We start from the raw sequence: 65,726 nt of genomic DNA, 5'->3' as shown, positions 1-65,726 counted from the left end.
GTAGGAAACTTCATCAGCCTTAATTACAAATTTCCATTTCAACCAAAAAATTTAAAAACATACAAATTAACACACTTTACAAATGTCAATGATTACTAGTCAAATTGGTCAGAGTCATTCTAGGTTTTACCCAGGGTTTTGAGTTCCATCCTTAAGGGTGGCAAGTCTCAGGGTTTTTTCCTTCACATACTTGTAACGGACTTTGGTCAACATTTCGTTGTCTAGAGTACGTATAAGGCTTCACCATTGTATGGTGAGGTTTCTTTGGTGTTGTATACCGACTGAATGTTCGGAAAAAAAACACACTTTACACACACTCAATCAAATCCTTCATTATATATTACACCTAAGTTTACTTTAAATTTTCATAAATAAATCTTAATTAAGATAAACAACAAATAAATAAAAATATAAAATAAAGATAACGACAACTAATGAAATAAATATGGTTTCAACATGCATGATGGTGCCTATTTTTAAATAATCAAACACATAATCGAGTGTGTTTGTGTGCTTGCATATTGGTTTTGTTTCTTTCATGAGTCTAATAATTGTATTAATTCGAAAACTATAATTATGTCACTTTTCTTTCCTTGGTTGTCTTACCGGAAAACATTTCTCCATGCAAATTAATCCTACAATAAAATTGTGTTAAATTAATATTCATAAGATTTAGCTAGCACAACTATAAGGGGGAGGGAGCCGAAGGGGAGTTGGCCGCGAGATGGAAGAGAGATGCGGAGGGATGAGCGAGTTCCGGTCGCCACCTGCGTGAGTTCGCCGCGAGCTGGAGGGCGCGAGCTAGGAGCTCGCGAGAGGTTGAAGAAGGCGTGTGTCAACAGGGACTAAAGGTGCCAAATTTTGAAATCTATAGTGACCGTTGGGGGGGACTAAAGGTGGAAGAAAGATGGAGCCAGGGACCTAAAGTGACAAGTTGATGAAAGTTATTTTTTTAAAATTTTCTTATTTATATTATCCATTTAAACTTCCAAAAACACAACACACACTCCATATAAATTCCTAAAATGACATTTTATTTAATAAAATAGTACATTACAACATAGTTAAAACTACTTAAATTAATTTAAAAGTACTTAATATTACAACATATTAAACACTCATTTTGTTTTGTTCATAAACTGCTTCGGCATTTATGATCAAATGGTTCAAGTTGATGACCGCATCAGCAAGTTCTTCCATAGTTTTTTCAATCTTGTCGATCTTACCCTGCAAATAAGTAAAGTATTGACACTCAAGATTAGTACAATGCCCAGTTTGTATATAATCGATTTCTTTTTTACACCATTGTCTCTTCGTCTTTAGTTTTCGACCAACGGCAACAAGTTCCTCTTTGAACATTTGGTGGTCGAGGATATCAGCCATGATACTGTTATTCACTTGATCGACAGTCATTGGTGGTTTTCGGTTAGAGGCATTTAATGAATAAGCCATTTCAGATATATAGAAGTTTGAGTTTTGATTTGAAATCTTTTATAAGGTCCCAGTATTTATAGGTAGATTACAAAGACGCTCCTCCAACGTTCAAAATTCAAAATATTTACACCATTAGTCCCGGTAACGTTTGAATTCAAAATATTTACACCATTAGTCCCTGTAACGTTTGAATTCAAAATATTTACACTTTCAGTCCCTTAAACGACCAAAAATTCAAAAACATTTACACTTATAGTCCCTGAACGGCTACCTGGATTGTCACTCTATAAATAGAAACTTACGACACAATTTAGATCCATCAACAACTCTAAATTTCATTCTTTTACAAAGTCACTCACTCATTCTAACCAAATGGCGTCCTCATCATCAAAACACAAATGGTCACCGACCTCATCTGACCGAAGATGAGATGAAAACACGAATCATGGCTGATATCAAAGAGGACACCATCCTTCAAACTGATCTCTCCAAGGTCCTGGGTTACCTACGCAAGAAAAGACGACAATGCGAGCAACATGTTGCTATTATAGAAGCACCAGGCCGCAAGGTCTCGAAGCACGAAGAGACATATTCTTTATTTCTGCAGGATGAGATCAAGAGGGTCAAGGGGGTGGTCGATGATGTTTTTCAGGTGGGTCACACATTGGGTGACCAATGCACTTAGGCCGAATCGTACAACGACAATTGCGGGGAAGACAGAACAACGGATGAAGTCAAATGCCCGGAACACGACAAGTGGTGGCTCAACGAACGCGTTTACCGTGGATTAGGAAATATGTCAATCAACGATGATGAGAATGAAGAGTAGTTATGATTTTTTTTAAGTTATGCATTGTGTGTTTTTATTACATACGTGTATGTTTTTACTTTTAAAATGTAATATTTTTAAGTGTTATGTAATATTTGGTTATTAATAAAAGATATAAATTAAAAAGGGTTAGTTATGTAAAGTTTATAATGTTAAGGATAAATTATTAAAATGTGAAAAAAAGTTGGGAGTTTCGGTTGCCACTAAAAAAAGGTTGAAAAAAGGTTGGAGGGTTGAAATGAGATATAGTAATTTGATTGGTTATTTAAAAGGAGATGAAAAGGCTGAGCGTTTCGGCTCCCTCCACCCTAAGCGAGTGAAGGCATGTGATTGGAAGTAGAAATGAAGTCCGTGTTCAAATATTGTTCATCGACCGCATATCTTATTTGGTAGTCGATGGTGGTTTAATTTTGTGAGATGAAAATAGATGGATAATAATGGTAAAACATTTGATAAATTTAACTTAAAGTCTTTTATTTGTGTCTATTATATATGTCAAAATTTGTACCGCATGTAAATTATTCTAAAAATACTCGTATGTATATAACCTCCATATAATTATTTTAGGAAATTTTGAACGGTTTGACAACACTTAAAATTACTAAGTTTAAACATAGTTACTTTAATAATATAAGGAAAATATAAAAAAAATGCTAGGGCTATGCATAAAAAAAAAAATTATACATTCCATTTTAAAAACTTATTATACAACTATTTAATTCACCTTAACTGAGTAAAGACTACGTTTAACAAAACTCATAATATAAAATTCACTTAATGCATCTACTAATTGAAGTTCATGAACTGATTTGTATGTTACTTTTTATTGATAAAATTCTAAATATATTTTTAAAAAGAAAAATTTATATTATATCAAAATAAAGATGGGGACAGCTGCTCACTTTGCTCCCAAGATAACTTCGATCTCGGACGCATTACACATGTATTATTTTTAGTTTTTAAAAAATAGTTGAGTATCTAATCAATGAATATAAACTTGATTCATTTTTTGTGAAGAAAATAAACTTTATTATTTTTAAACCCAACATCATCAACACTACTTTAATTATTGGTTGACGTTTAATGTTGAAGTATATATTCTATATTTTATTTTAATGTGCCGTTTTTATTTGGAAATCCTTGGTTGATTCTTAAGTGGATTCAGCTAATAAATCGAATCAGACGATTATAGGTAATACATCACCACGGAGTCAACCTAGAAGTTGACCTAAAACACGGTTCTATAATCAGAAGTGGCTGTTTATGTTTGTCTATTTACCTTATGCAAACTAAAATTTGTTTAAGGAATGTACTGTACTAGACTACTAGTATTATAAAAGGTTGCCTAATGCCTATGGGCTTTTTGGTTCAATTCATCTCTTTCCAACTCAAAACTGACATTACAGGCACTCTTCAGTCGTTTTCAAATTTGATGGTTTCGTTGGTTTAAGAGACGAAGGTAAAAAAATGAGAAAGAGAGAGTTAGAATACATATATAGGTTCTTGATGACGTACCCACCCAGACGCTGGCACGCAGGGTACGTCCAAAGATAAACTTCACGATTCGATAAATAAGGAAAAGATATATGCTTATCATTAATCCTCACATTTTAGGGAAAAGATAGCACCGTATCATTTATTCTCGGAAATGATATATTGCATATCAAAAACCCTACTTGGGGACTAAGTCACGGACCCCCTATAAATAGGGGGAAGGATGGCTAAACCGACTCATAATCACACACACACACATATTCGGCGTACAAGAGACTCTGCCTTACCGTAAGAGAACCGCCAAATAACAACCACATTTACCCACGTTTTTCCGTTCTAAGTTACCGGATTGGTTGTATAAACAAATCCCAACTAACCACCACTGCTATTTATATATGTAAAACTGATTAAAGATAAAGAAAAAAGTGGAAAAAAAATTGTATTTTTGATAGTAATATATCAGTTGAAAATATAATTAAAAATATTTACCACATAAATTACCAAAAAAAAAAAACAAAAAAAAAAACCCTAATTGGGGAAGTAAAGAGCCCATAAAGACTGTCTACTATGTATATACATTAAATGGCTCTCTTCTTTTATCTTCTTTTCAAAAGAAGAATCCTTTGATCTAACTTCTCTAATCGATAGCAATATTTTTGCTTAACTTATATATTGTTAAATTAATTAACAAATAATAAGAACGAAAGTAATAACAATAAATAACAAGAATAAAGAACAAGAACATTATCTATGCAAATCTAACGGGATGAAGTACCTTAAAATTTAGTTAACTATAACCATATGTTTATAATAGAATCGAACTAAGGTTTTGGATATTGTATGTTAACAACTTGATAAATTGTCTAAATTATGTAATATGACATACGTGGCAACCCATATGAGCCTCCACGTGTAAGTTTTTGATTGGCCGACTCATGCTTTGAACATTTTTACTAAGTTCTTATCACACAATATCCAATCTGATAGTTAGTTTCCAATATAAACATTTGATCATAGTATTTAGTTACATTTCGGTGCACTGAACCCAATCTAATTATATGTATCATTGATTAAACAGTAAATACATGATCGATGTTACAACTTGACTTATAAACATGTAAATGGAAAGTTACAATTGTTAAGTCTAGACACACTATAAACTTGAACAAGAATTACAACAAATGTTAGATGAAAAGCTAACTTTGTGTGACTAACACTTGGTAGACAAGCATACCAATTTGTGAGACAATGTATTGCCTTATATATGGGAATAAAATAGGCAACATCATCGGTCTTAATGTTGATGTGATGTGATGCTGGTTGTCGATATCTCATTGGACTAGAAGTACTTAGAACATACGCTCTCTGTCTTCTTTACCAAATCGTTATAACTGTAACTTTTCCTTACAAGGTATGTTAGAGTTGGAAACATTACCATGTGATTCTTGTCTTCTTCTTTTTTGAATTCTTTCCGTCTTGACCAACAACTTTGGATAAGAAATAGGCAAAGAATCACTGGACTCACTGATGATTTGCTGATAAACTCACATTGGTGATCAAGTCTTAACATGAATAAATATGGCCACCTTTCTCACCACCCCATTGTATTCGTCATTGCCATACTCGCCATACCGTACGAGCATTAATCTAGTTTTGAGTGGTTTATTATTCCCAATTAACATAATTGAATTTGAAAGGTTTGTTGCCATGCGCCTACCCACTACAACTTTAATATGTATTCTTTTTGTTAATATATTAATGAATGTGATGGAATGATAGTTTTATTCTCATATGGAATATACTATATATTAAAAGATCTTGTGAATTTTTCTGATAAAAGTCCGATTGACTTTTGTTAAAAATCTGATAAAACCACAAGAGTAAAAGACTAACTAGATTAATACCCGGTCAGTGACCGGATAAAATGATAAATTGATATATGAACCGATCGGGTAAAAAGATAAATTGATATATGCATCATACATTGCAAAAAATATACGTCAAATTATTAGAAAATGTATTATGAAAGAGAAAAAAAAAGCATATAGTTTAATTTAATTGTAAAGATTGTTCTATTGATATTTTTATGAGTCTTATGATATTAGTATTTTTTTTTTGGGCATGTTTATTGATATATGAAGTTTAATATGATAGATTGAATATAAAGTTCAGATCAAATTTTACACACATGTAATTTTGGGTATATCATGTTAAGGTTGTCAATAGTCAATCTAACCCGATACTCAATTTGAAGAAAACATTTTTAGGTCAAGTATCTCAACCCGACAATTTGATTTTTTTCAGGTTAGTTCGGGTTGGCTCTTTTGGTTGTCAGGTCCACCTAGTGTACAAAAATGGTTTTTACTCAATTCGACCCGGTTTTTTGGTCAATGAGACCAAAACCGGATTTGACCAAACCCAACCCGGTTTGATACCGGTTTTTGGTCAAACTTTGACTGGGTATTGACCACGTTTTACCAAAATTTTTTGACCAAAACCCGTGCCAGACCCGATCTCAACCAGGTATAAAAACGAAAACCCAAACGGTTAGTAACCGGCAGGTTGGGTCAGACCCGGTTGTTGACCAGTTTTGGGTTCAGGTTCGGGTTTCAACCCGGTTTTTTGTACACCTCTAGGTCCACCTCCTAACCTGAAATAGTTTTATATTAATTTGTTTATAATTAATATTGATCCGTTTAACAAAAAACCACACATTTGACATTTCAACCCGTCAACCAATTTGTCTCGAAAATAACTAATTTGACTAAATTGATCCAATAACAACCCATTTAACCTAATAACACACAAAACTACAGGTTGACGCAAGTTGGGTCTTGGTTGTAATTAAAGATATGAAACTTTAGTGGGTCTGATTAAGGTTAAAGATTTATAACTTGTCATCCCAATTGGGGCGGTTCTAATTGACAAACGTATATTATATATAAAGCTTTCTATGAATCTTTAAAAAAAAAGCTCTTATTGTTAAAAAAATTTAATTATAAATTTGAGAAAAATTATACACTATAAATAGTTATAATTCTTGCATGAACAATAATGGTGGAGTACATAATCCCGATTCTTTTAAACGAACTTTAAAAAATCACATGTTTAAAAATATATAGTAATAATGTTGATAAGCTACTATTTCTCATTATGTTTAACAATTGTGTTCTAGTTATATAGACTGCAGTCAATTTACCAACCCATATATTAATTTGGTTTTTATTATGTTCAAGTTAAATTAAAAGTAAATCAAAACTTTTATATTTTTTTAAATAATTTGTTTGTATCAAGTATTAAGCATCTTCTTTAAATTCCAAATATAATTACTAATATATTTGTTTTATATTTAACTTCATTAATGAAAAGATTCTTCTATAAATAAATTTTAAATCATTTCTAAAAATAGACTCAACCAATCAAAACACAAAAAAATAAAACCAACAGCCAATCAGAAGCTAGAGAATTTAATCTTTTTTTCTCTCAGCTCTACCGGCAATATATATATATATAATTTAATTAAGTCATCATTTATATATGAAAAATACATGTAGTTTAATTACATACACATTTAATTTCCACCATATGAAAAATGTGTTAGATTTTTTGAACGGACAACAAATTAATTTTTTGACGCATTGTATGTGTTTAGTATCCGAGTTCACGATAACTTGATCATTTATAAACTTTAGTAATCTATGAGAAAATTTGCGGGAAGGAAAAGTTAATTCCCCAATTTATCTTAAAAAAGTCCGGTTATCAACTATGTAAAAGTAATTATAGACAACTAGCTACTAGTTCCAAGTACATTTTCCAACATACCTACTACTCTGTAATTAGGGTTGTAAACGAACCAAACGAACACGAACGATACCCTGTTCATGTTCGTTCGTTTAACTTAACGAACGGTTCACGAACAGATTAACAAACTAAACGACTTGTTCATGTTCGTTCGTTTGTGTTCATGAACGATTGTTCACGAACACTAATGAACGAAATATTTATAAATTAAGTATTTTATTTAAACTTTTTCTTAAATAGTTAGGTATTAATAATATATATATATATATATATATATATTATATAAAGCAAATATTTATATTTGTAAATGAATATAACGAACAAATGTTCACGAACATAAACAAACTATTGTTCACGAATATTGATCACGAACAACGGTTCATGAACATAAACAAACGAACGTTTACGAACAAATTATCGAATGTTCACGAACGTATATGAACGAACGGGTGCTTTGTTCATGCTCGTTCATTTAACTAAACGAACGAACACGAACGAACTTCCCACCAAACGGTTCATGAAATGTTCAGTTTATTTACAGCCCTATCTGTAATAGTATGCTCCTTAAGTTAAACTCTTGGTACGTAACTTCCTACACTATGTTTATATATTTGTCGAATTGCTTAAATTGTATTAAAACCCATATATCTTTCTACAAAAAGAAAGTACTACATACGATTCACGTAACAAATGCAAGCTTTTAAGAGATATAGTTAAAATGTATTAAATAGTTATACATTTAATATAAAATTTAAGGATTGAACTTTTGATATGAAAGGTATAAGTTTTTATAACGTTAAATACAATCTAAAAACTGTATTTAATATTTTCCTTAATTATTACCGTCGACTTAAAAGTTATAAACCAATATATAAGAAATACAATATATCATCCGACATAAATCAATCACGGAATTTGTCACTATCTTTAAAAAGATACATCCAGCTTTGCAACAACCGAGCCACTAATTACACACACTTTCATAATTGATCCATTCTATTATATATATAAACCAAACTCAAGCTTAAAAAGAGAAACACACTCACACTACTTGTTTCATCTTCTTCTACATATCTAGCTAGCTGCTCGACTATATTTAACAACCAATCATCATGGCTTGTCTTCATATGAAATGTCTCATCATCATGTGTCTTGTATTTACCTTTAGCAGTTTGCTATTATCGGTATCATCCCGGGGTGCGATTTATCGACCACCAACCGTTGAGCGGTTAACAGACCGTTTTCCTCGTATCCCGTTTACACAAGGAATGTCTACATTATTTGGAGCATCAAATATTCATCTAAAAAGCAATGGATCATATGCTGATATCAGTTTAGACAAAACTTCAGGTAACTTAATTAACTAACACTAATATATGCATTTTTTTTATTCATATAAGTCTTGTATTAAGAAGTGTACGTTCTTATACATATATAGGGTCCGGATTGATATCAAAGAACAAATACTACCATGGATTCTTTAGCGCCGCAATAAAGTTGCCAGCAGGATTCACTTCAGGAGTGGTACTAGCTTTCTATGTAAGTCATATAGTAATATTAATTTGTACAATTTGATTTGTGACATTGGCATTATATTTGAGATGATGGCATCATTTAACTTTTATGGCATACAATATGCGCGCATGCATTCAGATGTCGAATGCAGATGCATATCCAAAGAACCATGATGAGATAGACTTTGAGTTGCTTGGCTACTCAAAAAGAAGGCAATGGGTTCTACAAACAAATATGTATGGAAATGGAAGTGTCAAAACTGGAAGAGAAGAAAAGGTTTACCTTTGGTTTGACCCAACTCAAGATTTCCATCAATACACCATCCTTTGGAACAACCACCACATTGTGTAAGTTTTGGTGTATTATTATGTGAGGGGTTTTATAGTACTCAAGCTTACGTATCTAACAGCCGCCATATAGTCACTTTTTTTTCTCATATAAATTTTTGTTGTCATTGATTCAGATTTTTAGTAGACAACATACCGGTAAGAGAAGTAATCCACAATCAAGCGATTTCATCTGTGTACCCATCGAAGCCAATGTCACTATACACAACCATATGGGATGCTTCCGAGTGGGCAACGAGTGGAGGAAAGTATCCGGTGAACTATAAGTATGCTCCATTTGTAGCATCATTGGGAGAATTGGAAATTGTAGGATGTTCAATGCCAAAATCACCAAGCTCTACTACTACCGGATGTTTAAAGAATAATGCAAGTACTAGCTTGGACCCTGTTGATGGAGCAGAGTATGCAACTTTATCAACACAACAAAAAGCTGGTTTGAATTGGGTGAGGAGTAAACATATGTATTACTCCTATTGCAAAGATACAGCCCGATATAAAGTGATGCCCGCCGAGTGCAATGCTACTCAATAATTCTTAATTTGCTATATATAGATATATTTGATTTGATACAACAGCTTTCACCTTTTTCTTTCTTGTTTCATTATTAATTCTTTGTAATTATTATTTTTCTTTTTAACATAATATGTTACACTATATATATATTCTACTCTTAAACTATGTATCCCGCCGGTTTATAACTAAACCACAATTACAAAGAATTGAAGTCTAATTTTCTCCCTTGGAATGACAATTTGTAATTATTTGATACATCCATTTTTTCCAATTAATTACTTGGACCATTGCTCTGGCAGTTTGCCCTATTTAATTAGTACTAACATGCATGTTCTATCTACACGGTATAGATTTTAATGTGGCAAGGTAGAAATTCACTACAAGAAAAAAGGGAAAAAATGACGAAATTTATTGTGAGGACATGCATGTCACGACAAAAGACAAATTAATTGGTTGTGGACGTTTTTTTGGTTTGACCACTCCTGTAACGAGGTCAAATGCCCGAGACCATGTACGAAACTAACGATATGTTTCCAGGTTTTAAACCATTTTGTGAGTATGTATATGGGCCACAGGTGTGTCCCACTTTAACTTTTGGTTGCTCTTTTGAATATCGTCCACTGTATCCCAATCAAACATTTTGGTACCTCAACCACAACTACTTTTTGCAGCGAGTCGTTGTAAATAATGCGGGGTCCCTGTCTGTAATGGCAAATCTGGCAAATAATAGCGGACCCTCTGTCAGTAATCGCTGCAAATAGTTAGATATGGACAAAACACCGTCGCTGCAAATAATCTGATTGAATTACCATAAGTCTGGTCGGAATACCAGCCGCCTTGAATATATAGTGAAGTCATCTTTACAATCAGAGTAGCTTAAGCATCGGGGTATAATTGTTTAGTCGGTTGGGACAAGTGGGTGAAAATAAAATACTAAAATGCTTTTATACTACCAACTTTATAAATAACAAACAATAGTCGGGTGAGTAAATGTGTGCAGCAATGCCATCTGCATGTTTTCTTCTCATTTATCTATAGCAATATATAGTATAATTTAAATTTATTTATTATATAACTTCATTTTTAACTAAAATAAATTATATAATTTATATGAATAAATCTAAAATATATTTTTTTTATCTTTTTTTTTAAACACTAAATCTAAAATACTATACTTTATTTATTTATTCATGGACTACAATATTAATACATTATGTACTTCATTCTTCTTTTAACATTAAACTCTTATTATTTTTCAAGTTGTTAAAGTCGGTCGGGTCTTTGTATCATCTAACATTGTACAATATATGATGTTTTCATTTTGTAAAATAAAAATTAGATGGCAGACATCATTTCCATAAAAAATTTACAAAATTATAGTTATATTTTTATTAATGTGAAATTTTATTAAATTTAATGATTTGTATTTATTTTTGATTATTAATAACTTTATTAAATTTAGTCTTGTTAAATAAAAAATAGATTTTGGTTGGATTGTGAATGGGGTATACAAGTTGGTTTTAGTTCGGTTGTATGAATATAAAAAAAAGAAATTAGTTTTATAATGAATGGTATTAGTGCGTTGTATTCTGATGCCCTATAGATTCTTTTGGTATTTTGTTTTTCAATCTACCGGGAACTTAAAACTCTCCTGCCCACTGAAACAATATTGGTGGGGACATGGCCCTCTCATTAGTCATAACTAAGGTTACATGCTAGTGTGGGCGTGAGTATAGGCTTTTTGTATACAAAGGTAACAGAGCCTCTATCAGCAATTCAGCATATATTGGATTGAAGCCCAATAAAAAGAATGGAAACTAGGCAATTAAGTTCAGGCGTACAAACTAGTGGGCCGTTGATACTTAGCCCAGCAAATCCAAAGGATCATCGATTGCCACCTGTGAGCCCAACATGTGGTTGGAAGACCAATAGCATGGTGCATAGAAGCTTAATTGGCTAAAAATTACTCGTATTTGAATTTAATCTGTTTAACTTAAGTTTGAATGCCCATAATAATTATAGGTTGTCTATTAAAGGCCAAAATGAGCATCAAGAATACGGCATTCTAAGTTTTTATTCTATGCATACTTTCTCAACTTTACAGTACATGTCGTATATATGTCTTTATGAACTATACTAAAATGGCGATGTTAAGCAAGCTTAGAGTTTTCCAAACTTGTAGCATTATATGTAAATTTCCCATAAAAAATTTTACCTAGTATATGAAAACATTTGTAAGTGAATCTTTTTAAACTGCTTCAAATCTTAATTAGTCTTAAATCTTTTGAAAAATCCACTAAACATCAAATCTCATTTTGTATATTTGTAGATGTGGATTATTATTATTATTTTATTTTGAAGGGGGGAGGGGGGTTTTAGAGTCATGAGTTTCATCCGAGGCATGTGTAATTATAGCTCTGCATACGGTTTAATTAGATATCAATGTAACAGTAATATATCGAATGCTAACTATTAACTCATTTTTTTTTATAAAAAACAAAAAAAGTCTTAAGCCTAGCTAGCGGTATCTAAGAAATTAAGTTGTGAATAGTAATTTCACGATGAACAAGTTGCAAATATGTGTTTGAATTATATATGTGTGCTACTCATAGTTATCGACTCGATAATTTTGACTCGACTCGAAATGTGATTTTTCGAATCGTGAATCAAAACGTAACTCGAATCGTAAGAGTTGGGATATTTAATAATATATAATTTTATAACTATATATAATTTTTTTTTGTAAAAATATTGTATTGTATTGATATATTATACTAAAATAGTAAACATTATTAAAATAAAATCAAATTTGAAATCATATAAAAGAGTTATGTTTATAAAAAATAAAAATATTATTTTTGTGACTCGTGACTCAGAGTATGACTCGTATTGACTCGCAAAACAAAACACGTGTCATGCTACGAGTCTGGAGCAAAACGAGTATAACATCGATTCGCCTCGTTTTTACTTGATTTTGACTCGACCACTCGTACAAGTTTGACAACTATGGTGCTACTACTCGTCGTCTTTATAAATAAAAGATGTCCCTATAGTTAATGGGGTTAACAAGTATGATTCTAGCAGCATGCTTCTACAATGATTTTTAAGGGGGGGAGAGATTTTATACTAAAACATATAATTTTCAAAGGGAAATTTGTAAAAGAGAAACATGTTTCTACCATGCTTCTAGCAGCATTTTGGTTTTTCCTTAGTTAATATATTGTTTCAAAGTTTTAGTTGACACGATTATATATACACTAGCTATGAATTATATGTAAACCATATAATCATGAATTCTAATTATGGTAAATGAATAAGGAGTAGGTCCATTTAGATAAGAGTTAGAATGTGGGAAGGACATCAAAATTGGAAAGAAGAAGGCATGTGGAAGCATGTGCGTTCCGTTCCCACCACCAAAACAAGGGAACACCGTTTCGATATATGTCAATCCAATCCACTCATCTAAATTACCATTCAATCTTCAAAGGTGTCTCTCTTTTGTATCATCATCATCATGATTCCATCCATAAATACAACTACACGCACCAAAGACAACTCATTTTCACTTGTATTTTCACCCCATTTAATTATTGAATGGATCATGACATGCTTTTTCAACTTGAAGTTGTTCATTGATACGAATACATAGGGATAATTGAATGAAAACTTTGATCCCATTTATCATTTAATACTCACTTATCTCTCAGTCAGTCTAGTGTCCAGGTAAATCTCAACTATTATTTTAAATTTGCTTTTAACAAGACTTGAACCCAAGTTCCCCTGATAAGTGACGGCTGGTGGCTTGAGCTATTACCCGATGGTTTACATATACATATATATTTTGCGATCCTATAACTAGATTACTAGAAGAGTATGTAGGTAGTTGTAAAAGGTATATATATCACACTGGAAACGAGTCATAAAAGGTATATATATATCATGGGTTTAAACTGTACAATGACAAGATAGATGCACCTTAAAAATGTATTAGTATGAAATTAATTAAGGCCAGTACAAAAAAAAACACGTATAATCCTATTGTGAAGAGAGAAACAACCACCAATTGGCACCGTTGTCATGTGACCACATATTCAAATCTTGTCAAAGTCAAGTAGCAAAACTATATACATCTTGTTCTATTTGTAAGAATGATGACTTCCAGACATGAATTATATGCGGGTGTGCGTTTTTGGTACCAAAATAGTATATGATATTAAAGAGTTCCATTTTTTTAAGAGAGAAACAACCATTTTTAAGGTGGAGCGTTAACAACCACACTTTTGGCGACAATATGCATATGTTTAATCCTTTTTGAATATATTTTCGGGTTTTATACCATTTGCTTGTTTAGTTTATCGGTTCATGATTGGTGATCACCTCATGTTGATTCCCATACACATGCAATGTACATTGAGATGGTAATGAAAGTTGGTAGTAATTCATGATGACATGACAAATTAAGATGAAAATTACTCTTACCATTTTTGGGGAGATTTGGAATCATGTCGTACTATATGCGTGGAAATAGATGTGTGTATCCTTTATGGTTAATTAAGCATTATTTTCTTTTTGAAAGTAATAACATGGTCTCGTCGCAATGCAGCGGCGATGGCGGCAATGCGTTGGTGACAGGTGGCGGCGTATTGATGGTGGTGACGACCAGTAATGTAGGCTATTGATATAAATGATATTAATATATGACGTAAATATAATTATATAAGAGTTAATTACTGAAATGGTACCTAACGTTTGCGTCATATTACTGGTTTCATACCTTTCCTTTTGAAATTACGCTTATCATACCCAACATATGCAAATCTCCACTCGGACCATACTAGAGGCTAACGCCGTCAAGTAGCCGTTAAAACCTCCCCCACGTGACTTGCACGTGAGGGGTAAATATGTAATATCGTGTTTCTTAATTACTGAAATGATAACTAAGTTTGCACGATATTGCTGGTTTCATATACCTAATGTTTCTTAATTACTTAAATGGTACATAATGTTTAGTTATTAATTTTTATTTTTTTTTTGTATTTTTTTTAATTTGTTTTATTTTTCTTTTATAAAAATTCTCCAAAACTTGTTACAATTTAATAAAAATAGTTAAAATGCATTTATAATCCACTCAAAAATAATACCAAATAGGTATTTCATAACAAAATTTAAGTTTTAAAGTTCACGTATAACCAAAAATAGCAATAAAGTATAATAAAAACAATTTAAAAAAATTTGCGAGGAAACAATTTTTAAAAAATCCACTAAAAAAAATACCTAATTTTTTTTTTTTTTAAAAATTCCGGAAATACCGCAATGGTAATACCATAGAATATACCAGGAATACCAGAAATACCAGAAATACAAGTTAGTATATACTGCGACACGAAGCTTAAAGCAATGTTTTAAATACCGTTAAATACTGGCCAATATTTCTGGTATTCCTGGATATTTCTGGTATTACCGTTGCGGTATTTCCGAAATTTTTAAAAAAGAATTTTATTTTTAAAATTTTTTTTTAAAATAACTATTTTAAAACTTATATTTTATTATGAAATAACTATTTTGTACGAGTATTATTTTTGAGTGGATTATAGGTGCATTTTGACTATTTTCATTAAATTGTAACAAGTTTTGAAAAATTTTTATAAAAGAAAAATAAAACAAATTAAAAAAAAAAATTATATCTAAACATTAGGTACCATTTAAGTAATTAATAAACATATAGGTATGTAACCAGAAATATCGTGCAAACGTTAGCTACCATTTCAGTAATTAGGAAACGCGATATTACATATTTACCCCTCACGTGCAAGTCACGTGGGGGAGGTTTTAACGGCCACCTAACGGCGTTGGTCTCCGGTATGGTCCGAGTGGGGATTTGCATACGTTAGGTATGATTAGCATAATTTCGAAAGTAAAGGTATGAAACCAGTAATATGGCGCAAACGTTAGGTACCATTTCAGTAATTAATTTATTATATAATGGTTAGTATATGTTATTTTAGGGTGGGGTTGTATTGTATTTGGAGTATGTTGTTTTAATGTCTATTAATTTTAACAGGGAGTGTTATTAATTAAACAATTTATTAGCAACTCGTTATTAGAGGCGAAGAGGACTAAAATTAAAATTCTACTTAGACCAGCCAGTCAATTCTTTAATAGTATTAATATATTTTTATAATTATTAAATGACAGGACTTTCATTGTTTTAGGTTTTAAAAATTAATATATGAAACCTCAATTTGTTGTGTGATAACTTTTTATTTACGTTTCTGAGGTTTAGCTCAATGGTTGAAATATCATCATCTCCTTGTAATCTTGTATGAGGTCTTGTGTTTAAGCTTTCGGAAAGACATAGAAATTAAGTCCTTTTATGATGACATGATTTACCCCCATTTATCGTCGTACCTTCTGGCAGATTAATAGGGGGTTTTCCCCCATCGGGTATTTAATATGCATTTCTCTTTTGAGAGAGCTCTCTAGCACGAATCCGGTTAAGACAACGTATGCCATACTTCCACTATCGAATCGCAACACGAAGTTTTCAGTGAAAATTAAGAAAACACCCTATCGATCACTTTGCCGGAAGAAACATTTAAAAAATAGTATGTTTAAAAATGTACGCTAGCTAGGAAAGGCCACGACAAGATGGTCCTACATGCTAATTTGGTACCTGTCAACTTAGGTTCATGATTCATGGATTTCGTTTTACCTCTAATCCAAACAGTTCGGATCAAGAATCCCTTTTTGTCTTCATGTGTTTAAATCATTAGTTAAATTTAATTAGCTATGCGTTTTCTAGCTTCAGCTTGTTATTACCAAGTTGTTTCAACTTATGTGCAAGTCAAGATCAATATGAGTTGCCAATTCACATGGAAACATGGGCTCTAGGACACTATAGGATGTCTTCTTGTGGACCATTTGATTTGTACAACTCTTCTACATGACATGCACGTATTCAAGATCAGGCATTTCATATGGCCATGCAAACCCTAGAATTATGAACAGTCACATTTCTTCTTTCAAAGATCCATGTAGACTTTATATTGTTGGATTCGGCACTAAACATCATGTTTCGGTCCTCTTTAACACTGAACGTGGACCATGAAACAGACGTTACATGACTTCGCATACGACAGACATGGAAGATTGACACCATTTATCTCCCCTCTGACACTGTACATCTATCTTGGCCGACCTCTTAAAATGAGCAAATTACAAAGCTTTTTTCATAAACTTTGAAATTTTAGAAACACTTAAAGCATACTAATTTTGAATTGGTAAAGCAAAATTTCCCTAGAGCAAAGAAAACATGAAAAAATTTGATGTTACAAATTTTAATATCCAAAATTTTAATTGTAGCTTATCGGGGTGAACATTTCATTTTTTTTTTTTGTGTGTGAATAAGCTACACTTATAAAACCATTGTTATGGTAGGTGAGGTAGGAGGTGAAATTAAATGAAAAGGTGAAACAGGTAAATTGTTAATTGATATATGTAAAATGGGTAAGTGAAGTCAATAAGATGAAAAAGTGTTCACCTATATATGGTATATAGTGTATCATAACCTTTGTCTTTTCCTTTTATTTTATTTTACTTTGATTTGATTGGATATATTATGAGGTATAGTGGGATATTAAGTTTGAAGATGAATGGTTAATGAAAACAAATAGAAGGGGAATGTGAAGAGAAGATGATGATGTGATATGGTAGAAAAAGTGTAGATAAATAAGATGAACAGTTAATAATAGGCTAAGTGTGAAATTTGTCATGATATGTAGTTTTGACATATTTCTAGGTATAAACAAATTAACAAATTTATTCGCATAATCATTTTTAATAATTTTGTAAAAGATATACTCGTAAATGTTAACAAATAGTGTTTTTGTTGCAAATATTACGTAAGAAGCAAATCGACCATTATCATTAAAAATATTATTAATTCAAATATGTAATTAGATGTAATATTTATTCTATACTATCATAAGGGGATGGAGTGGAAACGGTAAACACGTTCCATGCTAGTGGCGTCGTGCGGGTACATTGGCGCGACCGTTTCCCCGCATGAGAGAGAATGTCAAAATCGGGGTTCTTCACTGTTTGAAGACAAAGAGGAGAGAGAGACTTTGATTGGGTGGAGAAAGAGAAATGAGGCCATCTTTTTTTCATTTTTCTTGAATACATATACATATATATAAATGGAAAAAATACATAAAAATGTAACCTATTTACATAAAATTCCTAAAAAGGGGAACCTATTTAGTTTTCGTCTATTTAAAGGATCCAGTTTTCATAAAATTTCTAATAATAGGAATATCGTTAGTTTTTTACGTCAGGCCTCCGTTAAGTGCCACATCACCCTTCTTTTTGAACCCTCTGAACTTCTGAACCCCTTCCTGTTCCTCTGAAAATGCAACAACCACGCCGGAAAAACTTTGACCTCTGATTACTCCCTCGTTCTTACGAATTAGGACCTGAAATCGGTTGCAACATGTCCAGAAATTAATTCCGTACAAAACCTAACCAAAAGTAAGTTCGATCTCCTTCGCCGAAACACTAGATAAATCGCCGGAAAACTTCAATTGCGATTACTCTCTTGTATTTTTGAATTAGAACATGAAACCTGTTGCAATCTACTCTAAATTCAATCTCGAACAAATCCTAACTATTTTTACAGTCCAAAAACTTTGCCCGAAAATTTTGACAGCTCGCCGGAAAAACGAAGAACACATTAATACTCGATTTCGAGGTCTGAAAATCAAAATAATGCTTTCTGATCACAAAACCACAACGAATTCAGATTCAATTTATCGATTTATGCACTTAATCACTCGAAAACAGAGGTGATAGAGTGGAATAAGGTGGAGATAGTGATGTAGTGGTCTCTACTGGCAATTTTCCAGCGATTCCTCGGCGACTGCCGGTGGTGGTGTGACACTTAACAGAGGCCTGGTGTAAAAAACTAACGATGTTCCCTTTATTAGAAAATTTATGAAAACTGAATCCGTTAAATAAACGAAAACTAAATAAGTTACCCTTTTTAGGAATTTTAGGTAAATACATTACCTTTTTTTTTTATGTATTTTTCCCTATATAAACATATACATGTTGTATCCCAAGGAAGAAGAAGCACTTAACTTGAGATATATTTTATTATTATTATTATTATCATTATCATTATTATTATTATTATTATTATTATTATTATTTATACTTCAACCCCTGTAGTTTAATAATATGTAAAATCTGAAACTATATTTTTATTTATGTTAATTTTACATTTAAGCCCTTGTATTTTTATTGTATTTTATTATGGGAAAAACAAAAATGCTGCTAGAAGCATATATCCTCCTTCATTCTCCTTCACAATCTTTCTCCATGAAAATCACATGTGTAAATACAAAATCATCCCCCCTCACAAAATCATGGAAGTGTGTTCTTTCTAGCAGCATACTTGTTATCCTCTTTTATTATTGAATATATTTTTATCTATATATTGTTTTGATTTTGTATAGTTTTTTTTATATATTAAAAATAAATGGAAAAAAAATGATGTTGAAACACGTCGGACCGTTCAAATCGTGACCAATTCGACTATGAAAGTGCGGAATCCATTCATAATCGACTTTGAGGTTTCTGTATAATTAATGGACATATAAACACGAATTACATGAAGAATAAGAGTTAAGAACAGATGTAAAACTCGTGAATATCATTAATCATATGGATATTACACCAAATCAGTATACATCTGACTAGCACGGGGTATAGATCTCTACCCCGTGCGCTATGAACGAAATCTGTTGCAACTAAGATCGTTAAAACACAATTGTAACCTAATTCTAGTATATATATAGGCTGTAGAAACGGGCTGGGCTTCTATCTTGTTCATGGGCTTCGACTTCCTTCACACGAACTAGATGCCTCATGCTGACGTCATCACGAGGTGATGATGACATCATCACGACCTTGATGATGCATTCTCTTCATCATAATCAGCCCTTGGAATTGCATTGCGACGGGCAACAAAAGCCTCTCAGAAATTGCTTCTAGAAATGATGAGGTGAAAATTTGGGGAAAATGATGTCAATCATTTGGAGAAGTTTCAAAAACATTGGGAAAAATTGAGGTGAAAAGTTTTTATTGGTTAATGATGTAGAAATTGGTTAAGTATGGGGAAGGGGTGACTAGGGCTGTTCACGGTCCAAGAACAGGATCGAACCGGTGGTTTAGAGGACCGGACCGAGAACAGAATTTTCCAAAATGTGGAATCGCGGACCGGACTATGTATCTCGATTTGGTCCATGTTCGGTTTGTTGTGGGTTTTCGGGTTTACATGGTTGGACCAAGACCGAGAATTAGTAGTAGAAATCGATTCAATTGTGTGCGTAGGTACTTGTTGACTTTTTTGTGACTGTGATAAACTGATAACAAACTATATCATGTGCATGCACCTTACTATATGTTCCGCTATTATTGATAGTGTAACTGTAATATATCTAATTCTATTTATCGAAATACAAACTCAAATAGGTTAAAAATTTAATCCAACTCTATTACTTTTTAGATAAAGATATTGAGATATAATTAAAGCTTAAACTTACGATTTTTCTATATGATCACATACTGTGGTTGCTAGTTCCAAAAAGTTGAAACTTAGAATAATAATATGTAAATTACGCATATGAATTGTGAAACTTGGAGAATAATATTATGACTTATGAGCCATTAACGATTACCTACGTATATTTTGTAGGCTAATTATATGAATGTATATCCCTTGTATATGCTAAATAAAAGGAAACTATAATCCACTCAAAGTGCAACATGTATGTTTTTTCGGTTCTTCGGTCCAAACATGTATATTAATGGTTTATACCTGGACCCGACCGAGAATCAAAATACAATAATACATAGGACCAAGGACCGGATTGATATATATCTTCGGTTCGGTTTGGTTTTGGTCCAACATTGGATCGGTTCTCAGTTTCTCGGTTTGAACCGCATTATGAACACCCACTCCCTCCCTTTTTATAATGAAATTAGCACTCTCTCTCTCTCTCATGGTGTTGAAAATATAACCATGCAAATGTATGAAATAACCTCTTTTTTATTTCAATTCAAATGCATTCCTATTATCTAAACCATTCTTAGCTTAATTGATTTGTCCACTTATACTGTTAATACTTGTAATTTTTTTGTTAATGTTGGCTGCTATTGAAACTATGTTATTATCGTGGTGTAAACGCACTGTCAATGATATTCACTACAACGTGTGTGTACAATGTTAATATTACGTATGTAATTGTAACAGGATTATATATGGAGAGTACTAGATAAGGATGTGTCCGTTATAGCCGACAGTTTAATATCCAGAACTTAAAGGCAAGGGCGTCAACCAAACTTTTCTTGGGTAGCTAGCTAGTCCTCAATGAATAGTTTTCGGATCCAAGAAATAAAAGTAGACTTTTGTGAACCATATATAGGACCAAAATTGACAAGAGTGTCCCATATGTCATATGTGTCAAGTCTTAACTACAGTAGTATATATCAATAATTATCATATCTTTTAGGTCTTCTATATATAATTCTCTTCATCTTTTTATAACTAACGTATAAACTTATTTCCTTTTTCACGTGCTTGTATTAAATATGATTTTTTGTTTATTTACGTGTGTCATGTATATATCAAACAAATAGCACTAGCTGAACCATATTTAAAAACTGGTCCCTATATCACTTATTTCTATGGTATTATAAGCACAATATTAGATATAATTTTAACTTCATATTAAAAAGAGACATGGAGAGATAAAGAAGAGCTAGATAGAGTGTATGTTTGTAATGTGTATGATTTAGTGAATTGACGGGGCTTTATTACAAATGAAATAAACATTGGATTAACATCATCTTAACTTTACCTCTAAAATATGAAGAGATCTTTATCTAGCATAAGTAAAATTTATATGGAATACATTTATATATGAACATATATAATATATAATATTAAGTATTTGTGTAATTTAATATGTTTTTAAATACATAAATTTATTCAAATATATCATTCACATGGGCAAGCCATAAATTAAGAAGTACAAAAAATGTAATTAACTAGAGATAATAATTTGAGGTAAAAAGTAACACCAAGCAATCCTATATAAGGTGGTAAAGACTTTGATCTTTTGGATAAAGATATGTTATGGAGTTTATAGTGTACAATAGTTTTATCTCTAACTTATATTATATTCTTATATTATATTCGGCTGCTTTCATAAATGGTCTCAGAATGAACAAAAAAAGCTTCATCGAAAAGAGACAACAAACTTGAGTTTCATTGGCAAGAGACAACACATATTTTCTGCATTTTATAGGAAAAAAAGTTTGCTGATTTTTTTTTTTTGCAAATTAATGTACTAATAAGTGTAAAAACCTAATGCAGTTAGTCGGAGATAACAAATATTGAATGGTTTCTTATTTGAATAAACCTTAAGAAATTTTTACAATCTAATATACAAATAAATAAAAAGCTAAAGTATAAAATTAAAGTAAAAAATCAATCCAAAAGTTATTGCATTATGATGTTTCATAATTGAAACAGATAATACAAATCCAAAAACCAATAAAATTTTAAGATTAGCTAAAATCCTCAAACAGTAATAAAATACAAAATTTACTATATATAATAACTAAAATGTTTGAAATTCAAAAGAATTAAATAAACACAATGTAAAGAAAAGCTAAAATCATGAGAAAATTTAAAAAAGAAAAATGAAAAGAAAAACTATATCTAATTATAAATTACATATATAATAAACAAAATTTAAGTTAGACATACTAAAAAAAAAAAGTAAACTTTACATTTTAATACTTCTAAGTCCACACACCTAAATTTATAACACTTTAAATAAAAAAGGACAAAGAAAAAGAAAGAGAATTCAAATTAAAAAAGCTAAAAAATACACAAACTGGGAGTCGAACCCAGGTTTCATTGTTCACGTGAAAAGTTTTTAAATAGATAGTAATATGTTTATGGTCTAATTGTCCAACCTTGCCTCATGGGCAATATGTGAAACCCGTTTATAAGGGTGGAGGAAACACCCGCTTCCCATTTTTCACCTTTTATTTTTTTTTTTTTTTTCATTTCGATCTCATTCATCTTTATTTCATCTCATTTTAATAGGAATGATTATTTCTTTCCATCTTTCATCTCTTAACAATTTTTTAATTAAAAAATTTAAAAAATAATGAAAATGAGAGTGAGATAGGAAGATTAAAAGTGTGAAGGTCATTCTACTTTTCATCTCATTTTCTCCGTATTTTAGCATCTCATCTAAGAAGAAGTAGTGTAGCTTGTAGTACCACTCTTCCATCTTGCTGCATTTTCTCCACTCTAATAAGACTATGGTATAGGATGGGCATATAACTTGAAAACCAAAGACCTGACCCAGACCTGTCCGAACCCGACCCAACCCCCCTATAGGGTAACGGGCCAGGTTACGGATTCGATTTTGTTGCACTGTCGGATTTCGGATTAGGTCAGGTCGTGCCTTAACATGTAATAAACAAATGTCCCTTAAACCCGAATAGAACTGAAATTGCTCGAACCTGACCCAAACTGTCCGCCCGATAAGATACGGGATCACAGGTTCAATTTTATTGCAATATCGGGATTCGGGTTTGAGGAGCGGGGTGTGACCCGTGCTCATGCCTAAGAGTATACTATAAAAGAAACCATAAACGGATTAACAACTAACAATTAAGAGTTCATGCAAATTGAAAAAATGTGTTGGAAGTAAGAAATTTTCAAGTTTTTTACGTGATTAATTAAGAGTATTATGAGTGACAGATTAAGTATAAAAGTGTGCATAAATATATAAAGATAAAGATATATATATATATATATATATATATATATATATATATATATATATATATGTATATATATCCTTAAACAAGAGCACACTTGTCATGTCGTTCACATGGTTAGGAGAACTCGGAAAAGGAGTTGGTGTTATCATAAAATCATATTATACTTTATACTCATGAAATTATGAATCATCTAGCTAGGTTAGGATAATATTTTATTTATTTTTCAGTAATATATTTAATCGTGTTATATAAATTCGAATTCCCATTTAATTAAGCTAATAGATCGTTTATGTCCAATTACATAAATTAAAGTTGTAGATATATTTAGTTGTCCATAGAGAAATATATATAATGAAACTACCTAAAGTAGACAGCTTTAACTAATGTATTTGACATTCATTTTTGTCTTGAACGCGTCTTTCCATTAAGGAACGATTTGTTTTCTTCCAATATTCTTTTGGATGCCAAGCTATTTTAACTCAAGTGACAAGTCGAGATCAATATGAGTTGCCAATTCACATGCAAAGCATGGGCTCGCTCTTGGGCGCAATCATCAAATTTGGATAGTGGCCCTTCTGATTTATACAACTCATGATGTTGTTTTTAAAGTTGGGTAATTCATATATAGTTATGCATATATGTATATACTTGAGGTGTCAAAAATATTCATATATACTCGAATAACCCGACTAGATCAACTTGAATGAGTTTTGGTCATATGGGTTATTCTATTTGGGTTTTAATAGATTGATCTGGTTAATCTGAACTCAAATGTTGAAATATAAGTTAAACATACCAAAATTTGGCTGACTCAAGTAACTCTTTAGTACTAAACGAGCATAGTATCCGCACAATGCTGCCGCGCTGACAGTGACAAAGATGTGATGGCATCGTCGGATGGTGACGGCGGCGGCGACCGTTGGTAGCGGCATATACGTCAAGTGGTGTAAGTATTTGATATAAAGATATTTGATTTAAAAGAGTAGTGGATATTTTTTAGAAGATAATAAAATGATTCTGTAAATTAATTTATTAAGGGTAAAATAACAATTTGTCGTGTTAAAAAAAATCTTAACTTCTCAACATGAGAGTATAATTTTTATATAATACTGGAGGGAGTAGTATAGATAGTTATGCACATATTCAAATAATCCGCCGAAAATAACTAGTTCGCATCAAGATAAAAAAGATTTTATGCTCAAAGATTTTAAAACTTTGGAAGAAAAGTTTCTCGTAAAATTTTGAATTTCATAAGTGAAAGGAATGGATGGATGACGTAAAGAGAAGATACGAGGATACGAGAGAGGACAAGGAGTGTATATCTTTCACACGTGCAAAGGAGCAGCATTTTTTTGAAAATAAATTTTTTTAAGGATTAATCACAGGAAGACCAATATACTTTCTCATTTGTACACGGTTGTCTATTATACTTTTTTATTGATGAGGTTTACCCACATACTTTTCTTTTTTGTACACGGTTGATCAATATTACCGACTATCACAGGTAAACCGGTCAACTTTGGGTCAACCGTGTACAAAAAAAAAGTATGTGGGTAAACCTCATCAATAAAAAATATGATGGGCAACCGTGTACAAATGGAAAAGTACTTGAGTCTTTTCGTGATTAATCAAAAAAAATAAGTAGTGATGTATGGCTAAAAAAATATCTTATAGATGATCCCGCATACTTAATACATGCGAATCTTTCTTACTAAAAAAGGGATAACAACCAAATATTCATACGAAACCCAAAATACAAAAATTTTGAACATTTTGACGTTGTGGATGTTGCATATCATTGCAACCCAATAATAATGAATGTTGGTGCCTGATCTCAAAACTTGTCTTTTCTTTGTAACGAGGTCTTAAGACCCGTGCGTTGTACGTCGGAGATGAATTATATTATTTTCATTTTTAACGTGTGGTTTAAAAATGATCTATATTAGAACGATGTTGAGTTGTGTGTAAGAGTATAGTTATAATATGGACATAATTATGAAAATAGAATTTAAGGAAACAATTGACAATATAATATATAGTTGTGTTAATTAAAAAGTACATGTTTACGAATGTTGATTAAAATTGGATTAATCACGAGAATACCGACTTACTTTCCCATTTTTACACGGTTGCCCATTATATTTTTTTATTGATAAGGTTTATCCAGATACTTTTTTTTTTGTACACGGTTGACCCAAAGTTGACCGGTTTACCTGTGATAGTCGGTAATATTGGTCAACCGTGTACAAAAAAAAAGTATGTTGGTAACCGTGTACAAATGAGAAAGTATGTTGGTCTTCCCGTGATTAATCCCATTTTTTTATTTGAACATATAGGAGGACTATAATCAAGTAATTAACCTAGCTCACACATAAACATTTTTCCGGTTATTACTAAAAACCATCACTAATTACTCGAAACCTGTCATACACGTGCTCCGGTAGTGCTGGACCAGGTAAGGGCAAAGCCTTCCCTTTATTACGTATGTTTAAAACACAAATAAATAAATTGAAAAAAAGAGTAAAGTGAAAAACATACAGTTTTGTTAAATTATGTTGATAAATCCATGGATCATTCATCACGTATAGCTGTATAGTCCATAACTCCACATGCATTTTCCTTCTCAATGCACGATCTCTAGGATTATGTGTTTGGAAAAGAGAATTAAGAATTTAAAAGATGAAAGAATGGAATTGATTTCATTTCTATATATTAATTAAATTAAATGGGAGAAATGATTATGAGCAGAAAATGATTATTGTATAAAAGAATGTTTATGTTAATTTGTCATCTATCCAAAATGAAAGAAATGTAAGAAAATGGTAATTATATAGCTAGGTTTTGTTTTTTTTTTTTTTTTCTATGAAGTGGTTCATCTCTCGTATAGAATGAACTTATAAAAATTTTTGTTAAAAAATACACATTTTTAATTAGCATTTCTCAATATATAGCTGGTTTCTTTTAATCATCTATCCCAAATGAAAGAAATATAAGAAAATGGTAAATATATAGCCGGTTTTTTTTTTCTATTGAGTTGTTCATCTCTCGTAAAAATTCATAGAAAGAAATGAACTTTAAAATTTTTTGTTAAAAAATACACATTTTTAATGATAGTATTTTTATTTTCAAAAAAAATAAAGTATAACCTAGAGAAAATAATAAACTTCACTTGATACATTGTCAAAAGGTGATGATGGACTGTTGTTGGCTTTGTCAACCGCTAGTTATATATTGTTTAACACACGAGTATATAGCTTGATTAATGTTTAATTAATAAAATGCTAGCTTGAAGCAAAATTATAACCCATGGGATTTTGAATTTTTTTTTTTTTTTAACAATTGATGACAAAACCGATCATTCACAATCGTTTTACGTTCATTTTAAGATTGATGTTGTTGAGTTAAGAATTTGATGAGGTGATTCGGCGTTAATATTTTTTGGTGCCCCTGAGCGATCAACCATTAATTAGAGATGAAGTTAATATTGATAATTCACCCATTTTAAGTATGTCAAATATAGGCGGGTAAACCAAAGAGAGAAATCTGGTCCCAAAGCGAGACATTTCCAATTGATCAGACACCTCATGTGATATGTATACCTTACAAATATCATTGCAGAGTCTACAAGGAAACTCTATAATAATCTGTCAAACGACACGAAAATTTAATAAATGTGTGTCCCTCAAACTCGTACCCATATTTCCCTAAATTAATTAAGCCTTCGATTAAGGACTCAAGAGATACCACACTATGCGCCATTTGAGATACCATGCACAGAAATAGTAAAATCCTTAAAAATAAAAAATAAAAAAGAAATAATTTAAACCTCAAGTAAGGTATATTAAAAATGAAATCTTTTTCAAAGTTCAACTCATGTTTGGCTTGGCTTACATGTTCACATATTTGGCCCCTACCCATCATGCTTTCACATGTATATAAACAACCTAATTCTCTTTCAAATCTATACAACTTTTAGCCTTATATCCATCTCTCAAAACCTTGTATTATTCGATATGTTATTACATAATTCATAATATATTCAAGAGAATTGAAGCTTGTTGCTCGATATACGCTATAATTACATCAATTAATTGCTAGCTAGTTAAATTAAGTTCACTAGCTAATTAACAATGGAATCCTACAACGGCGAGTTGAAGAAAGTGAAATCTAGTTTGAAAACGGGAAGAAAAACACGAAGAAACAACACGACGGTGGTTAGAAAGGTAGAGAAGTTGCAAAAGCTTGTTCCGGGAGGAAGAGGGTTGAACGCGGCTCGACTATTTGATCATACGGCGAACTACATTATGCATCTCAAGTTACAGGTTGATATGCTTCAAGCCCTCTCGGATCATGTTTACCGATCCTAGCTAATATATTATACCTTTTAATAATTAGTAAACGTATGCATGTATACTCATCTTTTACATATGCATGCCATATACAAGTATATTTTTTTAAAGCAACATACCGTTATTAATTTATGCAAGATTATATTGTGTTTGATAAATATATATATATATATATATATATATATTTAATATATATGATTTTTAATATATATATGTGAAATTTTTCGATCATGTTGTCATTTATATACGAACCCATTGTATTTAATTTGTAGTTTTCCTTCCCTAGCCTTTTCTGGCAGGTTTTTATATCTTCCTAGCTCCTAGTTAAATATGGATAGTACTTTATTAATAATTTGTCTTTGTAAACATATATATACAATATATATATATGAATTATGGATGACGACTTCATGCATTAAACCTGTTGGGAAGAAATTAAAATTGTTCATAATTCTAGTCTATATTATTTATAACTTAAATTTGTAATTAAACCTGCCTCTTATTTATAACTCAAGAAATGTTCAAACATGCATTATATATTTGGAAATCTTTTGGCTCCTCCACCCTGCCATATATGGTGCTTAATTGATCATGTCCATGTAATTTGTATTTGTATGTGTTATTAGATCCTAGCTATTTTTCTTATATTAAATTAATAAAGCAATGTACCATTTACCAATAAACTAAAACATGATTGTAACCTTCTTAACGACATATGACGTAATATTTAAGTGACATGTGTCCCTTTTAATATATATATATATATTCTTATAAGATAAGGAAACATGAATCCTAAACCAACTACAACGTAAAGATGAGTCAAAATTTTACATAGATATATAGATATCAATTTATTAATAAGTCATTCAATTAATCAGAATGTCGTTCAATTGACGGTGAATTCTTTCATATCGGGAATGGTTTGTTTGTATTTTCACTGTTAATATATTGCTATTAGTTGTCGTAGTTACGCTGTTATCTATATTTAGGTTAGTTATTATTGGTAGATATGGACTTGTGAAAATCATTATAGCATCTTATTTCCTACATCAAGTAATATTATGTTATTCATGTGAATAATACATTATACAAAGTGCAAGAAAGAGTCAAGCTGTATATGTTTTAAAAGTTTGAGTCATGTACTCATGTATTAGATATAAACATCTACATTACAATTATATACACATGTTATTATATTTATCGTTATAATTATGTTTGTCTTTTCTTTGTTAATATCTTTATTTGTTGAACGGTAGTTGATGAATTTTGATACAGATTCATAAGTAAAATAGCTTAAACGTGATGACATATTATGGACTTATATATGGTTATACATTTTTGAAAGATTAAACCATATAAAGATTTTTTCTCTTCTTTTGAACGAACCATATAAATATATAATTGGTCATAAAAGTTATACATAACATAAACAAAACATTTATTCAAGTTAACGCTCCTTCAGGATTGGATTGACGTATGGAACCACTGACAGTGAACCGTTCGTCTACCTCAGGTCTTACACTGAATGACCACAATGCTGAACAATTTATTGTTGATAATGCATATATAAAATTTATTACTTATGTATGCACAATATACATCATGAAATAAGTTACATAGAAGTATTCACAAATGCATATGTTATTCAAGGAACTTACAACCAAATAAAAATGAAGCATAGTTTTATATAATAAAAGATATAATAAATTAACGATCCGTACATCATGCACGGGTATTAACACTATATATATATATATAATTACATTATAGCAAAGCCAAGATATGAAAATCATAAGCGTGTGATAATGCAAATCGAATTCTAAGTTCTCAAAGCAATAGAGATCGATCAATATATTATGAGAGATCAAGACGCGCACACATGGATGATACATTGTTGTTTTAACAATTAAGGTTAAAACCTTTTATTTTATTTTTTATCTTATACGTACGTGTACGTCTTAGTTATGGTTTGAAAGATAAATAGATAGTATATATTGTGACATGTAAAATCATAATTATGAACATATAAATGATAGTATCACATCAAGTTATACATGCATGTGAACGCCATTATTGCTATTATTGGTGAGTCATGAAGTTTTGCACATGGCTAGCTAGCTAAGGGTGGCGACCCTTATTTTCTTGCTAGCTTATATATTGTACTCGATCATATATTTCCAAAATCATCTTTTCATGCAACTACTAAGATTATATACATGTACAATTAATTTAAACACTTCCTTTTTCAAGCCATTATATACCAAGATGGTGCCTAATGATATTATTGGGCATCTTGTTTTTTTGAAAAAATTATCAGGTTTGATAGGCAAACATCTTAAAGTGGCCGGGCAGGAAAATGGTCGGTATTATTTGTAATGACTGAAAATACAAATACTAGATCATGGAACCGTTACCACTCAGTACAAGAAAGTTGGTTTTTGGCGACAAGAGTTCAGGGACAACAAACCGCTAAACGACAAAAGATTCAACACTTTGACTAAAAAAAAGTCAAAAAAAATAATTTGTTGTAACGACTTATCACAACTAATTAAGATCATATATACAATTATCATGGAACCATGGAAGGTCTAAATGCATGGTGCACCTTCTCTACTACATTAATATTTTACAAATTAATGTGCAAGTACCAAGTGTGTTATTGATGATCACGTACACTTTAATTCTTTTAAAAATATTAACTAGACATTTACCATGGTACGTACATACGTACCCTTCTCACAACGTAGTACAGATGCATATATTGCGCAATTCGTTCCATCTTCTAATTAATTCATGTTAAATAAAAGATACAATTTAATTACTGCACTCTATCTCGATCAGTTTTCAGGAGTACTATATATCTTTTTGGTTTTGGCATTTTAATCAGCTAATTAAATGAGATAGCAACGTCCCACTTTCTTTTAAAGTTTCGATAGCATTCATGATGTAGTTTGTTGATGTCATACGTACGTACATTAATTGGTTACCTCATCAACTCACTTCAGATGTGCCCGTTTGAGTTATCTGGAAATGACACGTCTTTTTAACTTGAGACATGTTATATAAATTAAAAGATACTAATTACAATAATACATGTCACGTTTGTGATAATCGTTGATAAACAAATACATTTGTAACATTTCGTGATTCGGAGATGACTTAAGTTAAAAGCAAAACAGGTACCATTAGTTATTCTAGCTAATCTAGTCTAATAATAGCGAGATACAACTCTAACTTAACATGATACAACTTAACGTTACATGATACGATGCATCAACAATGTATTGTATTAACTACATGTGGAAACAATTTGAAATATTCACTGCATACTGTGTTGGGTGAAATTAAGCACTTCAGTTTGGTGAAATCCCCCTCGCATTCTAATTTTTTAATCTATAAAAAACTTGGAGGCCACTTATTTATGCATGATATATTAAATATTAAAAAAATTAACATGTGAGAATGATTTCACCCAACTTAATTGTCTAACAGCATCATCTTCATTTTTTTACCTTAGATATATTGTATGAAAATGAGAATATGTTCGCTATCGTAGTTCCAAGCAGCTGAAACATATCGCCCATTACATTTGTTGGGTAATAACATAAACTTGAATCTTTTGTTTAGGCCCATTTTCATGGGCCTTCGAAAGCCCCAAATCTATCTTGCCCATATATATTAATTTTGAACTTTTATGGAGCTTTTATTAGGGCCCAATTAGTGATCAAGGCACAGTCGGTCAGTAGCCCAAAATATTTAAATAGTTGTTATTTGTTAGTTGTTAGTTCAGTCATATACTAATAATATCTATAAGCACTGTTAGTTGTTAGTTCAGTCATATACTAATATCCATAAGCACTGTTAAAGTGTTAAGCACCAATTTTTTACACTATTTTGACAAAGAAAAATTTTTATAAAATAAAGATACGAAAACACTAAAAATAATTTATGTTTCAACAAAATAACTTTACCAATTAACATCAACTTAATTATTTCAAAAAGTTTATATATTACTTACTTTTAATGATTAACAAAGACTGTACAACTTATAAAAATCTTAATGTGCTTGAATTAATCATGTATTTTTTTTTTATGAAGTAATTTTAACTTTTATGCTATAGAAAAGTTATACAACTTGGTGTGATGAATAATGTAACATCAAAGTTGGTACAAGACAACTGAATGAAAAGCATTGTATCAAATTTTTGTACATTTTGATGTCTTGGTTGGAGATATTTGCACCAAACTCAGTGCATATATTCATTAGACATGACGTAACTATCACAATACACTAAAAATTACACCATAATAACGCGCTTACAAACTAATATAAGGATTACTAAGAAAATAACTAGCATAGCAAATATTAAGGTCAAGCTAGAGTTCAGCTTGGTCTAGAATTCAACTTGATCAAGTTAAATTTTTGTTGTGACTGACAAATTATATCTGAATTATTTAACAAAATAAACGAATGAACTGAAGTTCATAAAGACTCAAACCGAGTTTTTATTGAGCTTGTGTATATAATACATATTTAAAATCATATAACTTAATAATTTGTATTGTAATAGTAGTTCGCTATAATGCACACTACAAGATTTGAACTTCATCGATTCATCCAAGTGAAATTGATCAGAAACGGAGCTAGCTTGGGCCCCATCCCATTTTTAATCTTGAAGGCGTATTTAGAATTTTCCCGTAAGAAAAACTAAAAATAAGTACATACAAAACGTAAATCTAATGCTTAAAATTGCCCCCCTCGATATGATAATTTGGCTCCGTCTCCGGAGTTGACGATTTATGTGTGTTCATAGCGTGTGGGCTAATCACAATCATTATCATATTACTACAGACTAATCCCTGCCCCCATCGGCCTAATCTGGCTTCTTGTTTCCCAATGGGCCTCAACAAGATTTCTTTTTGGAAGTTTCCAGGATACTAATCACACACACACGCACACACTGGCTCAATATAAAACTGAAATATCTAAAAATCCATTTCATTTTCTCGCTCCCCCCCCTAAATTCTAAAATATCAAAACCTCCTTTTTTTTTCTTTTTACATTTTCTTGAACCACATACAGACTTTTTAGAAGAAAAAGGTCTCAAATTTGTGCCATGTGGGTAAGTTTAAATTCTTCAACTTTATCTCCCAAAACTTACTTTTCTTAAAATACAAGATCTGGGCTTAATATTATTTCTTAAACTTTTCAATTATTCAAGTGGGTTTCTTGTAATTTCAACTAATCACAATTTAAATTGCTTGTTTAGTGAGTAATTTCATATGGGTATTGATCCAAGAACACTCTAAACCATTTAAAAATCATTTCTTGAACATCACACACCTTGAAACACACACACAATTTTCTCCAAGAAATACTCTCTAAAAGTTTCATGATTTTTGTATCATTTCATATATATCTAAAACATGTCTAGGATCAAAATTAAGCCCATTATCAAGCAAAATCTTTCTTCTTTTCCCCCTTCACCTATATACCCTCCATCTCCTTGTAGCAATAATCATAAGTCTAACTCAAATATAGTTTTTGCAAGAAACATTGTAATTGTATTAGGAATTTTGTTGTTTATATGTGTTTTACTTCACTTTGTTATAAGATATTTCATGAACAAAAAAAGGTCTGTTCAACAATCTTCAAGATTTCAAGAAAGTGGTAATAATAATGATGTTACTTATGAGAGACAATTACAACAGCTTTTTAACTTGCATGATTCTGGGTTAGATCAAGCTTTTATAGATGCACTCCCTTTGTTTCTTTACAAAGAATTAATGGGACTAAAAGAGCCTTTTGATTGTGCTGTTTGTCTTTGTGAGTTTTCAGAAAATGATAAGTTGAGATTACTTCCTTTATGTAGTCATGCTTTTCATATTCATTGTATAGACACTTGGTTGCTTTCAAATTCAAGTTGTCCTTTATGTAGAGGTTCCCTTTTTAGCCCTGGTTTTGATGGTCAAAATCCAATTTTTGACTTCCATTTTAATGATTTAATGGAAGAAGAAGAAGAAGAAGAAGAAGATGAGCATGGTGTGTCAGTTTCAGGGATAGCTAGTAGTAATTTTAAGCAAAATGGAGGGATGGAGATGAGAAGGGTGTTTCCTGTTAGACTTGGAAAGTTCAGGGCCACAAATGTCAATGTCAACGATACTCAATCCCAGCAAGAGTCCGGAAAGTTAGGAGCCACAAATGGTGACCAAAAAGAGATGGGAGAGACTAGTAGTAATAGCAATGTTGTTGATGCAAGGAGGTGCTTTTCAATGGGATCTTATGAATATGTGGTTGGAAATTCAGAGTTACAAGTCACATTTTGTCCTAATAGGGGTAATATTGGAAAAAAAGATTTGGTTGTTGCAAAAGATAAAGGGATTAATAGCTCAGTGGATGCTAAAGGAATAGAAGATGGGAAGAAAATTAGTAGTAGAAGTAAAGGAGAAAGCTTTTCTGTTTCCAAGATTTGGCTTTGGTCAAAGAAAGATCAACATAAATTTCAAGATTCATCAAGTGCTAATCATATGATTGATGGGATTAATTCATCTGTTAATGATGTAAGTTTACAGTCAAGAAAGTCAAGTGCTAGTAATTTTGACCATTAGTGTAGGTTAGTAGTTGTTATGAAGTGAGGTGTATATCACTTGAGATAGTTTGAATATGAACATATAAAGTCTACTTAGCCATTCAAATGTTGATGAATCATTCAAAGTTTTTTTTCCCCTTTTTCCTATTGTTTTTTGGTTTTTGTTGGAGTGAATGATTTTATGTTTTTATATGTGACTTGCTTTATTGAACATGACAAAATGTACTCCACACTTTTATGTCCTTATTGGAATTTGGCTCTTTTTTTCCCTCTCAAAGACCTTGTGAATATGACCCATAGTAATGTATTCTTTTAGCCCACATTTTTTAAATTTATTTATCTTCGTGTGACAACATGCATTCAAGTATTTTAATTTTGGTTTCAGACCACACATTCCTAACTTTGTTGGAGGTTGAATGTTAGATACGTTCTACATATTACAATATTTATAATTAATTTGACTGTATAATGTAGGTAAATGAAGCTAAATCATATAATGTACTTTTTCTTTTAGATATGCGTTAGTCTTCTTGCGGATCCAAAGTCTCTTCAATCAATTTAGAACTTTTTCTTTCCCATCTCCCTCATTTCTCATTTTGTTAGTTGAACAAAAATAAATGATATCTATTGACTATTTAGTAACGATAAAGTCACATTTAATCGAAAAGTTGTACTAATAAATACATTAATTAATTAATAAATTGTGTAATAAAACAAACCGAAAGACATCATATTCCCTCTCCCCACAAAAAGAACAACATTTTGCTCAAAGACACATTGGAAAGTAGCTATACTCACTTATGGATAATTAGGGTATTATCAATTTGGTGTCTAATAACTTTTTGCTTCATCGTTTGAATAAAAAATTAGTAAATTTTGATTATCAATTCACTACAATAATTAGGTGCTATCATTTTTGGATGTGGAATATTTATTTGCTTATCAATTAAGAATTTTAAAGTTCGTTACACGTATTATTTAACTACAACAAAAGTTTTATTATTATAAAAGTTGTATAGGAAAATACAAATATGCTGAATATTTTGAAAGAGTTTGATTCAACTTCTTCCTTTTGGCATTTTTATGAATTACCTGGATTTAAGTTATGTGAGTATTATTATAGCGTTATGGGGTCCATCAAACGTGTAAAGGGGTGCTAAGAAGTCATGTGACAAGAGTTTTTCTTTTTAATTAGAGTTTACTCGTTCATTACCAAACACATTTCGTAATATTGTACAGTAAAACATACAGTGCCGGCTAAAGTTTTTTTGAGTCAGTCAATCGATGAAAGAAAAAGTCGGCTAAAGTTTTTAGAGGCCTCAAACGAGATTAATTTTGGGGTATAATTTATTACCATATAAATTAAAGTAAAAACAAAGAAAAATAACCCGATTTTTATTATTCAAATACTAGTAATAAAAAAGATGCAAATGTTAATACAAAACCAAAAGGGTGTACTGTAAATGCAAATTATATAATGATATTTAGTTCAAATTTAAACATTAAGTCTAATATACAAAATATTGAAGTCTTAGAATTTTGGGGCCTAAAACGATCATCTAGTCTCATAGTACTGTTGAACCAACTCTGAAAACACATTAGTGTGGGAGGTTAAAAAAAACTGAATCAGTCATACATAACACTTACGCCAACAGGTTTTGTTCATGCTACTACACTAGTAATACCTAATTTCATCTTCTTGTAAAATTAAAAATAAACCTCCTGGATAAATCAAGAGATCGAAATGATTGATAGGCATAGGCATATAGCCCTAGAAATATAGTAAATATACAATGTCATAACAATGACTATATACAATGTCATGAGCAATGACTAATATAAGGAAACAACAAATGACAATCCGATCACATGTCAAACATTTAGACTTAATATGTATTATTACACAAATATTATAGAGGTTTAATAATAAACTTTTTGTGCTTCAAGAAAAAGCTGAAACTAGGGTTTACAGTTAAACAAATTGTAAAATATAACGAAAGGTGGTCGAAGGGTACATAGCAATTGGGTTTGGTTTTGGCCCTACAAATATTAAGTATGCTTTGTCATTTTTCTTTCAACATCACTTTCATTTATGCTAAAGTTTTGGAAAAGATCAGTTAACATCATATATTACGAGTATCTATTTTTGAAGCTATATTTTTTTTAACAGCTAGTCGGTAGAGAACACCTCACCGTATAATAGTGAAGCCCTGCACGTATCCTACACTACGAGATGTACACCATAGGTCGTTACAGGTGATTTAGGAAAATAATTATCTATTAAAATAAAATAAAGAGATGACATATTGTATTGTATCCTAGTAATTTCAAAGAGAAAGACAAGGATAAAAACGTAGAATCAATTGGTAAAAGAGATGTAAAATCCACATAACAAAAACTAAATAAGGCCATAGCATGTGACAAGTTTATCGGTTCCATGGTTTCAATGTAGCCCTATATCCTTATTTTATATATAAACATATATATAGTTGTTTCCATTTTTAACTCGAATATCTTCGATAGGGATCCTTTTTATAAGTTTCCCTTGCAATATTCTGAAGATATAAATTTGTTTTTAATAGTTATTAAATCTTATTGAATTGTCATATACATGATTTTCTTGCCATTATTTCACCAAACACAGGTAGTACCATACCGGTTGGACCAAAACCGTTTTGTATCAAAACTGGCAACCACATAAATTTAGTCTTTATTAACTGGTAATTAGCAGGACATGTATGCTCGTGGAAATTAGTTTTACTAACTAGTAATTAGCACTTTTCCGACTACTCTGACATGCAATGAACAAATTTAACCCACACTTTTAAGTTTTAATTAACATGTTATGACATGAGAAACAGTTGCCATCCAACAAAAACATGCATATGTGAAGATACGGTAGATTTTTATATAACTGGGCCATTTACATTCATGCTCATATCATTACGAAGAAAAGCAAACATTTAAATCCACAAATACAGAAACACTTCAAACTCGAATGGCTAAAAGCAATATCAATTTTACAGAAACTGGAATTTGTTTTAACAAACAAGGCTTTCCAAACTGAATCTATAACTTGCACCATAATCAACTTGGAGCTCCTCCTATATGTGCCTATCTTGACAAAATTTGATTACAATAACAATTTTTCTTCTTAATGTACAAATCCAAGCTCCGAATCTTTAACTAATTGTCCTGATTGGTACAAGAGACCCAACCCACCCTCAGTGTAACAGAAGAAAGAAAAACAATGACATCATTAAACCAAAACCAGTGACAAAAGACAAGTCGTCTCTAGGGTAAAAAATTCTTACAAACATGTGTATCATCTTCTGAGAAAGGCTCTTTGCTTTAACTTCATAGGTCACGAGGGAAGTTACTGATTTGTCCTTCTTCCAACATATTTTTGTTGTTCAACTTGTAACTTATTCTTATGCGCATAACAATTGATTTCTGTTGTAAACAACATTCATTAGTTATAGCTTATAAGTAGAACAAAAACAATATATAGTAAAAAATATCAGAAATACATGAATTATAAAAGGAATTACCTTGCCATGTTGATTGTTGGTTACTCGTAACTTCTGAGTTATTGACCCGTTACCATTTCCAGGAAGAGTGTTACTACTGGCAGGTTCTAAATGCAACTGAAGAAACTGTGGATTGTAAAAGCAGAGCATTTCAGATGCCATATGCAAGTTGAGATAGATGCAAGTATAGTTTATGGACATAATGGTCAAGATTTTAACATAAAATGAGATTGGCTGTTTACCTTTGGAACTGCTGCCTGGAAAATGAAGTCTGCATAAACATCGGAAGACTTGTTTGTGAAGTTTGCTTCAACTTCGGTTATATGTGGACTTCCAGGTTGCTTGGAAAAGTTGAACATTAACTTCAAAGAGCTGCTTTCAAAAGCAACTATTGGGGGATATGCAGGAATATTGTCTTCTGTTATGGAAAAAGTATTTGTTACTAAAATTTAAAGGAAATGCCAGTTATTCAGATCGAGTAAAAAAAATGGCAAATACTTACTAGGTGCTGGAGGACTAGAACCAAATCCGTCTAACAGATCCATCACTGGGGCGTTTCGTGTTGAAGAAGAGGGTTGAACAGAATGCCCTATAGTTGATGAAAGACTATCTAATGGACTAACTGAAGTCTTATTATCATGACTTAGTGATAATATGTCATGTGCAGATGAACCATTCTGGGGAGGTGGTGACCCGATTGACAGCAAGTCCAACAGAACATCTGTGCCACTCTTTTGAGCCTGGGCTGTACCTGAAGCAAATGGAAGTAAAACCATATATTAAACCAAAATGAAAATGATACAGCTAAATGGTGAATCATAAGAGAGAATAAAATTAGCTATTAAAGATACATTGTTTATGACTAGATAACAGAAAAACTCTTCAGATAAACCCACTAGCAGAAAGCATACACACTAGATGAAAACACTGGGGATCAAGTGGCATGAGAATACAGGGTAAGGAAGTGTAGCAGGGTAAAGAAATTATGAGGCAAAAATAAAAGACCAGCAATTTAAAAACCATTTAAACAAGAGAAATAGTTTAGTAGGCAAGTAAATCTAACCTGATTGTGATGAAGGGGGAGGTGCACCAATATCAAGAAGATCCTGAAGAAAGTTGGCACTCGAAGAGGTGGGTACTGCAGGTTCATCTGCTGCCAAATCCAACAAGTCTACTAGTGGAGCAGCAGCTGTTTTAGCAACTCCATTAGGAAGATTTAGAGAAGTTCCCTGGGAAGTTGAAACAGTTGCTGGAATAGAGCCAGCTCTTCTTCCACTGAAAGTTGCTTCATCAAGCACCGGCATCCTTTCAACCAAGGCAGACCTTCGCAAGTTCATGAGCATTGTTAATATATTAATTTTAATTCACCTAGTGATATTTTTATGAAACTGCTGTAGTAACATGTTCATACATCATGACACAAGAATAGGGCGGATAAGGATGTTACGAATAGAAGACTAAACCATACCTTATGTTCTGATGCTTTCCAATTATAGAATCAATTTCGATGGACCTCTGCTGCAGTTCAAGCAGAAGGCTTCCTTTAGATTGAGTAACAATATCCTTTATTCTCCTGAAAATACCAACTACAGTATCAAAACTTCCATATAACTGAGTGCCAGAACCTGTTATTATCAAATAAATAACCTACTGTGAGCAAGAAGGGAAACGGGAAGACAGTTTCAGTAAAGCAATCAAACACATGGCTCTGGTTGTAAGATCTGATGTATGGCGCTTGATTGCAATTTCAACAACATCCACAGCATCATTCTCTGTTACCTGTTAACAAAATATATACTAATAAATAGTCTATAAAAAGTGAGAAAATGAGCAAATAAACTTCAAGAGAATTATGTATCAAGTCATAACAAAGACAGATTGGAAACAGACTATAAAAAAACAAAAACATGGAACTACTAATACAGTTATTAATAGTAATAAAAAAAGAGTAAAACTCACAGTTATAGGTTCCTCCAGATCAAGCATTCCAATACTGTTTACCAGCATGTCACCATATTCTCCAACACACCATACAGCCACTCGAACAAGTGTTTCCTGTTTTTAGAAGCAATACAACATATACATCAATAGATACTTATATATAACTGGTACATATAAAAAGAAAATACCAATAAAACATCAGTAAACAAAAGTGACATGAGCAAGAAATTTGATGTACCTGGTCAGCTGAGGTTTGGAGTGCCTTGTAGAGTGAACGCACTGTATATCCATGGAGGTTAGAAGCATTGGTTATCACAACAATAAGAGCATGCCATACTTCATCCTTAACGTGATTTCCAGCCTACTAACAATAGACCCCTAGATTAGTAGCCCATCAAGCACATGTGAAAGTAGTTCTAACTGAGTACATGCACCACAGACTGAGGAGATATCCAAATAGATGGAATGAATTACCTAATGTAAGTTTATTGACCAAACTAACCTAAAAAGTACAGACTAGTTTTGACAAAACTAACCTACTACTATCATGCATACCTCGGAGAGAACCTTTAGCATCTGGTCAATGTACCAAATTTTGTCTGGGGAAAGCCTAGAACACCAAAGAAAAAATATTAGCATATGCATGATAAGTAGAAATTGCTAAATTTTGCTATCCTGTACACCATATTAGATGGTTAGACATACTCAGGCCTAACCATCAGATAATAAACTTGAAAAGTGAAAGCTGGAGCCAAAGGTCCCAATTGCATTGATGTACAATATATGGAGTATGGACACAACCCCCACTGGTCAAGTCAGATTCCCCTGGCCATTAGTGAATGTATATTTCACATTACTAAGAGCCACGTAGAGACATAAGAGGCATATAGGAAAGGTCTTTTCTTTCTAGGGATAAAGTGGGTAAGGTATTTGAAATTCCCTCCACATAAATGATTTAAATTTTATTAAGTTGCAAACAACAAAGCACAACAATACCATTCCACAATCCCTGACTTAATGACATGAAGAAACTCATATGCAAGGGTTTAACATTGACTAAGGTTCTTTACAAGAAATGGATACAGTATTAAGCCGATAACTTCACAATTCCGATACCAAACCAGATGTTGCTATTATTAAAAAGAAAGATTGAACTTACTTCTCCACAATGGAGCAAATTTTCGAAGTGAGATCTCCCTTAAAGTCCTGGTCACTTACGTGCAGATAATCAATTAACTCCTTGGTCAAAGGTTTTACATTGTTCTCATTCACCAGAAGATATACAAGTTCAAGAGCTCTTTTACGAATTGAAGCATCTGAATCCTGAATAAAGAGCACAGATGTTCAAGTGGTATAGAGTAAAAAAACTTGCAACCCCAATTCCCCCGAAAATAACTTTCATAAAGCACAAGAAAATGCAACTCAAAGGAATGATCCTTTATTTGCAAAAGTGCAGCTTCCAACAAACCGATCTACTTATCAATCATACATTATAAAAAGTTTACGCCTCCTTTTAAGTTTCAAAATGCAAACTTACTAATATACCCCGATCACATAAACAATTTATAATTTCCTTAAACATTTAGTCAAACTTAATCAATTTATATAATTACCTTATTTATTTACCAACTTAGGTTATTATAACTTCTATTTTATAAAACCAACAAGGAGTTGTCCTAGTGGTAAGGGAAGCACTTGGTGACCTTAAGGTCCCAAGTTTGATTCCCGCCCCGTTACTAATGAAGTCTAAGCCCACATGTGAAGTTCTAAGACGCGGGTTCGATCCTTCAGGGTGCCCAGATCGTGTGAGGATTAGGATGGAGGTATTTTACCGGCATCATATGGCTCATACGGGGAGAGTCAATGGTTACCCAGTTGTGGTACCGGGGCTAGGGATACCCCCATTACCCTTTTTCTTTAACTTCTATTTTATAAATTTTAATTATAGAAATAATATTTTTCAAAAATTATCTATAAAACTATGTGAACTTTTTAATATTTGATCCCGCTACGTTGCGCTAATACTATGCTAGTAAGAGAATAATTACCTTCACACATTCTAAGATTGTTGCACGATGTCTCTGCACTGCTTGATCATCTACTGAAACTGCTTTCATCAGCATGTTCAATGCAACATATCTGTCATGGGAGGCTCAAAGTTTATGAGACTGAGCGAGGAAATCTAATGGTAAGATTTATCATGCTCGCAGACAATTATCTAAAACCTTCCATACATAGTAAACACCTACAAAAGGGTGTGAATGTAGCTATCGCATTTCATGAGGAAAGGATCAGCAAAATGAGTTAAAAGTATGATGCTGGTCTTACAGAATCAGTTGGCCACTAATTCTATAATGCAGTATACACAACACATAGTAACCATTCAACTAGATTGAAAAGTACAAATATCTTCCTGTTTACATAGATGATATAACCTAAACAAGATTAGGACCTCATGCACAAATTGAATAGCAATATTCAAGTGAAAAAAGAGAATATTATCGACGAACAATAAGATGTTCACAAAACATTAAACGCCATATTAACATAAGGCATACAAATGAGTTATGCATTGCCTTTAAAGTTGAAATATTATAGACAATCAAAGAAAAATAACTCACCGGATATTGTTGTCACGGTTAGACAAGAATCGTCCCAAAATATTGATTGCAAGAACACGCAGGCCGCTATTATCTTCAATGCTCATGATAGTTTCTACACATTCATATAAAATTGCATTTCCAGCATTCTTGTTCGACTCGGTTTTTGTTGCCACCTGGACACATCATCCATAAAACGCCCCAAGTTAAATATAGATTAGATATCATAAATTCATAAGCTTTAAAATAAAACAGAAGCTGACCTGAGCAAGAATATCACTCATAGAATCACTAGCATCAGGATCTCCATGGCCCAAGACACGCAACAGACGAAGCAGCCTTATATGAAGAAAAGGGTCTGCAATCCCTGCAATGTCATATTCAGGAGCATATGGACTGTTGACAACATCCTTCAGAACTCTCACTAATCCCTCTGTGCATTTCTAGAAAGGAAAGAACGAAGGTAATAAAGATTGCCAGTATGGAAACATACAGCAAGTGATGCAACTGATATACTACAGAAAGAAACAAAGAACAAAAATGACAGTTCATGTCCCAAAATACATGCAAGTGAATTACCTTCCTGAAAAATTCAAGAGCCTCTTCATTAAGATTACAGAGATCTGTACAGAGCTGGATTGCAGTTAAAAGAACTCCATGATGTTTTTCTTTGAGTAAGGAAACAACAGGGTTCACAAAATTTTCTGCAAGGTCTGGGACTTTCTTTACAATCCTTATTGAGCATAATGCTGCCTGATCAATGTAAATGTTAGATGTTATAAGAATTAGATGCATTTGTTCAAAGAGATCATGAAAAATATATTAACTTCATTGTGTAGAAATGCCAGGGACTTGTACATTATACAGACTTCATGGCATTTTTTCAATAAAAACAGCAGAAACCAGATCAATTATATCTACCGGAAAAATATGTACTGATTGCTAGAAAGCGAAGGACGGGGGACCGGGGAGGGATCTAACAATAGCCATGTCACACGACTCGTCACATATGTTCATTATAGAATAGAGACATGCTATCACAGTGCATACAGGCACAATTCAAACACCAAATTTGATCAAATCAGGACTTAAACGAGTATCTTACATGTCATGTGTAATAAAGCCATATAATTAATCTATAAGTTGTTTTTCATAAGTGTGCGCCTCGCGTACGAAAAGCTTGCCACTTTTGCGCTTTCGAAATGGACCCTATCGCTTTTGTGCGCCTATAGCCTTTTAAAACCTAGGTTACTACAAACAACATGACATACCCTACTGATGAAGCAACTAGGCAGAAGTGGTAGCAAACAATAAAAAACAGAGATCTTGTGGTGGTTCTATCTATTAACACTGAAGTTTTAAAACACCTTTATAAGTTTATTTACAAAAAATAATTCATACAGATATTCAACATTCTTCGAGATTAAGAAAATTAGTAACTTTTGTCAGGATCTCTCAAACGAAAGTCCATCAATTTAAGTATTATATTTTCATCCACTTACTTTCTTCCGAATATTTGGATCTCGAAATTGCAGCAATCTTTCGACTTCAGGGGCAAGATCACGAGCCATTTCAGCTGAACATATATTGCCCAAAGCACAAAGAGCTAGTCCCACAATGTATTGGTTGGTATGGTTAAGATCTCTGCAGATTATGACAGCAACAAAATTCTCAATTACTAGAAATCTCTTCTTGCAGAAAAAATAATAACATGAATCGAGCAAGTTACTCGGACACAAGATATACACAAAGAAGAGGGAAAACTTAAGTAGAAAACCGCAGGAGTTGTCTGAGCAGTGAATTTGAGGAGAGAACAACACTAATAGATTTGTGGAGGTTCAAGGTTCACTCGGTACAAATAGAGTTGGGGCACTACTGGGGCCCAAGGGTCACTTGGACCAAGTATGCGTAGCAATGGGTGGGTCCCCGTGGATTAGTAGTCACCAAAGGTGAACTTGGAACCACAGCAAAAATAAAGGTAAACAGTTTAATGTAGGAGCTTACTGTTTTAGTGAATTGGTGACCAGCATCAAAACTTCTTGTCTTTCATCAAGAAGCAGCATAAGTCCAAGATATCCTATTCTCTTCTCAGGGAACCCAGGAGCTGCTATTAACTTGAGGCATTCCATTTGACCAAAATGTGTGGGATATCCTAGCATGTGAATGAACATGAGCTTTGCCAAGTTTCGATGTCTATAATCATTATCATTATCGCTAACTGCTGCACGAATAGCCGCACATTCTTTTCTAACAACAGCACGCTCTTCTGCAGCAGTTTTGCAAGCACGTATTGCCCGAATCATGTCCCTGCAGTAGACCAATAAGTTTCATTTAGACCCAACAAAATAATATGATGCTACTGTTAGCTTCACACATAATCATATGAATAAACATGAGTGAAACGGGGATTTTCACATTGCTGGATGAGCTTAGCTCAAGCAATCTAGGGGAAAAGGGTACACGTACACCAACATTGAGAACAACTTATACCACAAAATAATCTTCCTTCTACTTTTGAGTCTGACAGATAGTTTAGGTTTCAACAGAACCAAGACAACCGGCATAGATTACAAATTGATGGTTGCATTCCTTAGCACTGATTTCCTCCCAAATTACACTGGGTAGGTGGGAGTGCTTTTACGAGGTGCAATTGTGCATCACATTTTTTAAGCCAAAATGTACTTTTTTTAAGTATCCGGGTAAAGTGTGTTTCAGCTTATTTTAAAGAGATATAAGTGCTGTTTTAAGTACCTACCTAGCTTGATGCTTATTATGAATTCACTTCCAGGAATAAGCACTTGCAGAATATGCACTTCCAAAACCCCCTAAATTTAAACATACGAAACACTAATAGGGTAGAGATGGGAGATTTTCTTGTCTTAACAAACATACATGATCTTGATCTTTGAATCAAATTTCTAGATGTTCAACAGGGTATCTATTACACAAGTGAAGTTATGAGCATGTGCATAGCATAATTGACGCATAATCTGCATCATTAACTGACATACAGATCCACAAATAATAAGAAATGTGAAAGAAAATGACACCCCATGTAACAGATGGTTAGTCATTCATGACATAACCACCCACTAAATGGGATCTTCAAACTACCACAACATGACACCAAACAATGTAAATAATATCAAATATTATCCTGCATATCCAAAAGAAACCAACAACCAATGTTGCTAAGCTCTCTGCTTAGTCTAGCAGTTAAAAGGGAATACCGTTAATTCACAAACAAGACAGACATATATGCCCCGCCCCCCTTTTTGTGGTCCCCATTTTCATAACTTTTAATAAATAAATTTCACTCATCATTCTCAGCAATTATACCTCACTATACGCTAACCTTCTTGAAAGTAAAGGTTGAAACCTAACACAATCTCTTGTTATCTATAAAGTCGAAATCATTTCATCATCATAAGTTCATAACCGTCGTATTCCACTACCAAGTACCAAATGATACATTTGGCAAAGTCCTGACATGTTTAAACCTCCTAAATTTACATAACCAATAGGAAGCCCAGGCTACTCTATGCACATTTTCATAACTTGCCACAAATCCGCACAAAAAACTACTCTTTCTTACATTTCCTTTGTTCTAAATTTTCATATTGTCTCAGCATCACTACTAATTATATCGTCTTCGTTAGTATAGTAAGGCTACATTGTTAAGATTACATTTTCTATATGATCAGGATCTTAGAAAATCTTACAATTCGCAATAATTCTGATTAGCTACACACAAAAAGATTACAAATAATATCACACTGGTACAAATTAGGTCTACATGAATATATATATATATACACACACACGTAAAGTTGAAAGATTGATTGAAAAATGAGAGGCGAGTTATTGTGAAGAAGCAGCTGACCGTAGACGCGTCCCGGAGGAAAACGGATTCATGATTTGTAACCGTGAGAAAGCGACTGAGCTCGATCAGATCCGCGGTGTGTTAATTTTATTGTATATATATTATATATGTGTGTGTGTGTGTGTATAATGGAATCGAGGAGATCTGGAGAAGGTGAATTACGAGACGATCTGAAGGGGGGAATTGGAGATCTGTGATTAGATAATCAGAATGGTATTTTACAAGGAGGAAAATGATGATTGATTTCTCCCTCAATTTTGATTTTGGGTTTTTTTTCTGTTCTTTTTTTTTTTTTTTTAATTTAAAAAAAAAAAAAAAGTTTAAAGTACTCAAATAGTTTTTTCACTTTATGTATGAACAAGATTTGAGGTTAGTGTATGATAATATATAAAATTTAGAGAAATTATCACAAATTGTCTTTGTGCTTTGCTCGATTCGTATTTTCATTTTGTGTTTTTTTTCATTAGGTGTCTCTGTACTTTTCATTTTCATCCGTTAAAACCCCTAATGTGCAATGTACATAAGGGCATTTTCGTCCAGTTTGTAACCACGGGGACTATTTGTGATAAAACATCTTTGAGGTTTACAAACTTCACCATCTTCCCCTACAATTTCGGCCACCATCCCTGATCGACCGGTCACCGTCTGCCACCGCCTGAAAAGTCGCTGAAAGCTAAGAACCACCACCCCACACTGACAGCCTCCATTTTTTTACCTCCACCTCACGCGATCTCTCTCTAAAAACCTTAAAATGGGTTCCCTTTCCCTGGGTTGAATCGCTATGAACACCACCAACCCACCACTTGCCAATAGGAGGTTTCCTTTGGCTAGGATTTGTGCGGAATTCGCATCTGAACGTTTTGGTACCAACCTCGAGTTCTAAGTCAAAGAATCGCAGGATAAATCTCGAAAATGAGTTTTCCGGTGACATTTTTCCGACAGCAACGGTCAAAGAGAAGGGTGGCCGGAAATCAGAGACGGGAGGGAGAAGGGAGAAAGAAATAAAGAGAGAGGGGGGGAATGAAGTAAGGTGGTGGTTCTCAGCTTTCGACGACTTTTCCGGCAAGGGGCAGGGGGTGACCAGCCGATTAGGGATGGTAGCTAAAACTGTGAGGGAAGATGATGAAGTTTGTAAACCTCAAAGATGTTTTATCACAAATAGTCTCCGTGGTTACAAACTGGACGAAAATGCCCTCATGTGAAGTTTAATGGATGAAAACTAACGGTTGTTAGTGTCAGGGACGACTGACAATGAAAATGAAAAGTATAAGGACACCTAATGAAGAAAAAAAGCACAAGGATGAAAATGTAAATCGAGCAAACCACATGGATGATTTGTGATAATTTCTCTAAAATTTATGATAATACTTTATGAATATCATGTGTAATAATAATAATGATGTATGAGAACAATAAGAACGACAACAAAGTAAGACCGAAAACAAAATGAAAGAATATACAGAATTTGCACATGTAATAATAATAAAAAAAAACATATATGACAATGAAATAGTAGGCTATTCACATTAGATTTAGGTTGTCCATTCCACAAATAACCTAATCAACCTTTCATGTCAAATTTCCACTTTAGTCTAATCCCATTTTGGTCCATTAAAAAGCGTTACAAAATAATGGGTTAAAGTTTGTAAAAAAATAAAACACAAAAACTAAATGAAAACTAAATTGGATAAATCATAAACATAAAACTTAAAATTAGAAAAAGTACATAGTTAATGAATATTGGTTTAATAAGGCAATTTACGCATGGATGTAAAACAGAATTTGGAAAAGTTAAGAGCATAGTGTGTGGGGTGAAAACGTCGATTCCGAACCGTGACTTGATATTCTGCACCCCAATTCTCCATACCATCTCATTCTCCACCGAACAAAAATTACAAATTCTAAGTTTACATGCCGTTGACGGGGTGACTTTTTTTCTTGGCCCTTAGTGATTCAAATTTTAATATGCATTAATTAATGAAGTGGGTTCTTTATTTTATTTTTACTCGAAAGGCTGGTTTCTTTATTTTATAGTATATGGTATTATATATTTCCTGTTGATTGTGTGTATAGAAAAAATATCTATTTCTATCAATTTTGTATATAAAGGATATCTGTTTCTTTCGCATGCATGAGATATATATACATTTAACCATGTAACAACAATAACACTCACCAAACCTACTGTCAAAAACTTGATTTTACCGTTTGGATGTTATAATGCTTAACTGATATGTCTCAATTTATACATGTTCCCCTCATACAAATTGGACATTTTGTACTCGTTTTATAGCCGTTTTACTTGTTTTGTGGTGCGTTATGGTGTTTGCTAGTGGTTTCAGGGCTATAGCGGGTACATCGCTCATAAATGGTAGAAAATAGCTCAGAAATGATCCATATGCACTAACGGGTGAGCCTTGTTGAAGAAACGAAGCTGGAAAAGCAAGTACTGAAGCAACTCGTGACGCGACCAACACCAATCGCGGCGCGATACAGCACAAAATCCAACTCGTGGCGCGATTCTGGTGGCTCACGACGCGATAAAAAGTTCTGTAAGAAAATGCTCCAGTTTTAGCAATTCTCGTGGCGCGACCAATGGGACTCGTGACGCAATTCTGAGCGGATCTGACAAAATTTCTCTCTCCTGGGGTATAAATACCTGCACCCACTCAACCATAACCCTAATCTTGGATACTTTGAGCACACACACATATTCCAGCCGTTTTTAAGGGTTTTCACTACTCCAACATAATTTGAAGACTTGAAGATTATTTTTGGCTATTGTTACTTATTGTAGATCGATTGTAACCTCGATTTGGATTATAACTTCATATTTGGTATATTATGTCTTCCTTTTTATTTCAATCTTTAGCTTTTAACATTATGAATAGCTAAATCTTTATACATCTACGAAGATGAAGTGAAACAATTAGTTATGGTTGTATATAAAAATTTTGAATTCAAGTTGGTTTTATTTAACATTTTGTCAAGATCTTAATGAAGTGATTTCTTCTACTTAAATTTGTGTTCTTGGTGATATTTGTGTTCTTCGATAGTGGTACTAGTTGAATGCAAGTATTATTTTAGTTGTTTGTCAATGAATAACTTTTGCTAGGTCATGGTATGATAGTAAAGAATACAAGTCTAATAGAAATTACTTTGTTAAGTGGATTTAACGGTTGGTGGTACCACGTTTCTTTCACAAAGATAAAATTGTTATTTAAATAATCAAACAAACTAGTTAGTTCAAAGAATTGTAATAGGGTTGGTGGTACCACTGGTTGTAAGGAATTGAGTTGATTAGGTGATTTAGTCTATTTTACAAACGTAGTGCACCTGTTTGTGTTGTTGTCTTGTCACGATTATTATCACCAACATTAATGAATTTTGAGCTTAACCTATATGTAACCTAGACTTTTTTGTAGCGGAGTCGACATAGATGGCTTTTTATTAATTTGTTTACAACTCAAACTCTTTCAGATCAATTCCCCGGAATTACTAACTTGTTCAATTTACAAACTAACTTTTCAAAACGCAAAGTGACAACTCGGTCACAAACCAAACTTTCTCTTGATTTACATTTTTACAACTTGAAGTACAACATCCAGTCCTTGTGTTCGATCCTGGTCTTACCAATTAACTATATTACATACGAACGGGTACAATAACGGGTCATTTACCCGTTTTGGCAACAATATCGCCCCAAATGCGACAATACAAACTTCAAAAAAAAAACTTTACAACTTGAGCATTTACAGAAATGTTACCGAAACATGACTCCAAAACAAAATGTACCATGAGCCAAAGGAGAGGGACAACTAGGTATCTACACCAAAAGATTGTCATCCATCCAAGGATGACCTAAATACCTTCAAGAACTTCCAAAGGTTACTTCAAGCTCTAATTCAATTTTCTTCAAATCAACAACACTAGTTCCTTCTTTCGGAACTACCTATAAGAGAGTAAACAACTAAAATATAAGCAAAGGCTTAGTGAATATACTTGCATACATTTACGGATACGAAGGAGGGCAAAGTACAAGGACTTTCACATGTAACCTATGGCATCGTCATGTCACATTTACATATTCACCTTGCACACTAACAATACATATATGGATCCATATAAGCTAAACAATCATATCTATCGGGATTCTTAGGCCTCGGAGGTTCTTAGGCCTCATATCACATCAACTATCGGGATTCTTAGGCCCCGGAGGTTCTTAGGCCTCATAAACAATGCCCCACATGGACTTCATGCCAAATCAATTACCATGCTTGGAACATTCACATCTCATGGTAATTGACCCAACGTAAGCATAAGGGTATGCAAATATACTTACCTCCTCCGTAAAAAGGACAACAATGCTAAAACGAATAAGCACAAGCAAGCTTCAACATATAATCATATCATAAATGCATAAGCTTACATTCACAACTTGACTAGTTCAACCTAGCCATTCTCAATCACTAGCCTTTCCTAAACCCAAAACCCAACCCATTTGTCATTGAGTTACTTTCATCTTTAACTATAACATTAGGTAGTTCAACCTACCATTTTCATTCACATCTCAATAACTAGTAATATTCATCTTTTCTTTCAAACTCAATTTATCACAAGAGCTTATCAATTTCATAATCAAACACATTATATAACTCAATGACAATTAGGTTAACTAAGGAATTGGGAAAAAAATTTGGTTCATCCATGAACCCTAACTTCAAAAGAAAGATAAAAACTAAATTAAGGAAATTCAATACCTCAAGATTAAATGAGCTAATTCAAGACTTAAATTGAAAATCCTCCTTTCCCCCTCTTCTTTGAAATTTTCGGCCACCACCACTCAAAACCCACAACCCTAGCTTTTCAATTTCTTGAATGAAGATTATATGATTGTGATGTTTAGTATGATGATTTCCCTTTTTGAATTAGAAAGAATTAAGCTTTTGATTTTGAGAGAAAGGGATGGAATTGCATGAAGATGTAGAGATGAAGAGAAGTGAAATATGACTCATAAGTCATATGGATGGCTGGCACTTTCAGGGGATGCCACGACCCATCCCACCTTTTTGTGGGTATTTTACCCGCTATCCGCTAAAGTTCCAACTAAATTAACCCCATAACTAAAAACAAAATACTAGGAAATTAATTTAATGTCAAAACTATAAAAAAGGGTTAATTTCTTTTACCTTAAAATAATTGGGGTGTTACAATACCGAATTGCTAGTCTTCGTCAAGAACAAATCGACTTCAAGATTTTAAAGAAGCAATTAGAAGGCTATTCGGGTGAACAACTCAAGATCATGCAAAGCGCTTCAAATTAAAGCGAGCAATGGAATGTAACATGAAACATGTGACTAGAGAAGAAGACAACATTTACGAGTACACCTTTTACTATTAATGTCATGTTACTTGTATAAATAATATATTTTTATTAATATCCTATTGAATAAAATATTAAAAAGTGGTGTTATGCGTTTTGGGTTGTTCTGCATCCTTGATTGCCTTAAAATGATGAAATAGTGAAATATTGGGCAAACCAACCCTAAAATTCATATACCCCTAAACCTAACCCTAAAAATAAACAAAATAATCTTTTCAACCAGCGATAAATACTAACTACCCTACATACCACTAGGTGTTAAACTGAACATATTATGTTATTTACATATTTGTTTTATCAGAAGTTTCAGGTTCACATCAAAAACCCTTCTTTGTATGCTATCAGAAATCGAGTTCACTAAAAAACATCTCAAATCCATAAACACAAAAACACTTGATGTTTCATGAGTTAATGTAATGTTTGATTTTATTAAAAAATACTCGTATGTGTTTTGCTTTAAATTAATTTTGTGTTTAATTTATTGAAACTAATACTTATATGAGGAAAAAATGAGGAAAAGATGAAGAAGATATGTCACCAATAAAAATATGTCATAAGATGAGGAAATGAGAAGAGATTGTGATGTTATTGACATGGTAATGAGCAAAAGATCGTGACATTGGCCCAGACCTTGTAGATCATGGAAATTGGAGTGCTATAACCAGGGGAGACAGCCAGACAGGCACAAGAATTGCCATGAGACATCAATGAGAGGAGTATTTCAAAAAGCACAACCACTTTGAATATTTCCGATAATGCAATTATTAATTTTCTTGAAAATATAGTATGAGTGTATACATCTTAATAATCATGTATGGATTAAATGATAATATATTAACTAAATTCAATATGTAAATGCCAACCTACTTTTTCCAAAAAAAATTAGTACAGTGTACAGATCAACAATCATTTTATTTCCAACTTATATTGTTGCTTGCATAAGTTGATCAATCAGTTTGACCTTACACTGTCAAAACTCAAAAGACAAGCAGCATTTACACGAGAGCTTTTGCATATTCGTTTACAACAAAACAAGTCGTGGATCTTTGACTTTGACTTCATCATATAAACCATAATTTAACAAGTAGACAAAAGGACATGACATGTATACTACAGGTATATCATACCATATATGTCATCCCAACCTGTATGATATTCATGTGTGGAACCTTCATTGTTGCTGCACCACCCCTGCAGTTGTTCCTCAGAAATGAATAGAAGTAATTGATCACAAGCTTCTTGAGGAAAAATGAGTCCTTTTTAGCTCTTACTGATCCATGTCCAAGCAAATAAGTGAACCCAGATTCCGTAGCTTCTCTAAGAGCCGAAAGCTCGTATTCTAGGCTTGGGTCTTCATCAATGGGGCCCATGACACTCGATGGCAGCACTGGTTCATCATCTGGTTGTATCAATGGTACACTAAGTTCACCAGAATAGCTTCTTTGGCCAACTGAAACACTATCAAAATCTAGATCATCGATGCCACTTTCTAACGCGAGTTCTTGAGCTTCTTTTCTCATGAACTTCTCTAGGCTTTCGACGAGTAGTTGCTCAAATGCACGGTGATCTTCTTTACGGACGTCCTTATATCCGTATCTTGCTACACATTGAAACATATGGTAGTCCTTTGGGCAGATTCGTCTGAAAAGAAAACGTTCTTCTTGAGAGACTACAGGAACTGGAACGTACTTGATGCAGACAAAAACAAGTGTGGAGTGGATGGCTGGAAGGTCTAGTAGGAACTGCCCGAGAACTGAGGGTACACCATGGACTAGCTCATTATAAAGTAGTCCAATTCCAGGGACTCGTACAGTTCCAAGGGTTGACCCAAGGTCGTTCATGAAGTCCATCGATATTTTACTTCGGACTTCACTTTGATATTTTAGCACACTTCCATAGTTCCAAATGTACATGACACAAAGGAAGAATGAAGCAAATGCAAGAGGAAGCCAACCTCCCTCGGTGATTTTGGATAGAACGGCTGACATGTATAAGAGCTCGATGGATCCAAAAAAGATAAGGAAACTCAACGCTATAAGTACGTTTGTTTGCCAGATTAGAAGCATTACGAGTGTCACTAGGGTCGTGCTAACCATCATCACCCCAACTTCCGCTATGCCTGCACAAAACCACAAGTCTATTTGAGATTTCTTATTAATACTTACGTGCTTATACATTTATACAGTATATAAGCAGCTTTGAGGGAGTTTGAGATTGCTGAAAATTTTAAAAACACAGCCACTTTAAATAAGCAATCATAAACGCCCCTGAGGTAATGAAGTCCAATAGTTTTGAAAGTAAATTAGGTCTATATGGAATAGTAACAGAAAAAACTGAAAGGGAACTGAAGTACAGAACCATATGCATTGGCTATGTCAGTGGTGCTTTGAAAGGTGGCTACAACGAGAACACACATGATCATTAAGAACCAATTGATGACGGGGATGTAGATTTGACCCATGAATTTTCTTGATGTATGAATGATTTTTAACCTAGGGAAGCATCCTAGAGCCATGGATTGTTTAATGCACGAGAATGAAGCAGAGATCATAGCTTGACTAGCAATAACTGCAGCGAGTGTGGCCACTAAAAAAACGGGCCAAAAAAGTCCATCTGTTTGTTCATACAAACATGTCAATTGATTAGTCAATAAAATGAGAAGAAGTTTTTTCCAAAACTATCAGTAGAAGCATTACCGGGAATGGAATCATAGAATATTCTGCTTGCAGAATCAGGGTATTTCATGAGGTAAGCAGCTTGACCCATGTAAGCCAAAAGAAGGCACGGAAACACCACAAACGAGAAAGCAATCTAGAACATGAAAGTATAACTATAACTAGCATTGTAGACAGGATCAGACAGCTCTATAAATAGGGGAATAAGTTCCAACTAATAAGATGGACTACTAATTATAAGAAGTGGCAATTCCAACCTATTTATGTAAACAGATTACAAGCTGACCCTAACGTGTCAAATCGTTAAAATTAGAAACTTGGTTAAGATGGTGATGGGTCAAAAGGGTTGAATGTTGCCGAACATTCTCTTTAAAATGCATAAAACACCCTTAAATCTTTTTTTTTTTTTTTTTTTTTCCTTTCAGAGATTAGATTATCACTGTAATAATATGGTTATCTTCTATAAACCAAGAAAAGAAAGAGAAAAAAAAATGTTAGCGGATAGGCCCAACCAGACACTGACCCGTTCGCCTGATCCTCCCAATTTTGTCACCTCTCTTACTAGGTAAGAAAAAGAATGTTCCAAACCTGTATGGCTGGCACTGAAAAATGGCCTAAATCAGCAAACATTGCTTCTGCTCCTGGAAAAAGAAGAGTTACATAATCACATCAGTAATGTGTAAAAAACTTCATTTTTCACGCAATTGTTTCAAGGAAACTAACTTTAGAACAAAATGCAGACAAAACAGACGTACCTGTAATGCATAAAACACAACCACCAAGAGAGGACCAAGCTGTGAAAGAATTCTTTTTAAAAAAGAAATAAATATACATAGGATTAATCGCCTTCACAACAGATATATTATGTTTAATAAGGTTGTATAATCCAATTGACCCGAGACTAAAGAACCACAAAGCAAGGCAAGGAGCAAATGTCAACCCCACTTTACTCGTCCCAAACCTCTGTATGCCAAACAATCCCACCAGAATGACAACTGATACAGTCACTAAAGCGCCTGTAAAACACGATATCTCCAGTTAAGAATCAACAGATATCGACTCCATTAAGTATCAGTGAACCACCAGCTGTTTGCATACCTGTACCAAATCCTTGTATTTTACCTTCCAGACCACTCACAGCAGACATGACTGTAACAACATGCAGTAAGAATGGATTGTGTATGAATGTGCGTTTTAAAGGTGATTATATGGTAACAGCTAATAAGTCATTAGAAGCATAAAATCATCTGTGAGTAGATACGGATGTGCTTTTGCTAAATATTTGTTTGACTAAGTGACTTAAGAAATTAATAGAAATGACGAAAACGGGCACTATTGTGACAAACTGATTATTTGACCCTACATAATCAAGTAATAGGAAGCAACATCGCTTTAGTCAAACACTTATGACTTACCTGATATAGCTGGGGTCAGAATACCATCCCCAATGATCATGGAAGTTCCCATTAGAACAAGCAACAAGAGAAGAGTTTTGTAAAAGGAATTGTGTTCTAACTTCTCTTTAATTTTCAAAGCCCTTTCCAGTTCGGGAGTAGGCAATTTGAGCCTAAAACTTGATATACGTTCATCTGCTTGTTGATGATTTGGTAGAAGATTGATTTTTGCATATCTGCATATCAGCGAATACAGTGCAAAAGTTCCTCCTGCAAGATTAGGTATATATAAGCAAAAAAGTGATACGATTACCTTGCACATTCTGTGGAAAAAAAATTGTTAGAAGTCCAGTGTAGTGACTAGATATCATTTTTTTTTGAAAAGTTAAAACTAAGGAGTTATTCTGAGGTCAATTTTTAGTCTCTTTGACTTGTTAAGTCAATCAGCCAAAAACTGATAGTGCTCAAACTTAGTTTTTCTAAGTTTCACTGATGTGGAATTCTTGATGTAGAATTAAATTGCATACACTTATAAAAAAAAGTTTGTCTTGAAAAGTTAAAGAACTCTTATAAGTTTTCAGAAGGTGAAAAGTCAACCTGTGCATATGTTGAATGAGAATGAGAATGAGAAAGGTATTTCAAAAATCACACCTTCACCGTTGTCGTTTGCTTTTAGCACTATAAAAACATACTTTGCTAAAGGCACGAGAGCAATCGTATATATAACAAGTGATAAAGCTCCCAAGACATCAACATCTGACTCGATTTTGACCTTGGCGAAAACGTCAGTGAATACATACAAAGGACTGGTCCCCATGTCACCATATACAACTCCAAGCGTCTGAAAAGCTAATCCGAGAGTTTGCCATATTGAAACTTCCTAAATGTTTGGAATTAGAATATTTTGTGAAATTCAACAATCAAATTCACATAATAAGTTGTACTGTAGAAGATAGTATTTTGGATGTGCTTCTGCAATCAAAAGCTTTACTATACAGATAATGAAATGTTTGAGTGTTTGGAAAATCCAAGTATTGAAGCAACTGATAGATAACTTGACAAAGGACATTTTTTCGTAGAAAATGAGGCGTTTTTCAAGTTATGAAATTACTTAGTAGTATGTAATGCAATCTAATTGCTTGAGAAGTGTACTTCCTAGTTAGCTCAAGTGGTTGAGCACCTGCCTTATAAGCAGGAGGTCTTGGGTTCAAGACTTGGGAAGTATATAGGAAGTCTTTCTATGAAGACTTGGCTTGGGTATACCCAGGTTCAAGTATGAGGAGGCAGGGTTTACCCCTATTGATCGTTGTGCCTTCGGGCGGATTAGTAGGGGGTTTTTCCCCCATCGGGTATTTGAAACAGGCATTTCTACTTCGAGGGAGCTCTCTAACGCGGACCCGGTTAAGACAACGTATGTTAGACCTCCCGCTGTCGAATCGCGACACGAAGTTCTCAAGCGAAATTCACCTTTCAAAAAAAAAAAAAATTGCTTGAGAAGTATTATTAGGGTAAAATCCCTCTTGGACATCTACAACAGATTTTGGAAACCTAAAATTTTCTTTAGTTTGATGTTCATGAGGCGTAGGCACCACGGTGCGACCTTACAAGAGCCGTCGTCATTGACTCTTAACAACATAAGACCATTAACAGAGGAGCCATCAACCAAAACAGAGCATGTCGTTTAAAAGACTCAGACTTAGGGGTTGTGTGGAGCATAGAGTAGGCGTTATATTTCCTGTAATATTTAAAGGATTTGTATAAGTGCTTAAGGTATTAGCACTTATGAACATCAAGTGATTTTGTTTTATAAACTTGAGATGTTTTATAATGAACTTGATTTGTAATAGCATACGAAGCAGGGTTTTTGATGTGAACCTGAATCTTCCGAAAGAAGAAACAAGTAAATAATAGAATATGTCCAATAAAATACCCAGTGGTATGTCGGGTAGTGGATTTCAGGCGGCGGCGGCGGCGCCGGATCATTGGAGTTTGTAAGAAAATTAAACAAAAACAAAATGAAAACTAAATTGGACAAATCATAAACTCTCTTAGATTTTTATAAAAAGTTAAAAATTGAAAAAGTACATAGTTAATGAATGTTGGTTTATTTAGGCAATTTATTCAGGATGTTTCAAAACTTGGAAAAGCTAAGTATGAAACATGAAATGTTGGGCAAACCATCCCTAAAGTTTATATACCCCTAAAACTAACCCTAAAAATAAAACAAAACAATTTCTCTAACCGGCGATAAATCCGCTGTCGATGCCGCCGCCTGAAAACCAACTACCCTACATACCGCTCGGTATTTACTGTACATGTTCTGTTATTTACCTTTTTTTTTATCGGATTTAGGTCAACATTAAAAACCTTGCTTCATATGCTATCAAAAATTGAATTTATTAAAAAAAAAAATCTCAAATCCATAACACAAAAACACTTGATGTTCATAAGTTATAATACCTTGAGCACTTATACAAATCCTTTTAACATTACAGGCCCAGGAAATATAACGCCTACTCTATACTCCACACAACCCCTAAGTCTGAGTCTTTAGACGACATACTTTGTTTTTGATGGCGGCTCCTCTGTAAATGGTCTTATGCTGTTAAGAGTAAATGACTGCGACTCTCGTAAGGTCGCACCGTGGTGCCCCCACCTCATGAACATCAAAACCAAGGAAAGTTTTAGGTTTTCAAATCTGTTGTAGATGTCCACGAGGGATTTTACCCTAATAACGCTATGCGTACTTGTACCAGGAATTTTACTTCTCAAAGTCCAAAATTGATTAATTGACATCTCAATATTCAAAAGTTCAGTTATTTATCCAAACACTAAATGCTGATTGTCACATAAACAATATTAAAACACAAATTCAAACACCCCATTAACAAGATTGACACATTGTTGCTTCAGATACTAATATGAGAATCCTCCCAAACCCATTAACTTCGTTGTCAAACGGAAATCACAACTTTACCAGAGAATGTTGTTTACGAATAAATCATTCATATATAAAAACAACCTAATTCAATCACATATACATAACTACAAATAAAACAAACTCCACCATCCCTTTAATTCTAGACTAACGGTTATATTTAAATGCATAAATACACATGTTGACTATTGAACTAACCTTGTTATGGGGGCCATGGGCACCAGAGATAGCCATGGCTTCAACATCAAAAGAGTCAACTCTTTTCGCCTTTTTCACCAACCGTCTTCTAAGAGATCCATACCCATCACTTCTATTTTCATCATCAGGTGGCGATTCTGAATCCACTTCACTACCATCCACCCATCTTGACCCTGAGTCACCACCACCACTCCTCCTCCTCAATAACCTTGCACTAATGCTACTACTATTACTACTAATCTCTTCAATCCCATCCTCTTCCATCACTAATCTCTTCAAAACAATCAAAGAAACAGGTGTCAACGGAGTAGGTTTACCAATTCAAGTTACTCTGGAAAGAAACCTAACTTTAACATCTTGAAATAGTTGACTTAAAAATCACAAACTAAAAAGCACTCACCTTTTGGAACCTTTATTTAAAACCCATGTATAAAGATGCACCTAATTCACTTAAAATAGACCCAACTAAATTAACCTAAGTCTATTTAAAGAAAAAGCGCCAAACTTTGATAATCTTGAAACTATTTACACCAAAGGAACAAAGCACCCCAGTTGAGGAATCTCGAGACTATAAACTAAAGCACTAAGCTTTGTTCAAATATGAAACAAATAGATATCCAATTCTCATTCCAAAAGTAAAAATGCAAAAGTCAGGAATTAATTTGAAAAACTTGGAAAAAAAGATCACTTGGGATTTGTAATTTATACCTTAAAACTGATCTATCCAAAGAAATCTTGAATAATTGTAAGTTTCATATGAAAGGTGAATGTTAATAAATGAAGATAGAGACATATGTGTGTAAGTATGCATATGAGATAGAGAGATTGGGTGATGCAACATGGTCTTGGCCTCTTGGGGGGAGTGGGGAAGGATAACATGTTTTTAAGGTTGAAGACAAAAATTCGTGTTTCATTAAACGCATGATGATTAGCCTCGAGTTGCAACTAGTTTGGTGTGACTCTGTCACAGGATTGGTCCATTTTGGTATTTAAAATTATTCAATAGCATACATTGTTAAAAGTGATAAGATCTTTTAATATTTCACTTCAAAGAATTTACTATCGAGATTAAAAGAAACACATTTTTTTTTAAAAATAATTTTTGAACGTTCGATTTTGGTCAAAACCTGTTCACCCTATATGTGGTCTCTACGGCAATGAATGCCATTTAGGGTAAAACATGTGCCTCTTGGATTCGAACCTTGGTTGCCTAAAAAACAAACCTTCATTGGAGATCTGGGATGCCATTAGGCTATCAACCGCACGTTCAAAAATTTAGAACCAGCGATTGGATTAACCATCCACTATATAACTTTTTGACAATAAAGTTTATAAATTTTAAGTACGTTATCACAATTTATATCTTTGGGAAATCATATCACGATTCATTGAACTAGTACGCTTCTAGTTATCGATAAGTTGTCACATAAACCTTCACGTCCTACTATTTACTCGTATTTAACTTGAAGGTGGGACCCACCCGTGGACTTTCTTTTCCATTTATTTAACTTAAACAACAATTTACCCTCGTCAAAAACTTTAAACAGCAAAGCTTTGACGACCCTTGTTGTCATCGCCAAAGGCTTTGGTGACAATATTTGTGTCCTTTGGTGCCGACAATCGGTGTCACCAAAAGCAGGGGCGGAACTATGTGGGGGGTAGGGTTGGCCATGACCCACCCCCAAATCTTATATGGTATATATATGTATGTATGTATTGTTGGGTCTTACTGAAAGTGAAGCAATATATAAGATTGGTGGATATGATGGATGATGATTACGTTGGAGGATATACTTAACAAGTGGGATATTTTGATAAGGATTGGGCATTTGGCGATGGAAAAAGGGGTTTATTTTGTTGAATGAAGCAAGATCGTAGTACTCTACAATAGATGGGAGTTTAGTTGCAGACTTGCAGGGGAGAGAAAGAGGCTAAACAATTTTTATTTAATACAAATTTTCATTTTAAACCCTCAACTATTGTTAATCATATTTTCTTGTTATGCAAATATGAGTTATATATAAATCTGTCTCAATCTTTAATTTTTTTCCAGAAAGCTAGTATCCCTAAAAAGTAATAAGTGTTTACCGCAACTAACTTTGGCACACCCTAACCTAAATTTTTGGCTCCGCCACTGGCCAGAAGGCTGTTACTTAGTAGCGTACGCTCTAATGTATTATGCTACAGCAGTACCTGGTGTTGAATATGTCTCTGCATATATCACTTCAAGGTCAAAAGTACTCGGTAAAGTTAAGAGATGACCCAAGTACTTGCTCAAGAAGTCAAGATAATAGAAGTGCATTTTATACATTAATTACATTACATAGTTTGACACTTTGACTTTGACCAATAAACACAAATGAAAGATAACAAAAGATCTGTTGCCCTTTACCCAATAGAGGAACTGCCTAAAAATGAATCTGAAACGGAAATAGCTTTAAAAGAATTAGGGATGAGGTTTGTTTCCCTTTCAACTTTGAAAAATCACTCGATAATGAGGTTTATGATGAAGACGACGTGGTTTGCTCCTCAACAACACCTTCTAACAGAGCAGCCCTTTCATAGTCCAATGTTGAAGATATCACAATCTTTTCTTCCTTGGCTTTTCCCCACATCACAGTATAAAACCCAACCACAACAACAATTGATCCAAATAAGCTGCACAAAGTTTTTGAGGGTTTTAAATTACTTTCCTTTCATGACAATCTTATATGCAAAATGTATGATGTAAAATACCATAAACTGTACTACGTGCATAAAAATATCTTCACCTTCCAAGATAGAAACCATCGCCTAACATGATGACACCGATGAGGGTAGAAATAACAATTCCTATTGGATGAAACATAGCAACAAAAACTGGTCCTCTCCTTCGTACACACCATGCTTGAACCGTGACTTGAAAAGCAGAACCAAAAATACCCTATATATTTCCACAAAGGAAGGACCTTTAGAAAACAAAGATACTAATAATAATACATGAAGAGCATAATAATGTCACACCAGTGAGATTATCCATAACATTGAGCATATTCACTTACTGAGTAGAGAATGGAAAACAACCTCTTCTTGGGCTTTAAACTGAAACTACTCAGGTCATCTTCCGCAATCAAAGAAACTAGACCTGATAAAATAGTGCAGACGAAGCAGTAAGAGAACATCACAATCATCACTGCAGGGTATTTCTTAAGGACAAGTGCCTGGAAAAAGATAATGTAAAATGAACTAGTTTAGGAAGAACATCAAAAATGCAAAATGATTATCAGCTATTGTTGTACCATTTCACCTGAGCAATGATATACATGGAGGCAAAAAAGGCATCGATTGCCAAAAAGATTCCTCCAAGAACCCAGTTTGATGGTTGCACGAGAAGATTCTTTAGGTTTTCTGATTTTAAAGGAGATGATAAAAGCGTGGGGCCCTTGTAAAGAGTCACAATGATAGCCCCTGCAATTGACACTATAGTGCCGATGAATTTTGCATGTGTGGTATTCTTACCACTGTTGACTGCTTCCAACCTAAAACCACCAATCTAAATCGACTCAAACTTGATGCCTAGAAATTCACCTCTATATTTACAAGCTTTATTGATTATGAGCATACTTTTTCGCACAGTGATATACATGGTAGATAACAACATTTTTAATCACAGGGTGTTAAATCTTTACATCACATGACATACGGAAATCTCAATACGTTTTGGGTAAAACTAGTATGAGCATTACAGAAACAGTTTGGCAAATCTAAAGAGCAATGGTTGCATCATTAACTAAAACACACAGAAGATAATACGTATGTAAACTACATAGTAGTAATGCAAAGTGGCTTTACCCGAACAATATGGCAAGTATGAAGGTAAAACCAGGGATGAGATTGAGCAAAGTTGTCGCTAGAGTAGCAGAAGAAAATGAAATACCAGAATAACCAAATACCTGTGCCAAGAAACTTCAAACATCAACTAGTCAGTGTCTCGAACTTTCAAACTTTGAAAAGAAAAAAAAAAGACCTTTTTTTGTGCTATAGGAGATCATACACCATGAGCTTATACGAATTAATATATACTGTTTGTACATAAGCAGTAAGAGAACACTACAATCATATCATTGCAAAAGTATTTCTCAAGGACAAAGGCCTAGAGATTTAACATTTGAAATCAGTTTGTCTGCCTCAAATGTGTTCCTTTCCATATGCAAGTGTTTAGAGAAGTAATCAAACAGTTATGTAAGTAGCTAATGGAGTTCCAATTTCTTGATTGATACATCATGGTGGATTAACTAGGTGAAAATAGATATATAGGACTGGAATTCGAGTAAATACCCGTTAAAACAACATGAGACAACAGATGTAGGCACGTAACATGAAAATGGTATCAAATGAGAGTTAATTATATCGGGGAAAATGTCACAAAGTACGTTGTAATCAATTTTGAGGGATTATCCATCTATGTAATAATTTTTCTAGTCCATATAGGTCATTATAACTGTATTTGATCCGTATAGGGTAATTACCACTTCATTTGACCTGCTAAAGCCCGATGTTTACCATCGTAACCGGTCACTATGCCAATGGCCTACGTGGTTACAATAACGCAAGGTCAAAAAAGTTGTGATTATCTTAACTGACAATAAAGATTATATAAATAATGGACAATCTGTCAAGTTACTACTATTCAATGACATTTTCCCATCTGATACATCATATAATTTAGGGTAAAGTGCCACGAAATGTAATTAACTATGACCGAATGTCTATTGTGTGCACAAACTATCAGAACCTCTATTGTATGCACGAACTTAATAAAATTGTTCAAATCATGTAAATAGTATATGTGGCACCCCATATGAGCTGCCACGTATAAGTTTTTGATTGGCTATCCATGGTTAGTTACATAACTTAGAACATTTTTACTAAATTCGTGCATACAATAGAAGTTCTGATAGTTCGTGCTGACTATAGATATTCAGTCATAGTTAGTTACATTTCGTAACACTTAACCTTATAATTTATCCTCCTAAAATCATATGATGAGTAATTATCTCTCCTCATTTGATGAGTAGGAGTACAATTTGGACGAAATTTTTTGAAAAGGACATAGTAACAGTTACCTTTTGAAACTTTGTTGTATCAAGAAGGTAAGTTTCAAAATTTTGTTACACTACTATTGATAATCTAGTACTTCATTTTGTTGGAAAAGACATGGGACTCGCACCCACAAACTTTTGGGTTGACGGGTTGGTGGTTATAAGTTGTAGTCCATCCATCCCATAATAAGTGTTCGAATGAAAGAGGAAAAAGACACAAATTTTTACCCAAACTAAGTCATTATATAATTAGGTAGTAAAATGACGGTATAACCATACTTTTTGCATAGACTACTAACCTGACATCACAAAGGAGGAGGGTCTAGGCTATGTTGTTTTAACCGGGTTCACACTAGATACCCTATTTTTGGGATTCGACACTTATTCCATAATAATAAGATGAGCACTTATTTTGAGACAATAGAATATATAGTTGAGTACATAGAAGCAGAGAAAAAAAGAAGAAGGGGATTATAAAGAAAACAAACCCAAGAAGACCAATAATGAAAAATCCACAAATGATCATGTAGCTAAGTGGAGGCCGATTTGGGGACCTGTAAAAACCCACACACAAATTCCAAAATAAAAAAGAAATGCAAATTTAAGAAAATCAGAGCATATATAATAACTGAGATAGAAACACACAGACACACCTGTGAAAGATGAGAGAAGGGGGAAGAAGGATAAGGGAAGCGAGTGCGTTTGAGTAGAAGATGAAAGAGTAGTTTGACATGCCATCAGCAATGGCTGACTTGCTGACTATCATCAGTACCACCTGTGCCACCTGCACACCCACCATTCCGACGTACTCTTTCATCTCTGCCTGCCTGCCTCTAGTGCAAGTCAACGCTTGCTTTATCTTCTTTTCTGTATGATTTCCATACACACCACCCTAAAGTGTTTGTCACTTTGTCGTCTCTTCTCAAATACACAAAGAAATAAAAAGATCATTTTCGAGGTCCATTTATGATAAACTAACAAGGTACCCGCGCAATGCGGCGGTATGGTGGCGGCAACAATGTGGTGGTTGGTGCCATGTTGGTAGTGGAGGCGGCGTCGAGTGGTGTAGATAATTGGTATAATGGTAATTAATAAAAGGTTAATAGAGATATTTTGGATAAATAACTGATATTGTAATTTAATCATTAATTATATTTTAAATAATTCTTCCATAACTTTTAAAGAGATGATTGTTTTATTTATTAAATAGTATAAAAGTATAGATTAAGTGTATAGGGGATTAGGATTAAGAAATAAGGATATTTTGGATATACAAAAATATTGAATTTCCTAAAATAGAAGAAATCAATATAGGGTTTATAGACAACTACAAGAATAAAATAAACAACTACAATAAGTATT

The 65,726-nt window shown here is 33.1% G+C and overlaps 6 protein-coding genes across 8 annotated transcripts; 3 read left to right on the top strand and 3 right to left on the bottom strand.

The window, feature by feature from the left end:
• Positions 1-8,613: 8,613 nt before the first annotated feature.
• LOC122580187 (probable xyloglucan endotransglucosylase/hydrolase protein 33) lies at positions 8,614-9,989 on the top strand. The gene is made up of 4 exons (XM_043752463.1): positions 8,614-8,908; positions 8,997-9,097; positions 9,212-9,420; positions 9,537-9,989. The coding sequence occupies exons 1-4, from the start codon at positions 8,671-8,673 to the stop codon at positions 9,949-9,951; spliced, it is 963 nt and encodes a 320-aa protein (XP_043608398.1). The 5' UTR covers positions 8,614-8,670; the 3' UTR covers positions 9,952-9,989.
• An 11,874-nt stretch (positions 9,990-21,863) lies between these two features.
• LOC122610844 (transcription factor PAR1-like) lies at positions 21,864-28,288 on the top strand. Its single transcript, XM_043783801.1, has 3 exons — positions 21,864-21,882; positions 23,256-23,348; positions 27,928-28,288. Exons 1-3 carry the CDS (start codon positions 21,864-21,866, stop codon positions 28,167-28,169), a joined length of 354 nt encoding a protein of 117 aa, XP_043639736.1. The 3' UTR covers positions 28,170-28,288.
• A 5,110-nt stretch (positions 28,289-33,398) lies between these two features.
• On the top strand, positions 33,399-34,841 carry LOC122579838 (RING-H2 finger protein ATL47-like). The gene has a single exon (XM_043752088.1). It carries the CDS (start codon positions 33,579-33,581, stop codon positions 34,758-34,760), a length of 1,182 nt encoding a protein of 393 aa, XP_043608023.1. The 5' UTR covers positions 33,399-33,578; the 3' UTR covers positions 34,761-34,841.
• A 2,862-nt stretch (positions 34,842-37,703) lies between these two features.
• Positions 37,704-46,972, bottom strand: LOC122578188 (AP-1 complex subunit gamma-2-like). Its single transcript, XM_043750093.1, has 18 exons — positions 46,696-46,972; positions 44,817-45,119; positions 44,315-44,456; positions 43,392-43,565; positions 43,076-43,255; positions 42,834-42,988; positions 42,261-42,351; positions 41,372-41,535; positions 40,768-40,822; positions 40,451-40,573; positions 40,231-40,326; positions 39,923-40,050; positions 39,740-39,844; positions 39,335-39,594; positions 38,774-39,022; positions 38,514-38,689; positions 38,293-38,397; positions 37,704-38,194 (listed from the first exon to the last, which is right to left on the bottom strand). Exons 1-18 carry the CDS (start codon positions 46,725-46,727, stop codon positions 38,099-38,101), a joined length of 2,634 nt encoding a protein of 877 aa, XP_043606028.1. The 5' UTR covers positions 46,728-46,972; the 3' UTR covers positions 37,704-38,098.
• Positions 46,973-52,971: 5,999 nt separating this feature from the next.
• Positions 52,972-60,095, bottom strand: LOC122611093 (putative potassium transporter 12). 3 transcript variants are annotated; one of them, XM_043784055.1, is made up of 10 exons: positions 59,992-60,095; positions 59,284-59,556; positions 56,799-57,027; positions 56,169-56,417; positions 55,852-55,902; positions 55,509-55,769; positions 55,342-55,394; positions 54,775-54,889; positions 54,437-54,691; positions 52,972-54,197 (listed from the first exon to the last, which is right to left on the bottom strand). In XM_043784055.1, the coding sequence occupies exons 2-10, from the start codon at positions 59,545-59,547 to the stop codon at positions 53,200-53,202; spliced, it is 2,475 nt and encodes an 824-aa protein (XP_043639990.1). In that variant the 5' UTR covers positions 59,548-59,556; positions 59,992-60,095; the 3' UTR covers positions 52,972-53,199. The 3 variants fall into 3 exon arrangements, with proteins under 3 accessions (XP_043639990.1, XP_043639992.1, XP_043639991.1); XM_043784057.1 differs by lacking the exon at positions 55,509-55,769 and having other exon boundaries at positions 55,876-55,902; positions 59,992-60,094; XM_043784056.1 differs by lacking the exon at positions 59,992-60,095 and having other exon boundaries at positions 59,284-59,700.
• Positions 60,096-61,565: 1,470 nt separating this feature from the next.
• LOC122580621 (WAT1-related protein At3g28050-like) lies at positions 61,566-65,286 on the bottom strand. Its single transcript, XM_043752889.1, has 7 exons — positions 65,018-65,286; positions 64,853-64,918; positions 63,115-63,228; positions 62,570-62,801; positions 62,325-62,483; positions 62,055-62,206; positions 61,566-61,941 (listed from the first exon to the last, which is right to left on the bottom strand). The coding sequence occupies exons 1-7, from the start codon at positions 65,179-65,181 to the stop codon at positions 61,785-61,787; spliced, it is 1,044 nt and encodes a 347-aa protein (XP_043608824.1). The 5' UTR covers positions 65,182-65,286; the 3' UTR covers positions 61,566-61,784.
• Positions 65,287-65,726: the final 440 nt, after the last annotated feature.

This window comes from Erigeron canadensis, chromosome 8, assembly GCF_010389155.1.
Source record: "Erigeron canadensis isolate Cc75 chromosome 8, C_canadensis_v1, whole genome shotgun sequence".
Taxonomy (NCBI): domain Eukaryota; kingdom Viridiplantae; phylum Streptophyta; class Magnoliopsida; order Asterales; family Asteraceae; genus Erigeron; species Erigeron canadensis.
This window is presented reverse-complemented; position numbering and strand designations above follow the sequence as displayed.

Coding starts and splice junctions, on each gene's coding strand:
- LOC122580187 (XM_043752463.1), top strand. CDS start 8,671: ATGGCTTGTCTTCATATGAAATGTCTCATCATCATGTGTCTTGTATTT. Junction 8,909..8,996: donor CAGTTTAGACAAAACTTCAG/GTAACTTAATTA, acceptor ATACATATATAG/GGTCCGGATTGATATCAAAG. Junction 9,421..9,536: donor TGGAACAACCACCACATTGT/GTAAGTTTTGGT, acceptor TCATTGATTCAG/ATTTTTAGTAGACAACATAC.
- LOC122610844 (XM_043783801.1), top strand. Junction 23,349..27,927: donor AAGACTATGGTATAGGATGG/GCATATAACTTG, acceptor TCACTAGCTAAT/TAACAATGGAATCCTACAAC.
- LOC122579838 (XM_043752088.1), top strand. CDS start 33,579: ATGTCTAGGATCAAAATTAAGCCCATTATCAAGCAAAATCTTTCTTCT.
- LOC122578188 (XM_043750093.1), bottom strand. CDS start 46,727: ATGAATCCGTTTTCCTCCGGGACGCGTCTACG. Junction 39,595..39,739: donor GGAAAGCATCAGAACATAAG/GTATGGTTTAGT, acceptor GAACTTGCGAAG/GTCTGCCTTGGTTGAAAGGA. Junction 39,023..39,334: donor TCCCCCTTCATCACAATCAG/GTTAGATTTACT, acceptor CATTTGCTTCAG/GTACAGCCCAGGCTCAAAAG.
- LOC122611093 (XM_043784055.1), bottom strand. CDS start 59,547: ATGGAAGAGGATGGGATTGAAGAGATTAGTAGTAATAGTAGTAGCATT. Junction 55,770..55,851: donor AATACAAGGATTTGGTACAG/GTATGCAAACAG, acceptor CGTGTTTTACAG/GCGCTTTAGTGACTGTATCA. Junction 54,692..54,774: donor ATTCTATGATTCCATTCCCG/GTAATGCTTCTA, acceptor ATGAACAAACAG/ATGGACTTTTTTGGCCCGTT.
- LOC122580621 (XM_043752889.1), bottom strand. CDS start 65,181: ATGAAAGAGTACGTCGGAATGGTGGGTGTGCAGGTGGCACAGGTGGTA. Junction 64,919..65,017: donor CCTTCTCTCATCTTTCACAG/GTGTGTCTGTGT, acceptor GGGTTTTTACAG/GTCCCCAAATCGGCCTCCAC. Junction 61,942..62,054: donor GATGGTTTCTATCTTGGAAG/GTGAAGATATTT, acceptor AACTTTGTGCAG/CTTATTTGGATCAATTGTTG.